The sequence below is a fragment of the Oryza sativa genome, chromosome 1, assembly GCF_034140825.1.
Source record: "Oryza sativa Japonica Group chromosome 1, ASM3414082v1".
NCBI lineage: Eukaryota > Viridiplantae > Streptophyta > Magnoliopsida > Poales > Poaceae > Oryza > Oryza sativa.
Window position 1 is genome coordinate 16,121,616 of NC_089035.1, and position 72,089 is coordinate 16,193,704.

The window sequence follows — 72,089 nt, forward strand, 5'->3', positions numbered from 1 at the left end:
CTGCTATAGCTCCTTTCAGCATGCTATAGCTGCTGCTATAGCTGTTTGAAAAGGCCAACCACTAAATACTTTATCCCGCTATTTAAGGCGCTGTCTTGTACCTACATGAGTTCATCCTCGATGAAGAGCAAAATTCGCTACTCGCTACTCATGTAGTAGGCAAGGCATTTTGCAAGAATGAAAGGCGGAAGCATATAGCGGTCAAACACGTGTCATCTAGATCTACATCACGAGTTTACTTTGGCACCCTCAATACCAAATGCACCCCTTTGTTTCTTATGTAACTAGAGGGAGTATCATAGTTGGGGACACTTCAATTTATGCACCTTTTGTTTCTGTGTAAACTTATTTGTAATTAATCCTGCTTAAAACTCAATGAGATGAAATCACTTCACTATTGGAGAAATATTTTTACCCATGGTTCGCAACCCCCTGTAGTCCCGATTATACAACCGGAACTAAGAATCCGGGACTAAAGATCTTTAGTCCCGGGTGAAATAACCAGGACTAAAAATCCATCTTTAGTCTTGGTTGGTGTTACCAACTGGAACTAAAGATGGTAGCGTCAGTGTCGGTTGATCACTATTTTTTTTCTTTTTTTTTTCATTGTACCTTTGCTCACTACAAATCTAGAACAAGCTTGTTGTAAAGAAGAAAACGATGTAATTCCTGCACGTGCCAAATCTACAAACTACGGGTATTAATACAATATATATAATGCCATTCCCAATAGATAATGGCAAGCGACAGAGCCGCATGCTGGCAAAGCCCGGATGACTAGTGACCGACCACATTTTTCTTTTAAGATATGAATGACAATTGACGATGAAGAAGCAATGGTGGAGTTTCGGCGACCGTATGACAAGTCCAGGAGTTGACTATGGTGTTTGAAATTCATGTAGATAAATATGAATATGAAGATTAAGTGTTTTATACAAAATCAGGTGGTATTAACGTATAATTAATTGAGTTTCAATTATTACAAATTTGAAAAATATACTTATATGATATTTTAGAGCAACTTCCATATAGAAAGTTTTCATATGAAACGCACAGTTTGAAAAGCGTAACACGAATATCTAAATTTTCATCTAACTTTTTTTTAGAGAAAAGAACGGGAACCAGTTCAAATTGTCTCAATTCATTGACCAAATATATTTATGGTGTACACTGCACACGAACTAATATTGCATATATACATATATGTAAGGTGTTAACTTCAAATTTATTTTATTTTAACAATTGGAAAAAATTGTGACAACTTTAAGAGCATATATTTGTTAGAATTTTATCTTGTTTGTAACGGCTAAAATATAATGATTTTCAAGATAAAACTTTGTAGTATATAGGTGTAATATTATTAAAAGTACTATACAATTTTTTTATAGATTCTTTTTAAAATCTATTAGTTGATGCGTATGAAATTTATACTGTAAGTTTGTTGGCATGGAATAAGTTGCCAAAAATATACATACTCTACTTAAAATCGAGTGATGCAATATAAATTTAGGTGGGCATATAAGTAGGTATAATAGATCTATGTAAACGCTACCGAGCACATGCAGCTTTGAAATTACAAACATATAACGGCATGTTTGGTTCGGGGGAGTTTTTTATAAGGGATTGGGAGTTTAGAAAGATGATATTATAACTGTTTTATTTAGTTGAGAGATATAGGACTTTTGGTGGAATATGGATGGGGAATTGTGGAAGAAACTCCCTCCTTTTCAATACCCAGGTAGGGGTGGTAATTGGGAGGAAATGCCTCCTTTACTTTGCCTAAACAAATCTCAACCATCCGTTTTTATTAATGACCTAATCTCCAACTAAACTCCCTACCAATTTACACCACCTCTACCAAACAAGAAATTGGGATTAAAAATCAAATTCCCATATTAATATCACCATCAATTCCCTCATATAAACTCGCAATCCCCTTCCCTCGACTTAAACATACAAAACCCTCATTTAACTATATGGCAAGATGCTTTGCCTCCTAAATTTAAATATATAGACATGATGCTTGCCTGCATGTCTAACAAACTAGGGTTAATTAGATCCATGCCATTGCAAATTTGCTGGTTTAAAAAAATACCACTACTTTTCGTGATTTTGGGTGTATGCCACTGAAACTTTATAAAATTTGAACCGTGCCACTCCGTCACCATTTCTGTTAGTACCTTTCGTCATCTCTAACAGGAAACGAGCACTGGCCGATGCCGCCGCCGAGCATGAGACGGCGATGACGAGGAGGTCGTCGGCGAGGGCCAGGTGGTCTAAGGGTTTGGCAACGATGAGGTGCAGCTCGGTGGTGGCGGTGACGAGCTCAGCACAAGATTGGGGTGCCACGAGCAGGCATCGGTGATGTCGAGGATGGTAACCCGGCGAGCTCGGGCATCGAGATCCAGCACCGGTCGTCGGTGCCGGTGGAGAAGCTAATGCCGTTGCTGAGCACGACTCCCTCTCGCAGCTCCACCCTCTGCGTCACCTCCTCCCTCCCTTCCCTTTCTTTTCTTTTGCCGGCTGCCGCGGGCGTCAAGATCCAGCGCCGGTAGTCGGTGCCGACGGAGAAGCTGATGCCGCCGCCGAGCACGACTCCCTCCCGCAGCTGCCCGCGACGGCAGCGGCGGCAGTGGCGGCAACGCCTGCGCTCCCCTCCAACTCCACCGGTGACGTGATGTCAGACTCGTCGGATTTGGTGGCTGCGGTCGCCGCTCCCTTCCAGTTCCACCTCCCTCCACCAGGTGCTAAGCTTGCTACCATCGCCGGATTTACATCGCCGCCGCGTGCCTCCTCTGCCTCGCTCGCCGAAGTTGGGCGCGGGGACCAGCGTTGGTGTGGGCAGGAGGAGAAGCCCACGAGTTGCCGCCCCTGTACCTCAAGCCCACAAGCTGCCATCGACAAGACCGCCCACGAGCCACCATCGACAAGCCCCCTCCACACCGCTGTCCATGAGCCCGAGAACCGCCGGAGATTTGTCGCTTACTACTGTACGTGCCGGAGCTGGAGAAGAAATGGAGGCACCGATGGAAATGTACCATCGCATGCTCAGACGGAAATCTTGACGGGAGTGGTACGGTTCAAATTTTGCAAAATTTCAGTGACATGCACCCAATATCATGAATAGTGATGGCATTTTTTCAAACCAGCAAATTTGCAATGGAAATTGGAATGGATGCATTTAACCTAACAAACTAACAACAGGCCATTCAGTTGAGTACTTGCATTTCTGGAATTACATGGCGACGAATAAAATACCGCAACTTGCTGTCTTGCCATCAAACCTCATTTTCTTCTTCTCCATCGGGCTGTCCTCTGCCCTAGCTAATCCTAACGTCAATTCAGATGTTGGCTTTTATTTTGGGAATTGGAATTGCATATAGACGGTTTGATTTCTTTACAGTTCAAATCTAATTCATCCGGTAGGATAACCAAAATCATAATTTGTGCTAAGTGCTAACAGTCTTCATTTGTTTTCCATAGCAGCAGTGGTGGATCAGCTTCACCTTCACAGGGAGAGAAAAAACAACACTACTCAATTTTTAATGGGAGTAGCAATATAAAAATATTTATAGCGCCATATTTTTTACAAAAAATAGTCAGCATGTATTTACAATATAAGTCCATAAATTACATATGTAAATTTAGTGTATTTATAATGTAAGTTTCAAAATTATATATGTAAGTCTTAAAATTACATATTAATTACATATGTAAGTGGCGTGTAAGTAGAATGTAAGTAGATGTAACTACAGTATAAATTTGTATAAAGAATAGCATGCATGCGTGGAAAACCATCGAAAGCTTGAACTAATGAAGATGTTAAGTTTTAATTAATCACAGTCGCAACGTCAGTTGCCACGGCAATAACACAGATCTTATAGCAACATCAACCGTTAAAAAATCTGACTGTAAAACAAACAAATTTGTGGCGACACAAATACAACCTTTCCGTTTTTGATACTAGTGTATATTAATCTCTTGGACACTAGTTAAGCAAACAGTACATTTGTTTCGTTAGGTACTTCGGGCATCAGATCAATCGGATTGATTGTTCACTTGAATATGTTGGTTACAACTTACAAATAGAATTTGATACGCAAAATCTAATTGATGCTATGTTATCAATTTGACAACATGGCATGCTTAGATTTGGAATTCCAGAGCTGCATATGGTCGGTGAGCTTTCGTTTCCTGTGTTCCCCAGTCCGGTCCTGTATATAAAGGCCACCTGGCCACCCCCGAAAAGAAAAGAAAAAAAAAGAGAAGAAAACCAAGAAAGGCGAGAGATACGCGGAGAGCAGCCAACTCCTCGCCTTCGCCTTCGGCTTCGGCTCGGCGCCGCCCCTCCCCTCTCGGTTAGCTGCTGCTCCTGCACCTGCTGCTGCTGCTACTGCCAATCTGCCATTCTCCCCCATTCGACCTCTCCCCCGTTTCCTCCGATCGACTCGCTTGCGCGCGGGGGAGGTGTGATCGATCGGTTCTCTCTCACCGCATTGTGATCGATCGTCTAGGTCGTACGGGCGCTCGATCTGCTTCGAATCCTCCATTTGGTTCGTAGTTTTTATTCCCCTTGATGGCCCGGACGACGCATGGTTTGGAATTTTTCTGCTCTAGGCTGGGTTTAGTGTGGGGGTTTGGGGTTTTTGTTTTTTGGTTGGGGGGATAGCGTGTTCGTTAGGTATTTGCGCTGCTCTGCTCGTTCGGTCGGTAAACGATTTCAACGGGGTGATGCTTCGGTGTGTTAGTTCACGAAGTTGAAGCGTTCGGGTTGTCGGTTCTACTAAATTAATTTATTTTCGCAATGAGGCTGAACAAACGCTTCAGTTTCTTTAAATAATGTTATGTTTTGTTCGGATGGGGATTTTCTTGTTGGAATACTTTAGTTTATAATCCTTATGTTGGAAATAAAGAACCTGCATAATCAATATCTGAAGTTACCACGTTGCTGAAATGTAGCACCTATCAAGTGGATTTACTACTGTCTACTGTACTAGATATGTACCCTTTTTTTTCTAAAAAAAAAATCTCGTTGCTACCAATGTCTTGTGAAATTGATAAATTGATTACAGTTTAGTGGTTCTTAAGAAATAGGGATTGATTTATCAATTGTCATTCCTCTAATTTGATTTAATGTTGATTTCTGCAGCTATGATGAGCTCTTCTTCGTCCTGGTCTACCCCAAGCTTTGGGTTAGCCAGGGAATCCTCTTCATTGTTGTTTACACCTGGCCTTGTGCAACACATGGGTCCTAATCCATCGTCATCTTGGTCCACCCCTGCTCATCCAGTCTCTGATAGTCCCACGTTTTCTTTCCCCACGCCATTTTTCTGTAAGCAACCTTTTCTTTCATCTTTCTGTTCTCCCTTTCTTTTTGTGCTCTTTCATACCTGCCAACTTTATAAAAAATTAACAACATGATAGGTGCAAGTTCTTACCTACAAACAGCTCATTTTCCTGTTTATGCGTGTTTGTGCTTGTGAATTCCTGTTCTTCTCTATAGTACAAATTTCTATTATGTGTTCTAATGCTTCAAGATATCATCAAGTAGTTTTTTTGGTTTGGTTATAGTATCTGTGTTGCACATCAATCTATAAGTCCAATTAATGTAGGAAAGCCTCGTAATCACTACAGTTTTGAGCTTCTTGGTACATATTTTTTTTAGTTTGTCTGGTCACATACTATATTTTTATTAATCAGAACGAATTGATGCTTCATATTTCTAATGTAGTCGTCCAATAGTTTTTGTTGATGAATGTCCTGTGGTAATACATCTTGAATGCTCAAAAACTGGCTGGTTTTTTCTAATTGGGCCAGGCTCAAAAACATCTTGATGCAAACAATTTGCTGAACCCCAGAATAAACCACCGCAGTATTATATTGTATTAGGCACCTATTGTCTTCCCAAACATCCATAGTGAATGTTCAAAATTGTAGTTAACTGTTATCTTACTCACCTTGGAGAACCTCTGAGCTAGTAGTACTGATGCCAATGGTGGATGATGCCACCCTGATTACCAATATTTGATATGCAGTGGTTGCTCCTGTTTAGAGTACCTTATGTATGTCTATCTTTGATGTTTATCCTTGGTCGCACAGACCCTTGTTTAGCTTGGGTTGAAAGTGCTAATACACTGGAAGGATTTCACCTACTTTATGTCTCTGAGCATTTGTTTTTAAGATTGTGAGGAAGATGCACATGCACATACCTGTCTGAGTGTCCCCCTTAGCACATACTTGAACTTATGGAGGTTAGGGATGAATCTGTCTACCTCACAAAAAATGTATTGAAGCGCGCAAGTGTGCACATGAATGCATTCACTAGGATTTGAACCATGGTAGGTGAGTCATACACCTTCTCCACCTCTGTGATTGGTTAATTGATTGTAAGGCAATTTTGATACTAATCTATTTTTTCATGGTGGCATGGCTTAAAATTTGACATGTTCCATTTTTTTCACTTTGTAATTTTCTTCTCCCATTTCACTTCATCTAGTTCACTTCATTTTTTTGTATTTTTCCATCGTAATTATATAGGTGAGCCTGCGAAAGGCAGCAGGGTCTATGCTTATACCAAGACTGCTGATGATCTTCCTCATAAGCATACACTATCAATTTCTGCAATGCCAGCATACATAAGCAAATCCCATGAGGAGCTTCGACATGAAGATTATCAGAGAGGAGACAAAGGTATAAGTGTTTGAAGCATTTTTCTGAACTTTAGACTTGTCTATGAAATTTGATGAGTTAGAATTTGGATAATGCGATCTTTAAAGAAAGCAGTGACATGTCACTACATTTTGGAGTAAACTCTTTCTTTGTTCCTAGAATTTGATTGCATCCCTTGTTTGCGCTTGCATCCTTTATTATTAGCCTAATGTTACACCAAAAGACAAATTACATAGCTATTTCAATTGTTATCTAGAGCATCTTTACAACTTACTATCTGAGTTCACGCGTCCAATTCTCTCTAGTTATTTAATCTGAAGCATCTTTACAACTTATTAGCAAGAATAGTTAACTATTTGATATTTTTTTCTCTAGTATTTGCATGTAGCAAATTAAACAGCTAATGTGAGCAATAAGCCTATAGTTCTAATAATTTATGCTTAGAGTTAGTATTAATGGATCATTTCCTGTGATGATTTATGTTTAATATTTTGTTGGCACATTTGCTATATGTTTGTTCCTTTTCTATGTATTAATCTAATTTTATTTGTTAACTCTCTAGGCGGTGATGGCCTGCAGAAAATTATGGTTAATTCAGCTCCTGTACCTCCCATGCCCATGTTATCATCTGTTGGAGCTCCAGTTAATATGATCAATTCAAGTCAACCTGCTTTCAGTTTGAAGTCCAAAACAAATTTCAGTACTCCATTTTCACCAGCAGCAACTGCTGATCAACAATCTGCACAGCTACAGTTCTCAACACAAAATCACTATTATACTTCCAACCCATTTTGGCCTGCCCCAATAGGATTGGTGCGACCATGTTCATCAACAGGACTGCAATCTTCCACGCCAGGTCTAAACTGTACCGGCATCACATCATTTCCATTCCTGCCCACAAAGCAACCGTCTGTGGGAACCCAATCATCAACTTTATTTCCTACCACTTTTGTGCATCCATCCGTGGAGTTGCAAAAGAATGCCTCCACCCACTGTGCTAGCTCACAGACTGCTCCTTGTACGACACACGGAGGAATTCTATTCGGCACGGCTGCAAATACAGTCTCATTAACTACATCATCTACTGTAAGTTCCTTAAATCATGGCTTGTTTGTGAACAAAACAAATTGGCTCTAATCATTGATATTTGTGTTGGTTGACAGGAGCCAACCACATCATCCCTTGGTCCAACCTCATGCCCTGCTACTCGACATGGAGATGCACCTTCTACTGGATTTGCATGTCAGGAAAATGTATTCAGCAACTCAGCGGCATATACATCTACTGTAAGTGTTGCTGTTGACTGTAGTATTTATTTGCGGTGCAGTACAAGAGGAACTACTATGCATGATTATTTTCCGTTATCTTTGTTTCTCAGAGGAGGCATAAATCAAAACTTCTTCCCACCTTTCAAATCCATCGCTCGTTTTTCCAGACTCTGCTTTATATGAGAAAGATAATCTTCTTTGCAGATAAATGCGGATGTTCCCACGAATACCATAGATTTGCTACTTCCAAATAACATCCGGCTGGTAAGGCTTAGATTTTCTTCAACAAATGATGGTAATGGAAGTGTTGCTTCAGAGGTACGGAACTGAATCTCCATAGTAAAGAGTTGCTCTGCACATTATTATGCATGAGTCTTTCATAAAATGATCTCTTGGCCCCTGTGGCTTCTAAAATCATGTTGGAAGCTTTGATGCTTTACATCCTTGGTCTCATTACTATTTAGAATGAAATGACTTTGACCTTTATGTCTATTCATTCTGATGGTCATATAATAACATAACCATGTCCCTTTTTGTAGGTTCATTGTCATCATGATGCTAAAACTTCAGAAACACCCATTTCTTTGTGCATATATCCTGGAGAGAACCAAGAGCTGATTATCAAATCAATGGTGCAGCCTGCTAAGAGTCACACTGGGAAACAATCTAGTCCAACTGGTGGTCATCCAGATGATCAAAGTGGTAATTAGTGTTTGCATTTCATTCCTTCTGATATATGTTTCAGACAAACAGTTTCTCTACTCTGACTCATATGTACAGTATGAATACATCATTTATTTATTTTATTACTCCCTCCATCCCATAATATAAGGCATAGTCAAACTTGGCACGGTCTTCAAACCTAATCTTTGACTTATATTTTCTCATATACTATAAGATTTATTGCAACAAAATTATAACCATCTTAAAGTAAATTTAAATGTCAATCCAAAGATATTAATTTTAGGAAATAAAATTTAATTTATAGTATTATAATAATTGTTGGTCAAGTATTTTTAAAGTTGAATCTTGGACTGCGTGCATGTCTTATATTATGGGATAGAGGAAGTAGCAATTAAGGAGCAAAAATATGATCACTGAAGTGTGGTGTAATTTAATGTTAGGGATATCTGTTGTGAGTAGTGAAAAATACATTATCATTTCTAAAGATTTATCTAAAGATATTCCTATAAATGTAAAGGTATCTCAGAACTGAACACTTATCATACAAGTTCGATTTTTGGTTACTTCAGGTCGCAGCAAAGTATGCAACAGTGCTGCTGGTCTGCCATCGTCAGGACCTGGTGAGAATCAGAAGGGGAATAGCAGTGCTGGTCACAAGACACCAAAGTCTCCACTGGCTGCTCCTCGTTGCGAAGCGATAGCGGAGTCTGTACTGCCTCGCCTGTACAGCGCCGATTACTACACCGTGCCATCTATTGTGGAGCTCGCCGTGGGAGAGAGGGACGAGCCAGGCTATTGCTCACATGTGAAGGGCTTCACGGTCGGCAGGCATGGCTATGGCAGCGTAAAGTTTGATGGAGAAACTGATTGGAGAAGGCTTGATATTGGATCCATCGTGGAGTTCAATGAGCGTGAGATTATTGTGTACAGAGATGTGAGCAATACGCCGCCTGTTGGGCAGGAACTCAACAAGCCTGCTGAAGTCACTCTTCTGAATGTCAAGTGCGTCGAACAGAAGAATGGGTTGCAGTTCACAGAGGGGCCGGCAGTTGATAGGTACAAGGAGATTTTGGTGCAGTGGACAAAGGACCATGGCGCAGAATTTGTGTCATTTGACGCGGCCAAGGGAGAATGGAAGTTCAGGGTTAAGAATTTCAATATGTAGAGTCCTCTGAGAATCTATAATTCTCCTATCAGTAGGCTCCTGTGTCTGGTAGAAGTAACAACATAGTAATCCTGTAAAAAATGTGTTCTTTTTGTAGTTCGGTCACTTGGTACGGATAGCTGGATACTTCTGGACGAAATAACTTTAGCTATAAAAACTGCCTTTGTTGCGTAATTTTCAATTTTGCGCGGTTGTAATGATTTTGTTAGCGTTTCTGTCAGCCTGGATTGAGTTTTAGCATCAACTCTAAAATGGTAAAGGCAGTATTATTTTCTTAAAAACAATTACGTGTAGGAGTAACAATATATTTATCCTATGATCTCTACTCCTGGAAATAGATATGTAGTCAGTGGTTACAATGATTTGAGTAACATCTCAAGATCTTGAGTAAATCTCCATAGTTTAAATTTTAAAACTTAATTTTAGAATTGTTTCATTTTAATTCTATTTTTATATTGATCTTTGAACCGTTCATAACACACATATAAAAGTATTATTCATTAAGTTCTTTTAGTTGTTTCATTCCTTTTTTTTCCTTTTTTTTATCCTATAATAAACAATTATGTTCTACCAATATTATTCTGAAACATTCTTTTATAACATTCCCACTTTGCTACTAACAGTATTAGACAATATCTTAGGAACAAAGTAGCCAAAGTAGAATGGAGGGGGGTAGTTTGCACGTCTGTCATTCAGATAGGGAGAGGCTGTGGGCATGTGGATGTGGCCTCAACTCGTGCAAGGATTTAATACTCTGATGAAATTTACATTGCTTATATTTTCCATGTCCTCAATATGTGGGTACAGAATATATGCAAGATTTTAGCAGTGAAGTTGATCTGAAATGCTAATGTTTAAACATATAATTGGGTTGCACCATTTTTTTTAACAATACAAGTGACAATGTCAAGGTTGTTAAGCACAGTAGGATAGGATTTGTTATGATTTGCAAGATGTCAAGTTACCTTGACAAGTGAGAGCGCATAGTTTCTTCCTACGTAACACACGAACATTTCGCTAGCAAATAAATAAACGCTACATCTCAATACATGTTCTAATAAAATCATACATACAGTGTATTATGCTCAGCATGGTATGAAGTGTTCGCTAATTGTTAAAAATCAAGTTTCTGGCTAGAGTATATCCTATATTCAGCACCAATATTATATCCTCACAAGGGAAAACAAAAGGGTTATTTGACAGCGATGAACAAAGATAGCGTTCATAGGAAACACGGTGATGCTCCATATGACAAGTCACAGGAATTTTCTTTTTCAGTTTGTTTTTTTTCGTCAAAGGGTTCCCTTATGGGCAATATCTTGATGTTAAGTGCAACTCTGCAGTGAAAAGAAGTCCTCGGCATAGCACCACTTGGAAGGATAAAAAACGTACACACACAATTAACTTACCCGTTCTAATCATCTAGAAAGAGAGGATAAACTTTTGGTTTTTTATGGCACGCTTTTCAAAATGCTAAATGGTGTGTTTCGTGCGAAAATTTTCTATATGAAAGCTGTTCTAAAATATTAGATTAATCCATTTTTTAAGTTTGTAATAATTAAAACTCAATTAATTACATGTTATTATAACCTCGTTTTGCGTAAAACACTTAATCTCATCTTCAGGAGATTCAAACAAAACGTAGAGTGTCAATTGACTTGGGGCGTATTTACTTTCTTAATATTTTCAACTGTACCAAAAATTTATTTTGAAATATTTTGACGTTGTGTTGAATGTGTTTGCTTTGAGGCTTGCCAAATTTTGATGTTGTTTTTACGAGAGAAAACATCCCGAATTACTAATTCTTTTAGGGTGGTAATGGGAGGCTATGTTTAGTTTGTTAGCCCTGAAAGAGAAACACTAAGAGTAGGTACAATAGCAGGTTATAAGCTAGCTATAAACATATTTTAAAGAGATAAAGAAAGAGATGGAAGAGCAGCGGGCTACAGATCTGTAGCCAGCTATAGCACGGACTACAAGACGTAATGTGTGTATGACAGGTGGGACCAGGTATTAATAGTATAGTAAGCAACTAGAGTATGAATTAGTTATTACATTGGCTATAGATGATTTGGAGCTAGTAGTGGGCTATACTATTAAACTTGCTCTAATGTCGTGGTGGTGGAGTCGTGGGTGTATAACTTTACCCACTAGGGTTCAAATCCTGGTGTGCACGAATATTATGCATAGGTAGGTGGACTTTCAACATGATTTTAGTGAGGTTAGAGATATGTCGCTGGTTTTCGTCTATTAGAGCATAGGTTAAGAGATACATTCACGGGGTGTGAGAGTGGTGTTACGTCTGTAGTGAAAATGGCAATAAATCAAACATGCCAATTATTGGTTATAAATATGACTTCTTAATTATGAAGGCATATTATTTTACTAAACAAAAGGATCGAAGCTTAAAATCAGTTTAAGAGACATCAGTCAAACATGGCACAAAGAGCTATAAGATGGAAACCAAACTCCAATAGTTCTTAAGTTTCTTTTTTTTTTTAAAAAAAATCTCATACATTGATTAGTACTCTACAAATGTCATCACACCTGTTGGTTTCCTGGTTCCATAGTGTTGTATTTTGGCTTCCACCACAAGCGCAATTTACTCATTGTTTTCCATTTCTATATCTTCCACTGGCGGCTTATTCTCCTCCGCTGCATCAACAACCAAAGGTGAGTCCGGCTCATCATCCTCTGAACGAACAATTACTATTAGGCACAATGACCTCTACCGGTGCAATAACCTCTTCCGGTGCTTTGCATTGACCACTATTGCAAACATTATCCTCTTGCACGTCCTCTATAGGAGTTTGTTCTACCTCCGTGTGACTTGTCTCGATGATTCCAAAAATATATGTTTTCTTCTGCACCAATATTTTCAGACTATACCCTTTCTCCCTTATTCTAGCCACAAACTTTCTCCAACTCTCAATAAATGCAAGCTCCATTACTCTCCATTGTCATCCATATTCACCCCTTACTGGCCACACAACCTTTATGATATTTTTTTCAAACACTGGATCTTCCCCAGACATATTATACAACCACCCTAACACGTCGTTCAAAACCAACTGCTCCGGCGCATTCAGGCTAGTATCAACAAAGATCGAAACCACCCCGCTATCACAAAGTTGTACATGAACATCGCTATAATATACACGAACGGCCACATCACCTGACATCCTAAGAAAACATGACAGATTATCTTACTACATTACTACCCAATAACATCACCTGTGGTACATTTTTACTCTAATGCAAAATAACTAAATTCGTCACTACTAAAAATAACTTCATGTTGATTTCTACTAATCTACATTTATTTTTACTTAGTGGACACTACTTTCAAATAACTTCATGTTAATGTGTACTAGTACTCCATGTTTATTTCTACTTAGTGCTCACTACTTGCAAATTAATACATTGCTACTCACCTAAAAATATATGTACTAACCTAGTACTAACTTCAACATACTACTAATTTAATATATGTACTAACATTCAACAATGATTAACAAATCATTAGTGTCGTACTTAGGGATTATAAATTTATACCTCCAGCGTTGCTGCTCTCTTCTGCATAGTCATGGGCATCGCATCCCCTTCCAGCCGCGCAGATCTCTCCCGCGACGATGGCAGCCCGATGAGACACTTGGTGGTCCTCGCCCCCTCAACTCCAAAAATGACCCTTGTCGAAGGGTGGAGAGGGGGATTTAAAGCCGCCAGTCGAACACCCATTGTTTGATAGGGGCAGTCGCAGGGACCTGTTGACAGCCACAGTTCAATATTGTGCGCTGGGACCTGTTGACATTGCACACTGTCAGATGTGGGCCCAGTCGAACACTCGTAGTTCGACAGGTCCAGTCCAACTCCTTTTGTTCGATTGCTTCCACCTGTTGAAGACTCGCCGTTTGATAGGCACCTGTCGAATTTCGGCAGTTCGACATGGCCCTATTTTGACAATTATTTTTGGGTGGCCATCATTTTTACTATTTTCCATTAAATGAATATTATTTCTGAAAACAATTCCACATAAATAATAAGCTATAGAGTTTGTGATTTTGCTATAGCTTATAACAGGAAGCCGGAGTAACGAGATAAGATCCAGGGGGACTGGGAAAGTGCGCAACCAAAACATCCAAGAAACCAATCAAATCTCGCTGGAAGAAAGCATAAATACTAGACAAAAAAATTCCATTTGGACGAACATATATATTCCAAGAAGTTGGTGGAGACTGACTTTTTCTTGGGTAGAATATTTATACATGTTGTTGCTTTTACTGAAATATGCTGTAAAGGGGATACTGAATAGCACTACAGCTAGCTAGGTAGCTCAACACTAGTCCAGAGAACATAATCATTATATCAAACAACTCTTGCGCCATATGTTCATGTTTGATTGAGGAGAACCATATGATTGTGTTAATAAACAATTTTTTTGGCAAGTACGTACGGATGCAACTCCTTGAGTACTCACAATCAAAATATTATCAGTATATTTTAAAGTAAAACGAAGGATTAGTGGATTAATTGACAAGAGATGAGAAGTGCCGATTAATGAAGGAAAGCTCCCCAATGTTTCTCTCTTTCGGGTTGTTTGAATATAATCCTGTTTCGTTTCTTCCATAGATTTTTTTTTTCGGCGAAGACATATTTATTTCTTCCATATGCTTGACATGACATATATATGGACCGGAACCACGGTCAGATTCATTTCTCGACTCTTGAATGATCTGTCGTGCCCTACGTTGAGCCAGGATTTGTGGTGCACTACATGCACACGTGGGTACATTTGGTGGTAAAAGCACATAGGGATTAGCTATGTATTTATCGTTAATTTTTTAAGATTTTTAAAAGTTACAAATAAATTATAAATTATAAGTTAACGATATAATTTATATGTAACTTTTAAAAATCTTGTGATAACATATTATTTCCGTGAAACAGATGTGTCATAACGGAATCCTATATGCACGCTATGATTTTTAAAGTAAACTAGGAATGCGTCATACGCCAAGTTTGAGGTATTTATAAAAGCGAGATATTAACCGGAGAACATCTGCCACGATTTCTCCATAAATTCTTTTTGTCAGTATTAATTAATTGTTTAATAATATTTTAACCTATTAGCTTCATATTATATCATACATAAGTAATATCTATAAGCAATCATTTATAATCTTCTTCATCATTTGAAAAGAAGGCAGATGTATTTTCTTAAGAAAACATGTCAACGAAAGTAAAGTAAGTATAAAATAGAAGCAATGTGTTTTTTTAATTGTATAATATATTATCATAATATGTTAAAAGATAAATTGAGTGGGACATGAAGCTCCACGAAATACATGGGTTTATATAGCCTAATATTATTGATATATTTTGAGAGGCGATATATCTATGAACATTTCATGTAGAGTGGATGAGGGACTCCACGCAACCTAGTAGGAATACGATAACGACGAAGTATCATTGCACAGTAATATTTTTTAAAATGTCATGTACCATAAATAAACACTTTTTTATATATAAGATAGATCTAACAGATAGAAATACTGGTTCTACCGGTTTAAGAGGCATAGGAGTATTTTAAAAATGTAGCTTAAAAATTATGGTTGTTTTTATATCCAACATAATAAAGTGAGCGTAGTTCAACTGGTTAGATTTCTTGTTGTGAAACTTGCCCACCCATGTTATTAATCAAAAGGTTTAAACTCTATTATGATTTTTTCTTAAAAATGCATGGATAAGTGAACAATAGCTATAGTTCGTAAAATATATATGACTAAAAGTAATGAATTTCTTTAATAATATAGTTAATTTGGATCTTCAATTTTAAATTTTATAGTAAATAATCTAATAGTGTGCACAAATAAAAATTATCTATATGATTTAGATAATATAATTGTTTAAAATTTGTTATCATAAAATATTTTTTCCATATAACTAAAAGAGGAAAACAGGAGAGAAGAAATATGTGGGGAGGTAAGTACACACATGCATACTGGACTGGACAGGCGGAGAGGATATAGGGGCCCTTTTTTTATCATTTTGTATTTGGATAAATCATAAAATATTTTTTCCATCTAACTAAAAAGGAAAATAGAAGAGAAAGGAAATATATGGGAGAGGCACATAGGCATGTACGCAAGCATACGTACTGGATGGGAGGGGTGGGATATGTGGGCCCTTCTTTTTATCCCTTTCTATTTGGATAAATAAATCTAATGGTAGAAAATAATGGGTCCATAGTATATTAGTAAAAATCGACGGCTAGGTGATTAAATGTCACGTGGCAGTATAAGAGCGATTGTAGGAGTGCTATGTGGCGGCGATGGTCGGATTTCTCTTATTTATTAGAGTGCCACTTGGTGACTTGAGAGCATTTACAAGGTGCCACTTGGTGGATTGGGAGCGTTTGTAGGAAGTTTAATGGGCTCTTAGTATATAATAGATAATAAATAAATTAGAAAGGTAGCCCGCGCACATGCGCGGACACCTTCTTATATAATGTGAGTGAAATTTTATTATGAATATTTATGTGTGGGTGGATTTTTATTAAAATATTTTTTATTATATTCTAAACTAAAATGAAACTCATTTTGTGTGCTTTGAACGCTGGTTATTTTTTTTATAACTAACCATGCAACATATAAATTCTAAAATAAAATTATTTGAGATAATGCGGTTTTGAATTGGTGAGAAAATATTGCGTTGAAACAATGCATGTGGTTTCTATGAGAAAATTTTGGGTATTTTAACTCGCTAGAAGGATATCTTACAACCCAAAAGAAATCAAATAATAACATTTTTTTATTGGATTGTATTTTAAAATTTTTCTATTAAGTATGGGTTTTAAATCCAGCAACGTTTGTCCAATTTTCAATTTATTTCATGTCCATTTTTATTTTTTTTCTTTTGGAGATTTTCATTCTATTAATCATCCTTGAAATGATTTGATCTTTACAATTTGGGACGAAAATACAAGTGCATATAACCTGGTATGGGGTAAAGGCATACTTTCTAAATTTTCTCTCATAAAATATTAAAGTAATGGTCATAGTGTTTTTAGTGAATATCACTAAAGTGGATTGTCTTGTAACAAATACACATTTTTAGATTGTTCTAAGTCAAGACTTTACAATGGACTGTAGCAAGTTTTACAAAAAATAAAAAAATGGACATGGTCTTTAATTTCTATATGGAATTGAATTGATTTATTGCTAAGGCCACTGCACCCATATGCTTATCGGTATGATGTTCAACCAACCACACCTTTATTTTCAACATATTGTCTATATTGCTATATGAATATTTGTTATGATTAGTGACTTCATAGATGATATGTGTAATTCGGACGCTATGATCATCTTTCTTAATAATATTTATTGTTCTCCTAAAAGATCATCTTAAAAGTATCAAGGTCAATTTCTATAGGTACGTAGCCCTCATATGCATGTTAAGAGAAATCAATTAAGTTGATAAAGAGTCGTTAGATGCCTAATGGGATATAAGTAATAGATAGAGGTCCATTTGTGTTTTTTGTTTGCCCATATAAATAACTTTAATTTTAATTGTCAAGGAGATAAAAAAAATAGAGAGAAAAGAATGGTGCATGCTGTACACGGGCGGGAGGGCGGGAGGTTTGGGATATTTTTATAAATGATTAATCTAACAACCTAAAATAATGTGTTAGATTTGCTAAAAAAATAATGTGTCAGATGTTTATGTCGAAACCGATGGTCGAATGTTTTGTTTTCTGGTCAGAAATTTTACAATTTTATCTGATTTAAGAGAATGATGTAACATCTTAAGAGTGTTTATAACATGTGTGACCGTCTATTAACACCACATGCCGCAAAGAAGGATGGAGGGATGGATGTTTGGGGTGTTCTTCTTTTAAACAATAGATCTAATAACCTAAAATAACGTGTCCATCTTTTTTTATGTCAAATCCGATGGTTGGATTATTTTTTTTTTGCAAAAATTCTAAGATTTTTCTCTAATTTAAGAATGTCATATAGCAGCTTAGAAGCATTTATAAGATGCTTAATGGATTTTAATGCTGCAAGGAGATGGGGATGGAGGGAGAGAGGTTTTTTCGTATTAGAAAACTAACAAATCAATAGCCGAATGCTTTGTTCTTTTTTAAGATTTTCTAGTATTTTCTTTAATTTAATTGCACCACCTAGCAGCCTAGAAGCATTCGTAGGATGTTTAGAGTGACAGAGTGAGAGTTGCTAGATCTAGCAGGTGGAGGTCTATTTGTGGTTTTTTAATGTAAAAATAATTTTGATTTTAATTTCTCATGAAGATAGCTCGTTGGTGCGTACGTGACGGGGAAGTTCCGGATGCATGTATTTAAGAAAAAGATCTAACCTTCTAAAATAAAATAATGGATCCACCGATTTAAATGAAAATCGATGGTCGGAGCCACTCGACGACCTAGGAGCGTTTGTAAGGTGTCGCTTGGTGGATTAGGAGTATTTATAGGATGTTTAATGGAGTTTTAGTATATAATATTATTTTTCTGAAATTTCTAAGATTTTTTTTGATTTAATAATGTCATATAGTAGCTAGATTAGAGGTGTTTATAAAATGTTTAACGGATTTTAACACTACACGGGGGTGGAGAGGGATGGAGAGAGGTCTAGGATTTTTTATTAAAAAATCTAACGACCTAAATCCATCAATTTAAGTAGAAATCGATGATCGGGTGCTTAGAATTTTTTAATATTTTCTAGTACTTTTTCTAATTTAATAGCACCATGTAATGATTTAAAAGCTTTTGTAAGATCTTTAATGTGACGGAGGGAGAGCTGCTAGACTTAGTAGTTGGTCTATTTTGTGATTTTTGACTGTAAAAGTAATTTTGATTTTAGTTTCTCATTAAATAGAAAATAAAAGGAAGGAACTGAAAGGGAAACTCACGTACGTACGTTCGGCAATATGATGCCAAAAATATTAGGTATGTTGGTTCCAGAGGTTTTTTTTTTTTGGCAAAATAGTTCTAACCATCCAAAATAATGGGTCCACCAATTTAAATGAAAATAGATTGTCGGATTTCTCTTATTTATTAGAGTGTCACTTGGCGACTTGAGAGCGTTTATAGGGTGCCACTTGGCGGTTTGGGAGCGTTTGTAGAAAGTTTAATGGACTTTTAGTATATAATAGATAGATAGATAGATATAACGATTCAAAAACTATGTAAAAGTTACGTGCAAATTTACCTGTAATTACATTACAATTATACTATATTTACATCCGAGAAACTTTTTTTAAAAAAATAACGATAAATATATAGCAAAATCGAAGCGGTATCCATGAGACACGAGGGCTATATATGCCCCTAATATCTTAGAGTGCGCTAGAACGTATCAACCAAAATTTTTTATGATTTAACCATTTGAAAAACTTGTTTTAAATAGAAACTGCACAAAAACTCGATTGAAAATACATAGCAAGCTCTCAGACCGATTAGCGGACATGTGTGTGGGTGAGATGTGACGCATGACTCTCTCTTCATGTTTTTTTAATAAAGATAATGGAAAGTTACATGTCTCCTTCCTCCCTTGCGTCGCATGAGTAACCATTGCATGATTAGCAGTAGTAGCGTGGAGAGAGAGAGAGATTTACCAGGTCATTCATCTCTATTTGGATCGGCACAGCTACTACTTCGGTTGATTCAAGGGGGAAACAATAACTTGGATTAGTTTCTGAACCTTTTTGGCTTTTACTGCATGTGGCTCTGTCATGCAGGTATTCATGCCATAAGTTAATCCTAATTTAAAAAGGCACTAGTGTCAATCATTGTCCGTATACCGATATTAAAACTCTAATCTGATTTTAATAATAATACATGCTCCTTCTCTTTCAAGCTTTTCTGGTGTGAGCGGATGCTTTTCCATAATTTATCCGCAGTGTACTTGTCTGATCTTGCATATCTGTGCCTCCCAGGGTACTAATTGAATTAGAGTATAAATCAGTGCTTTTCGGTGATTAATATTTGTAATGCCATAGCTCCCCACCATATCGTTCATTTGTTCCAACATCAAATTTCTTCCTTTTCTCCACTCAGCAACACTGGAGTGAAAGAAAAAACATGCACGTCATGTCAAGCAAGTACTACACACGGCTCTCGCTCTAGTATTTCTGCAGGCATTCTTTCTCTCTTTTCTTTTTAATCTTTAATGACTTAATATTTCAATTCGCCAAACGATAATTGCATTTCTAGTAGTATTTAAATATTATCTTATGAAGAGTGTACTTTTGAATACTATATTTTTTAAGTACTATAGTACTTGCTCTCATTTATTTTTTTTCTCCTTTTATCCCAAACACCCTCCTATTCCCAACAGTTCCACCTTTAACGAGGACCATGTAAATATTTTTTTTTCTTCCATGATAATTGTTTTTAAATTCTAGAATTGCACTTATTATAGGATAGAGTGTATCATGGTATGTTGCGAGCTCTCCTTTTTAGTATCTACACTGGCTAATTTAGCTTCCTACTTTGTGGCTGTTTTTTTAAGGTAGCATATTCTAAATAAATTATTCATGGATAAAATCTGATAGATTATCTACTTGATTGTAGGGAAAAAACTATATGATATGTTATAATCCTAATATATAGCTTAAATTAAGTGATCTAAGTAGAATCGTCGAATAAATAATCCGTGGTATAGTCCGATGTATAAACATAAAAGAACAGGACTCTTGAATGAATGAGCGAAGTGTAGATATTGTACATTGGTCTTGATATTCTTACCCAAGTTATATCTTGGATCACCGACTCGACGAACAATTTTTTCACTTAAGACCAGTTTTTACAACAAATATTTTTAGTTTAGACTGATGGTTCACATGTCATTCAGTTTAGACCGATGGTTCACATGTTAGTGAGATTAGGGGATAAATCGGAGAGCAGTTAGGAGAATGCTGGCAAGCTGCTGCTTCTTCTTCTAGGCTTCTATGCTGGTCTATATACTCGAGCGGTTTCTTTCTCCCACTGTTTGTCATATCCCCCAATTTTATATATGCCAATCGACTATCAGATCAGGATATTTGTATCCCTAACGTTGTTAGATAGAACTTGATGTCACCGGCAGTGGTGGACCCAGGTCCTAGGCCATAGCAAAGGGCCTAGGACCTAGGCATGAGAAATGCTCCGGTGCAATCTACTTGAAGTATTCTACTCCGAGTAGAATTAATCTGGACCGTTTATTTTATAGGGTAGATTAGTAATCTCCTAATATAGTTTAGGGGTAATTTGCATAGGATGTTTTCTTCGCTTCTTCGCATCAGGTCCGACGCATCGCATCTCGCCCCAACGTAGGCACCGATCTCTCCCCGATGTAGTCGCTTCCTCCCGGCAGGCAGCGGCGCGACAAAAATCGCTGGCGGCTCGGCCGGCGGCGCTGCCAGCAGCTCGGCGTGGCGAAATCCTCAGTTTGCAGACGTGTTTGATTTGGTAATTGAGGAATATAGTCTTAGGAAAGCATACTAGTAGGCTGCCTGATTTCTCTGTTCAGACAGATGCTTATATTTCTAATCTGATTTCACTTTACAGGCTGCGATTGATCTCAACAAGAACGATCTTTCCGATGAATGCCATCTGAACGATATTTGAGAGATGATATAGCTTTAGTTAGTCACCTTAGCGACGGACGGGTGAAATAGAGTAATGTCAGGAACAAGTTTGATTGTCAGGAACAACCTAGCTTTATACTCTCTCTTTGGATCAGACCGTAATACTATGCAAAGTGAGACTGGTTACGTCGCAGACAACTGTTTAATCACGGTGCGATTAGGGCTAATCTTTTGCATCTTTTTGGTGATCCGTAGCTTCGTGGTTTTGCGATTCAATAGTGTCTACCAGATCTTTCCCGTTTCCAGATCGTCTTGATGGCTTGTTGGTGTGTGCAATGATCAAATATTTGCTGTCAAAATATCACGTGACTGAAAATGCAGCCAACTCTGATTGCTAACATTACATCATCTCTGATTAGCAACAAAGTGTGCAGTTTGTGACATCAGTGTCCATGAAAGCTTCCAGGCTTTCCCCTGGTTATTGCCAAAAATATAGTCCTATTTCTCCTTATCTCTAGAATAATTTTGGTAAGTTTACAACGTTTGGCAGGAGGAACGCACAAAGACTGCATGAGTGTGCAAAAAATCTGTCCATATTTTCTCTGAATTTGTACTTTGTGTTAGGTACTACATTTGTGGGCATCCCAAATGGCCAAATGAGATTAATATAAGGTGTGGTATTTCTTGTAGCAGGAAACACACACCAAGTCAAACCAAACAGCAAACCAACATGCTTGTGCTATATTCAGAGGTGCAGTATTTGTGCACTGAACAAAAGGCATCTCACATCGCTGTCCCTTGATAATTCATGGATGTCAACAGTATTTCACATCTGAACATCCGCGCGTGCTCCTCCACGGCCATCACCTCCGCGCCACGCTGCCGTACCCACAGCGGCTCGCCGGCGCTGCACATCCTGGCGAGCTGGTCCGCCTCCGTGGGGGCAAGGTGGACCACCAACTGCTTGTCCTGCTCCTGCAAGGGCGCCATGATGGCGCCCATGTACGCCACCGAGCCGTTCGCGGCTATCTGCAGTGGCACGACGGGTGGCGGGATGAGGTCGCCGCAGCCCATGCGCGGTGCATGCTCGGCGAGGGAGATAGGACGGCGACGGAGGCGGGGATGGAGGGGAATAGCGTCGGTATGGAGAGAAATGACGACGATACGATAGGATAGGAAGAGGGTGAGTAAGATACTAATAAATTACGATAATACCCCTATGCGAATTATTATTTCTGGACAAAAATGCCTCTCCACATTTATACTTCCACTAATCCTAGTGGGAGTAGAACTAAATCTCAACCCTACAATTAAAGATGATCAACGGCTCAGATTACTTTCTACTCCGAGTACAAAGCACCGGAGTAGGACTAGCGTTTTTTTGACAAATTGGTCCTTGCAGAAAACTTATTTCGAAACTAGTCCCTACCAAAAACTATATCCAGAAATAGGCCGTCGGATCAGCGCCAAAGCGGTTGGCGCTGAGGTTGTTCTTATCTGCGCCAACGGGACTGGCGCTGACATCGCGCCAGCGTGGCGGGCGAGGCGCGATGTGGCAGGGCCTCAGCGCCAATGCACTTGGCGCTGACACCTTGCACACCCTAAATAGACCGATGTGCGGCAATGAATTAACGGTGTCGCTCGTGGTGCAACGGTAAGTTTCTTTCTTGCTATATCTGAGGACTAGGGTTCGAATCCCAGGTCAGCCATTTTTGTTTTTTTTAAAATCATCAATCTACGTGCGTACATATTAATGATGATCTCCATTTTCGTTTTTGTCTTCAAATCTTCAATGTACTTTTTTTTGTTTAAATTAATTTTTATTAAAAAGAAATATCACATTTAGTACAAATTTAAAAAGTAGAAGAATGGATTAAAAAAAGTTTAGAGACAACTTTTAAAAGAAATATCACTTTTTTATAAAAAAGAAATTAGAAGAATGGATTTAAAAAAACTTGAGTTTTTTTTTAAAAAATAAACAACAAGTTGAGAACTAAGGGTAAGTTTTATTCTAAAATGTCACGTGTTTTTTTAAAATTAAAACAACACTTGAGCTTGTAAAAGAAATATCACTTTTTTAAAAAATATTTAAAAGGAATAACACATTTAGTACATATTTAAAAATAAAAGAATGGACTTAAAAATACCTGAGCTTTGAAAAAGTTAAAACCGCAAGTTGAGAACTAAGTAAAAAACAAGTTTAGTAAAAACATAAAGGAGAGGGTTCGAACCCTGGTCACTGTAACGCCACCTTTCAAATACCTACCACTGAGCTAAGCCAAACCTAATTGTTGCTTTTGCTTTTGCTTTTATTTAGCCAGTATAAAGGCCAGCGCCGCTGTAGAACATATATTCTGATATTTATATTTATATATATATATTTAAAAAACAGAGAGCATCATTAATCATTTATATGTACTAATGTACGCACGTAGATTGAAGATTTGAAGAAAAAAAAAGAACGAACAAGGCTGCCGTGATAGGGAGTCGAACCATGGTGCTAGGGTACACAAGCAAATGGTCATACCATTGCACCACAAGTGCATTGCTTATTAATGGCCGCGCATCCTTTTAATTAGCCTGTACAAGGGGTCAGCGCCAAATACATTGGCGCTGAGGCCCTGCCACGTCGCGTCTCGCCCGCCACGCTGGCGCGATGTCAGCGCCAGTCCCATTGGCGCTGATATGAACAACCTCAGCGCTAAAGAGGTTGGCGCTGAGCCGACGGCCTATTTCTAGATATAGTTTTTGGTATGGACTAGTTTCGAAATAAGTTTTCTATAAGGACCAATTTGTCAAAAAAACGGGTAGGACTAAGGCATCAAACCCCATTCAGAAGTCAGAACAATTCATTTTCACCATGTAAAGACATGCGTCAAACCGCATTTAGATCAATTCATTTTTAGTGTTGGGTACGTTTGGTTGTTTGCTAACCTAAGCTATAGCCCAGTTGGGCAAGCCACTTCATTGCTGCTTTGCTAGGCTTGCCTTGCCTAGCTGTTTAGTTCTTTTGCTTCTAACGGTAATACCGATTGTCAGATGTTCGTTTTTTCCACCAAGAGATTAGCTTAAAACAACAAAATATATTCATTTTACAGTATATTGTTACAACGTGATCACGGGTAGGCTTGCCTTACCAACTTTGGCAAAGGTGCGGAATAAATCTGTGACTGTGATTGCGGTGAAGCGAACGAGAAGTGTTATGTGCGGAGGAATAGGGAAGGCATGCAGGCGACGATAACATAACGAAACATCGTTGGAGAGTGAAAATTGTTGGAGTCGCTGATTTACAGCGGCGCGCGCGTGAAGCTTGTCGTCGATGGCGAGCCGAATTCGCTCTCCCTGGCTAGCGAGCTTTTTCTCGCTGCTTCGGGTTAGCTTGCCTGCAAGAGCTAGGAAATTTTGATAGTTCCAAATGGCTGGCCTCACCAAGTTAGGCTAGCTGTTCCAAGCCTTAGATATAAACATACCGTAACTAGCCTAGCTCAGTTCACAAGCTTAGGTTTCTAATCCTAAAGCATCGCTAAATATCTATCTATCTATTATATACTAAAAGCCTATGAAACATCCTTAAAACGCCCTAAGTCGACACATGGCACCCCTAAAAACGCTCCTAAGCTGCCAAGTGGCGCTCTAATAAATTAGATAAACATCTAACCATTGATTTTCCCTTAACTCGGTGGACCCATCAGTTTTGACCATTAGATTAAATTTCCATCTCTCCACCCTAATATACGATGCTTGCATGCTTTGGTCCCACCAAAATAATTAGTTAAGAGTAAACAAACGTAAAGAATCAGTTATTTCTCTCCCCAAAAAATCACCGTGGTATTAATTCTTGGAAAGAAAACCGACGTTGTAGATTTAATGCAGGAGCCTGGGTGTGTGCTTCCATCATCCAAAAAATTATACCAACGAAAACTTTTTAAGTGAATATCACCTTTGCGTCAAAAAAGTGAATATCACTAACTGCTCTAAACTATTTACAGAGTAAGGTTCAGATTCATGAATATTGCCCTCAATAGTTAGTTTCTGAATTTTCATGTTTTTGTTTGATTACCAGGGCCTGATGAAATTTTCACGGATGCTAAATCTCACTACATTAAATTCTCATCTCTCCTCCGTAATATATGACGGTTTCATGCTTTGGTCCCACCAAAATAATTAATTAGGAGTAAACAAATGCAGAGAATCAGTTGTTTCTCACCCAAAAAAAAAATCAACAAATAAATTTTCAGATGCAAAGCCATAGGAAAAGAAAGCAATGCGCCTCTAGCTTACTTTTTCGACCAATATCAACGACATCCATCTACATTTTTTCAGGAACGAGCAGCAACAACCAAGGTTGAAACAATCCTAATCGTATCAATCAGGTGAGTGGTGCAAGCAGCAACTTCCATCTTTTTATTGTTTGATCTCTTAACATAGCCTTCCACTTCTCTATTTTTTTAAGCATATAATTTCGCTTTTTTACCTACAATTTTATACTACTCCTTGGTGATGTTGTTCGTATTCTGATCTGTTGCTACTAGCTTCTACAACAAAGCGATATATCAAAGTTCTTGCCTCTTGGACAATATATTCACTAATTAACATCGGGTATTTGGGTGATGTCAGTTTATTTTTGAGCACTTAGTCAAGACGTCTTGATGCTGTGTGCTTTGCCACCAGAAATTTGTTAATTGATTTTTTAGATAATCATTTTGGAAGGGTAATGCATGCCGCTTTTTTAGGAGAAACATATTACAAACACATGAGTTTATATACATACGCGTACACTTATCCATAGAAAACATATTCGAGAGACTGAGCCAATGATATATCTTCAAATTAGTGAAGTCATCATAAACGCCTCGCTATTGATAGGAACGTTGCCTACTACAAGAATAATTAGCCATAAATATAAGGCCCATGTCAAGTCTAGATCTTAAACCTAGGTGGGTAAGTTCACCATAGGTAACTAACCAGCCACACTCACTAATTGCAGATAATGTGGAGCCCCTCTTCCCTCTCCTTAACTCCTTTTTTCCATATATTATTTGAGATAAATGTAGTATATAAATAATAAATAAACTATTGTATTTTTTAAATTATATATAGAATTTTTTTATTCGACCACAATTATATTCTTTAGAATTAAATCAGTTCATATCGATTTGACCAATTGCGTTATATCTCACAGACAAAAAAAACACGAAAACATATGTTATAGTGTCATATATCACATTATAATCATAAATAACTAAAATTAGCTCTAATATGTTTGAAAATAAAGTTTACTAAATTATATTATTTACCATTAACTTAATTTATGATCTATATTAACTATACTTTAATCTGTAAAATATAAATTTTAGGTCATATTTTTATTCTTGGTCTGTAATCCAAACGGACATGAAAATTATAAAAAAAGATGACAGTATGGAGTATATATCACTATATATTCTTTATCGGTTATAATAATATGTACCATTAAATTAGATTTACAATATAACAAGAAATATGTCATATCTTTGCGCTTTACATGGCATTTGAGAATTATAACAAAACGTGAAAAAACAATTTAATGATATGGGTAATATCATCACATAAATATGCTTACTAGGTAGGGTGCACTCTATTTGGCCCATATCAGTTCACAAATATACGCGACTGAATTAGATTTACAATATCAACAAGTAGCTAGTCACATCCGAGGCCTTGCATGGCAATCGAGAATTATGACAAATCATGATAAAAAATAACAATATGGATTATATGATCATATAAATATACTTATCATGTGGATTCCAATCTATTCGGACTATACGGGGATAATCTAAAATGTCAATTCAATTTACCAAATCATGTATAAGTTGTACGTTTTGTAGACTACACCCTAAATATTAAGTAAAATAACGGATGGAGTACACATCGTGTTTTCTCACCTTTGATTTCTATTAAATACGTATGGTGTGTGGGTATTTTGTATATACTAAGTTTTGTTAATTAGGGGACATAAACAATACTAAAGTTATATATGAGAATTCAAGCATTAAAAATACACTTCATAACATGAACGTACTTAACAAAAATGTACTTTAGTCTATGGTGCTTAAATATTTATAAATTCTCTAAACATACTAATTATTTCTGCTCTTATTTCAAACTAAATTCATTTTCTCCACATAATATAAGAGATCATATGAGAAAAAAAGAGGAGGGAGAAGAAGTAAATAGAAGTCTGCCATTAAACAGATAGAATAAAGACATCTATAACATACAAGAAAATTTGTTGATTAAGGTTTATAAACTCCAAATGTAAGATATGCTAATTTCTAAAAAAACACACACATGGTACACATAATAGTTCCATATGAAGCAACACTATTGTTGTGAAACAATAGTTTCTCGTAAATTAAAAACCACATGGTTTAAATAAATTTGATTTAGAATTTATATAATGAAAAGGTAATTAGAAGAAAATTAAAAGCGACGTTCACAACAATCTCAAATAAATTATTGATAAAAAACATGTTCAGAATAGAGTAAAAAAATATTTTAAGAAATACTCATCCACACATAAGTATTTATAATTAAAATTCAAGCAACATTAAATAAGGTGTCCCGCGCATGTGCGCGGGCTACCTTTCTCGTCTAGTGAATAACCGACAGCTCCTATAAGATTTATAATCCAATTCCCTTTTTCAAAACCAATTGGGACTACCTAAAAAAACTGTCGTAAGTTTTTTGAGAGGAAAACTTTCAAGAGTTATATTGTAACTTGCATATAACTATGTTGTACCTCCTCCGTTTCATATTACAAGACTTTCTAGCATTCCTTACATTCATATATATGTTAATGAATCTAAACATATATATGTGTCTAGATTCATTAACATATATATGAATATGGATAATGTTAAGGGTTATAATATGAAACGAAAGAAGCAACTCATATGTAACTTAGAGTATATCTATGAAAGACTTACAGCTAGCACAGTGGTACAACTCCGGTCTGCAAACTGAAGATCGTGGGATCGAATCCCAGCCACACGCTTGCTTTGTTTTTCCTCATCCTTGCTCTTGCACGAATCTCGGAGCAAGATCTAATGGTTAAAAAACGCAAGTTTTCTCTCCTAAAAACCGTCGACAACAATGTAGCAATTCCGAACCAATTAAGCACATATAAGAAGATGTACTTTGCATTGAAGGAGTAAAATCTGAAACATGTGCTTGATTATGTTGACATGTTGAAGAAGTAGATCTATATTAGCACCTTGCATTGGAGATACATAGGGCCAATCCCACGTGAAGAATTTTTTTTCCACAACTAGTCAATGTATTACAAATCTAGAAAATCAGAAATTGCGTCGACATCACACTTAGCTGTGTTGGGGTAGCCTGTATCCAAAGATTTTCCTTAAAATTGATTGTGCTCCAAAATGGTTTATCCCCCTCCAGCCCTGCAGCTTGATTAGTCCACAACTTGTCCAGCACAGCAATAGGCCCCAAAAGTGTATAGATGCTCATGCTCTCGAGTCTCGATCACACACGGACACAGAGTCTCCGCCGCATTTTCTTCTTCCCCAACCTCCACACTTTCGTCCTCCCCCCTTTCTCCTCCCCCTTCCCCAACCCACACCCACACACACTTCCAAGCTAGCCGTCTCCAACAACCCTCCCCCCACCATCCTCCCCATGTCCTCCTCCCTCCCCTCTCCCCTCCTCTTCCTCCTCCTCCTCCTCCCCTTCCCCGCCGCGGTTCGTTCCCAGCCGGCGGCGGCCCCCGCGCCGCAGCAGCAATGCCCGCTCAACTTCACCGCGCTCCGGCCCTTCCTGGCCCAGCCGCTCCCGCCCGACGACTCCGCGCGCTGCCTCCTCGCCGTGCAGTCCGTTCGCCTCCTCCTCGCGCTCCACCTCGCCGCCACAGGATCCTTCGTCCTCCCGGCTAACTCCTCCTGCCTCCCGCCGCTCCGCGCCGAGCTCCCCTTCGCGCTCCCGTCGCCCTCCGCCTGCGGCCTCCAGGGGCTCGACGCGCTCCTCGCGTCCCCGGGGTGCGCCAACGTTTCCACTCTCGGGGACTTCGACGCCGCCGTGCCGCCGTCCTCGCGGGCGGACATGAACGCCAGCTGCAACCGGGACCTCACCCCGGTCCCCGACTGTACCTCCTGCACCACCTCGCTCAGCAAGGCCGCGGCGGCCTACCTCCTCCCGGGCTCCCCCAACGACGGTGGGAACAACGTCACCGGCTGCGTCCAGTACCCCTTCATCTACGCCGGCGCCGCCGCCAGCCCGCGCGGCGCCGACGACCCAGCCACGGCCAACTGCCTCTACCTCCTCAAGGTGAACTCTGCTTCCAAGGCCAGCTCCAGCGTCCCTGGTTGGGTCTACGGCGTCGTGTTTGGCTGCGTCGCCATGGTTCTGCTCGTTGCCGCGGCGGCTGCCTCTTGGTTCCTGGTGCGGCGGCGGCGGAGGCGGGCCGCCGCCGCGGCGCTGGCCAAGGCCGCGGCCGACAGCAGGAGCAAGCGCTCGCAGGCGATGGAGTCAATCAGCGCGAGCACCACGCTAGTCCAGTTCACCTACGACGAGATCAAGGCGGCCACTGGGGGATTCGCAAGGGAGAGCATCATTGGCCGCGGTGGGTTCGGCAATGTGTACAAGGGCGTGCTCCCGGACGGCGCGGAGGTGGCCGTGAAGCGGTTCAAGAACTGCTCCGCGGCTGGGGATGCCGCGTTCGCGCACGAGGTGGAGGTCGTGGCCAGCGTCCGCCATGTCAACCTGGTCGCCATCCGTGGGTACTGCATCGCTACCACTGAGAGAGAAGGCCACCAGCGAATGATTGTGTGTGACCTGATGCACAATGGCAGCCTGCACGATCACCTGTTCGGTGCCGGGGAATGCCAGATGACGTGGCCGGTGAGGCAGAGGATTGCCATAGGGATGGCGCGCGGCCTGGCCTATCTGCACCGCGGGGCGCAGCCCGCCATCATTCACAGGGATATCAAAGCGAGCAATATCTTGCTTGATGACGACTTTGAGGCCATGGTGGCTGATTTCGGATTGGCCAAGTTTGCACCGGAAGGGATGACGCATGTGAGCACAAGGGTTGCTGGCACGCTGGGTTATGTCGCTCCAGAGTATGCACTGTATGGCCAATTGACTGAGAAGAGTGATGTCTATAGCTTCGGAGTTGTACTTCTTGAGCTTCTAAGTGGAAAGAGGGCATTTATCTCTCTTGGTGAAGGCCAGAACTTTGTGCTCAGTGAATGGGCTTGGTTATTGGTCCGGAGGGGGAAGACAGTGGATGTGATCCAAGAAGGAATGGTTGAGCCTGGTCCTACTGAGGTAATGGAGAAGTATGTACTTGTCGCAGCACTCTGCACGCATCCTCAGCTGCACGCTAGGCCAACAATGGATCAAGTGGTGAAGATACTAGAGGCAGATTCAGCGTCAGGTCCTTTAATTATTCCGGAGCGGCCTCTTCCGGTAGTCGCAAACCTGGCTGAGATTGAGAGATCAGCCAGTAGCAGTGGCTCAGGTCAGCTGTTTAGTCCCTCTGGTTTCCGGTCTTTTACTCATATAAATGAAGATGCTGCTTTGGAGTCTCCTAAAGAAGAATGACACTTTTCTTAGCTGAGTAGAGAAAAGTTTATTTCTAGATTCTCTGTGTACCATATTTTTTTTGTTAGCTTGATTTCTCTTAATGGAATTACTCAATTGTGTAGATAGAAATTGTACTTTTGCCCCCACCCAGGAAATGTAAGATTCTTTGGTGACAGTTGAATTCATTTAAAACATATCTGCTTTTTTATTTCTTTATCATATATTTGACATTTAAATATCATTGATTCATTAGTGTGGACTGTTTTTTTCTATTGGATCGTCAAGATGAGAAACAGGAAGATTAAAACAATTCCCTGTTATAAATTTAGTTTGCATATTGTAGAACAAATTGTGCTATGGAGTTCAAAGGTACCTTTCACTTCTAGAGTCAGATAATAAGAATAAATACATTATATATTCATATTCTTCTATTGAATTGTCTCGTATCTTGAAATCGGTAGGCATAGAAATTCTGAAATTTTTACATTTTGGTCCTTTTTGAAAACTTATTTTACAAATAGACCCCTGGGAAAACTTAAACCGGAAATGGTCCTTTTTGGGACGCCAGAGTGGCTGGCGCCGTACCCCAACATGGCGGCGCCAGCCACACTGGCGCCGTGCCCGTGCCACCGTGGCAATAGGGCTGTCGTGGAGGTGCTGACTAGGCCGAAGGGGGCGCCAGCCAAAGTGGCGCTGCCCCTCATAGCACGGCGCCAGCATGGCTGGCGCGCCCCTCCTCTGCGGGCCCCACCAACTTTCTCTCCCCCCCCCCCAAATTTTCGCCAAGTCTGTTCTGCCTCCAGGCAACGGCTGGCGCCCCCCCTCCCGACCGCGGCGCCAGAGTGGCTGGCGCCCCCCTCCTCCCCCCATCGAAGCCCTTCTGCCTCCGGGCCTCGGCTGGCGCCGCCCTCATGGACCACGGCGCCAGGGTAGCTGGCGCCGCCCTCCCCCAGCCCGAAACCCTTCTGCCTCGCGGCACTGGCTGGCGCCGCCCTTCCCAACCTCGGCGCCAGGGTGGTTGGCGCCGCCCTCTGCCTCCCTGCAAATTGAAGATCCATATTGCACAGATGTACCAATTCACAGTTCGCAATTCAAATCACAATTCACAGATTCGTACAGACTAAAACAGGTTCCAATTGCACAAATCACAATGCCAAAAGTCCATCACATAGTCCTCAGATAGTCCATCACATATTCCACACATCAAACAATGCCAAAAGTCCATCACATATCCCACACATCAAACAATGCAAAAAGTCCATCCTATATTCCACACATGAAACAATGTCAAAAGTCCATCACATAGTCCTCACATAGTCCATCACATTTTATATCACATAGTGCACCACATATGTCATACTACCAACCAATAGATTAACTTCATACAAATTACTTCTTCCGTTGGCGCCGAATTGCTTGCGAGCCCGGAGTGTACCTACATTTGAAAATCCAATGTTTAAAACATTTTAAAAACAAAATAAGGGAAATCAAATAACATTTGAGAATGGTAAGCTCATTTTACCTCTTTTTCGCTGCCCGAGTGGATCGCAAGTTGTATTGCGTGGGTTGCGTCCCCTGAGGCGCGTCGGGAAGCTGTGACATGTCTATCTTCTCGGCGTCTGGTGCGACGTAGTCCTCATCCTCCTCGTCCTCATCGTCATCGTCGTCGCTAGGTGGAGCCGGCGCCTTCCCCTTTCCCCTCCCTTGCTTAATGCGTGACGACGACGAGCCACCAACTCCTTCACGCTCTTCTATCCTGATAGAGTGTCGAGCAGTACTTGGACGCGCGGATTGAGGTAGTGGTGGTGGTAGTCTCCCCGGTTGGTACACGTCGTCCAATCCAACCGACCTGCAACCTAATCTTGCTGCAAGTTTCCGGCACCTTTGACGAACTTTCTGCATTTCAAAAAAAAAAGAAGTTTGTTAGGCATAACTCAAGTAATGCAAAGTGCTAAATAAATTTTACCTCTAAAACATTGCGGAGCGTGTTCTCCGTGTCCTCATCACCCCTCGGAGCTTGGAGGGCATGCCCCATTTCATTCACACTCCTGAGGAGCTCTCTCGACTGAAAGCGTGAAAAGATATATGTTAGGGTCTAGGGTGCAAATGGAAGTAACTTTGACAAATGCAAGAAAACTTACGACTCTGTCTCTAAGTGGGGCGTGCTCCATTTGATATCCAACTCTAGTCCGGACATCATAGGGATTCCGTCCCTCATCGGAGTCGCGGTCATCCTCTATGTCGGCTTCCGTCCAAGTAGGGCGGAGGAACAGTCTATATGTCCTATGCAGCCAACGAAGGTACTCTGAGAAAAGATGATTTTGGTGTATAGTCTCGATGTACCTATCGTTCCTTCCGGCTGTTCTCCATTCATCAATGTATCTATTATGCTCTAGCCCCCAGTCTTTCACCTTCTTTGTTCTCACCCTGTCATACCTAGACAAGTAGAAGGTGATGAAACAGTAGTGAGCATCGACAATGGTTAAATGGTACAAAATTGAACATTGACAATGAAAGCAAACAAAGATAAGAAATATTTACTTGTGTAATTCAACTCCAGTTGAGATGTCCTCAACCGGCCAATCTTGTTTCTTCCCGAACTGTCGCATGACACGGTGTGGAAGGTGGTACTCAACTGCCCAGAAACAAATCAATGGGCACTGGTACATGAAATAGTCAGAGTCTCGATTGCACATCGAGTTCAGGGTCAGGCTTGAAGCCTCATTTGTGTGGTATGGTAACCACTTAATCTGCAAAAGTTGAAGAGATGTCGTTGGTTAGTATCTCAATTAAAGAAGTAAATGTCTATCTAGAAGTAATATTGGAAGTACTTACATGTTGAGGCTGCAAGCAGTCCATCTCATTGACATAATGCTTGTATGCCACATCCCGGTGAGCATGTGCAGTGTCAGTACTCTCAAAAAGGTAGGCCACTGTCTTCTCCATGTCTGGCTCATTGTAGGGCCAAGGAGTGAAGCTTTGCCTCCACTTAGGCCTTCCAACCGGTAGTCTTAACCACATCCACATCTGAATCAACGAGCATCTATTTTGCACCGGCGCAGCATCAAGTTGAACGCATGAAGGTGGTTTCCTTCCAGAACCACCTAGACCCGAGTCCATTTCGTTCTTGAATCGTTTCGATCTCCTCTTCCCTCTTGTTTTAATCTTCAGATAAACGTGTATAAGATGTGAGCAAGGCATATGGTAGAGCAATGGCCTTTGGCAAGAACATGAGTTCCCCTCACCTTTAACTTTGAAGGCTCTTGCGCCGAATCTAACACCACCACACGTTATACCACCCCTCTCTGTGACCTCGTATGTCTTTTTCTGCTTATCGAAACACCTTGCAGTGTGTTTGTTCGCCTTACTTTCTTGCACCTTCATCTTACTGTCAACCTTGGTGGACCAACGCTGCCCTAACTGGACTCGCTTCAAAGCTTCATCATGTCTGTTCACAATGTAGTCATTGCACTTCATGAACGTAAATGATACGATGGCCGTCACTGGAAGCTTACGAACACCAACTAGCACGCTATTGAACTGTTCGGCCATGTTGGTTGTCATGTAACCCCACCAGCGGCCATTTCTATCGTATGCACGAGACCACTTATCTTTATCCAACAACTCATCTTCAAGCCATTTACGAGGACCTTCGGGAATACGCTGCCTTAGTGCCTCAACATCCCTCTCAAATATCCACTTCTCGTCAATCTGACATATTCTTAGGAGCTCTTTTGTCTGATGCTTGTCCGCACCGGCCTTGTGGAAATTAGCACTGAAGTGCCTCATGCACCACCGGTGGTGAACCGATGGCAATCCTGGAACAGGAGTCATCATGGCATTCATTATACCAGCATGTCGATCTGAGATAATACAAACCTCCCTATGCGGCCCAACCACAACCCGTCGGACAAGATCGATAAACCAGCACCAATCTCGTGAATTCTCTTTCTCCACCAAGGCAAAAGCTAAAGGTACAAGTTGGTCCTCCGCATCAGCTGATAATGCAGTCATCAAGGCACCACCGTATTTCCCAGTTAGGAAGGTTGCATCTATAGCTAGTACTGGCCTACAATGCTTAAAAGCCTCAATGGAAGGACCAAAGCACCAGAATGCACGCATAAAAATTTTCTTGGTCACTCCATCAACGTTGACAACCCTATCAGGATGAGTATCGATGTGGTAGACCATACTGGGATTCCTCTGCTTAATGGCTTGCAGCAAAGTGGGCAAACGGACATACGCTTCACCCCATTCACCGTAAATGAGCTTCATAGCCTCCTCTCGTGCCCTCCAAGCCTTGCCATACTTCACCCTATACTGGAAAACCTCAAATATATACAAAGCTAACACAGAAGCAGAGAGTGTAGGTTGCAGTTTTATGGCATTGCATAACCTATTTGCTATGAACTTTGATGTCAGTTGCCGGTGGCTCCCTGAACCTTCGGCAGTAGCACAACTATGTTCCTTACCTACCCGTGATATCCTCCACGTGCCACTAGACCTCTTAGTTGCATGGACCTTCCATTTGCACCGTGGGTTTTCACATTTAACAGTGTACCTCCTATTTGCGGCAGAATTGACAACACGGTATGGACGATGGTGCACGATGGCGTACTCCTGGAGCCATAGCTTCAATGCGACCATGGATGGGAACTCTAAACCCTTTCTGAGACCATCCACCTGGAATGGTTCTGGCAACTGATCTAGGTTGATGCCGCCATCTAGTAGTGCACCATGGGCATGTGTTAGGTCCCTAAACTCAGGAATGTCCGGCTTCCTCCCAAACACCTTCTCAAACGCACGACATTCCTCTAATGCTAACTTGTCATTATTAGTAAGTGGAGGGAATGGACGGTCATCATCAGAGTCTTCAGCAAATTCAACATCATATTGCTCAACACTTGCCTCCTCGTCAACATCATCTCTATTGACTTCTACTGAGACAGAATCGTGACCACCACTCAATTCGACATCAAAGTAATCATCTGGATTCACATATTGGCATGCTACTTCTGTCGGGTATTCAGGGTTGACTCCGTACGACGACCAATGAACACTCGCCGACAAATGTTCACTTAGATCAAGCCCCTCTTGTACTAACTCCCTTTTCATCACCCTCGCTGCATCCACATCATCAGTACCGCAATGTCTCTTTGATGGTCCTGCCTCCCATAAATCTTTTCCAAGCAAAGGTCTCTTCTTCTCTCCTTCCCCCTCCAAGTCTTCTCGTACCAACTCACTCTTACTTGCACCCCCTCCACGACGAGAATAATATGTCACAAAATTCTTCTCAACGTAATGATAAGAAGGAGATTTGTTTAGATCCAAATTTTCTACGGTACGAACTAACTTTGATGCAAACACCTCTATTGATCTAAACTGAGACTCTTTTACCAAATCAAAGTAAACTTCCCATTCCAACTGACCTATCACATTTAATATATACTTATGCCCTTGACCAACATCGTATCTTCCATAAAAACGAATCTCCACATTATCCTCGGTCCATCCAAGAACTTCTTTCACTCGTGACCTTAGTTCATCTAGAGTTGGGTGGGTGGGAAACAAAATGGTCTTCAATGACATATCCTCAAACTCAACATGTCCACCAACATAAGGTTCCACCACTCTACCACCGTAGTAAACACGAACAAGTCTATCCATCTACACCAAAAAATCAAATGTAACTTTGCAACAAAAATTAAATCTTCATTCCTAAACGTAGTCCAAACCGACATATTATAACCAATGCATAACTTAAATTGTCCCAAAGCTACTACTCCAAAAAAATATTTAATCCACCTACAACTATCAACAAGTTTACTACTACATTACACATCGAAATATTACAAATACTCTATCATACAACCCAAACCTCCATCATGCCTCAACCATAATTTTTCATCCATCCATCCAACCAAACCATCCAAAAATTAACATTACCACATATATGGTTAAAAAAATCATGACACCAATGAGTACATTGCAAACATGTAGCACTACAACAAGCCAATCCTAAGAACAAATGCTAAAAATCACAAATTTGGGTAAAAAAGGGGTTCTAGGGTTACCCACCGATCTACAAATTCAACCAATAAAAATGAAAAAAAAGAAGGGGGAATGAAGGAGTCTACCTTTCTCTTCGATTTCCACAACAAATCCCGCGAAAAACGGCTTCAAATTGAGTGGATTTGAGGTGGAGAGGTGAGGGGGAGAGAGAGGGAGAAGAACAGCAGCTCGCTGCTCGGGCTGGGAATGGCGAAAATGGGAGTGGGGAGGAGAAAGGTGGTGGGGCCCACGGGGTTTAAGGCACAGAGGAGGGACGCGCCAGCTATGCTGGCGCCATGGTATGAGGGGCGACGCCATTGTGGCTGGCGCCCCCTTTCTGCCCAGTCAGCACCTCCACGACAGCCCTAGTGCCACGGTGGCACGGGCACGGCGCCAGTGTGGCTGGCGCCGCCATCTTGGGGTACGGCGCCAGCCACTCTGGCGCCCCAAAAAGGACTATTTCCGGTTTAAGTTTTCCCAGGGGTCTATTTGTAAAATAAGTTTTCAAAAAGGACCAAATTGTAAAAATTTCAGCATAGAAATTACTTGCCAGTTACCACTGATTATCTGTTTTCAAGGTAATTCATGATATTGTTGGTAAATTTTTTTTTGAAAAGATTGCTCTTGAATACTTGGTTATTATTATCTGTAGCACCAATCAGAAGCTACAACGTCACCTTGGAGGTTATTAATCAATTTGAGCACCTGCTTGACAAATTGAACATTTGCTGCTATATATGTGCTAATGCAGTAATCTGAATTTATTTGGAATAATCAATGGCAAGTTATACTAGACTGAACACCAGGTAGTATTGGAGGAGGATCAAAACTATTGAAGTGATATTATTGTGAACAATTTCACAATTTAATATCACTTCAATACTTCCATAGTCCAAGTACGATTAACTGTTTCATGGAATTTAATGACATTATTATACTTTTCGTGGAATTTACTGAAGATTCTTTGACAATTTGGGGTTTGGATATACTTATTAATGTTAAATTTGTAATTTGTGGCCTTGGAAAAACTAGTTTGATTTGTACTAAGAATCACTTTTGCTATTTGTCATGTCACCTGAAAATTTCTTGATTGTTAACACCTAAGCTTGCACATTGCATAATCTTAACTTGCAGAATATATAAAACCACAACTTTAGTATAATTTACTTCAAATTAAAGTTTACTTTGTTTGCCTCTCTAGTTTTGATTTTTATCTTGTTTCTTAGTGGTTCGGATTCATTAAATAAAATACAGTGACTTTATCTTAAGTAAGAAATGAAAATATTAATTTCTTTTGCTATTGGGCGTTGGTCTAGTGGCCTCAAAAAGGGTTTGATAGATAAGAAAAAATAGCCACTTCATTACTTGATGGTATCATAAAAAAATAGTTTAGCTTTTCTCTCTCTCTCTCTCTCTCTCTTTTTTGGAGAAAGGGTTAGTAAAGCTTAGTTTTTTTTAAAGGATTAGTAAAGCTTTCTGGGATCACTAACTTAGATTAGATACCACGAATTGTGAACAACTTGTCCCTTTAGTCACCATTTATATCTGAGGAAGCTAGGGATGATTTCGTTGCACACTCAAGTCACTCTAAAGTCTAAACCGAGGTTTCCTTGTTTCACCTATATACTTGTTTGCTTTCAGGATTTTTCTCTGTTCTTAGTCTTGCAGATTCCAGGCTCGGTCTAATCGCCAATTTGGCAATCTTTGTATGCTCTACAATTCCGTGCTGGCATATGCCAACTCCAGGTACGAATTATGTAAATTTCAGAGACTTCATTCTGTTCTCTCTGTTCAACACTTGGTTTAGTTTCAAAACTTCAAAAGGAGCATAATCTAGTGATAGGAGAGAATCCCACAAATTCCATTGCTAAAACCAAAGTTACTTGTTCGCTCTGTCTCTGTAATGCTTTCAGTAATATATATTGGTCCTGCATACAACAAATCATAAGAATCTAAATTGCTGTTGCTTTTGAAGTTGGCATTCCCAATATCCTTTGTTGTGTTGGAACAGTTCACATCAGGCTGTAGACCAAGTTGGATCAGCTTGAACGAATCAAGCACTTGTTACATTCTGTCTGTTGTTGAAGCAAAAGGCCCCCACGAAGAAACATCGATCATATGCACCAAGGGTATAACAGAGGAGGTCGAATCCCATGTCTTGTGGTGGCTGCAGGCCTGTAGCCAAGCGGATCCGTCCGCCTGCCAGCAAAATGCATCTGACGGATGCTACGAAAAGAGAGACGATGTTGCAGAGGTAACAAGAGACGCTCGAAAACCCGGCGGGTGTGGTGAGATTCTGCCACTAATCATGGACAAATCACGGACAAATCGAGCATCTATCACAAACCAGCTTTAAACTTTTGAGAGTTAATTTTACTTTGGGCGACGCTAATGGGCGGCCAGCGATCACCCCCCATCCCCCTATACGTCCTCTCCCCCTTCCTTCTCCCCTTCTTTTCTTCCTACTACACCATAAATTTTAAAATAATAAAAAAAACAAAGTTAGAAAATTTTATGTATAAAAATACTATATATAAAAAATATTTGAATTCAAATTTAAATTTAAATTGGATATATAAACTTTTTACTTATAAACTTTGGGTCTAAAGTAACTTTAGGTATATAGAAATACTATATATAAAAAAATTTAAATTTAAATTTAAATTCAAATTTGAATCGGGTATATAAACTTTTGACTTATAAACTTTGGGACTATAAACTTTAGGTGTATACAAATACTATATATAAAAAAATTGAATTCAAATTCAAATTAATATTTGAATTTAAATTCAAATTTGAATCGGGTATATAAACTTTTGACTTATAAACTTTGGGTCTATAAACTTTAGGTGTATAAACTTTAGATGTATAAAAATACTATATAGAAAAAATATTTGAATTCAAATTTAAATTTGAATCGGATATATAAACTTTTGACTTATAAACTTTGGATCTGTAATATTTAAGTGTATAAACTTTAGATGTGTAAACTTTAGGTGTGTAAACTTTTGGTGCATAAATTTTCTAAAATATGAAAGTAATGCGGTGTCAAAAAAGGAAAGTGGAGGGAGGGGGGATTGATCGCCCGGAGCGCTTGATCGCTCGTTAGGATTCTCGTTTTACTTTGGGCCACTTTTTATTACCGATGTTTCGCTTTGGACCACCTTAGGACCAATGTTTTCACTTTGGACCGGATATTTTTACCTTTGTTTCACATTGGACCACCCTCACTCTTTTATCCATCTACATCCAACTTGTAATATGTCGAAGAAATAGTCTTACATATAGCTGTGGCAGTTCATTGACGAGTAGGAGACGGCGTAATCGAGATCGTTCATATGCTTGAGAAGAGAGTTGGGTGGTCCAAAGTGAAACAAATGTAAGTTTACCCAGTCCAAAGTAAAAATATTGCTTAAATGGTGGTCCAAAGTGAAACATAGGTAACAAAAGGTGGCCCGAAGTGAAATTTACTCAACTTTTGAATACCTTTTCTATTGTACATAAAAAAGAGTTGTGGTGATTAAGTGTTTCTTATTTGGTACTGGTATAGTATATCTCCTAACCAGAATCAGCACCAATCTTTAACCTCGCATTGCTAACATTTGGGCTTTGGCTGACTGGAAAAATGTTTTTGCGTCTCATTTGTACTATCAAAAGATATAGAGGATCACATCAGGAATAAAAGGAAAATCGAAAGTATGATTTGGCTGCAAGTCCATTAACATAAGGATTTCAAGAATTAGGTGGAGTCGCAATTGTTTAAATCTTTGCTGATAAATTGAAGTTCACAAAGAAGAAACTGTTTCTGTCTACCAATTTTTACTCTTATATTCAGTCCTCTCATTTTCCTGTACTAACCATGATTAACACGCCTGAAACAATTGAGACTATCAATTGGTTCTTTCAAGTTTTTGCAAACTGTTGTCTCAAATATTCAATGAGGCAAATTATGATGGTGCAATGAACATTGGTTTCTAAAGTATGTAAAGAATATGCTCATGATAATCTTTGCATTGTGTACTTGTGTTGTGAACTATTGCAAAAAGTACATCTTTATATCACTAAAAGAATTTTAAGGTTGCTGTTGCATAAAGAGATTGAGTACTCTGTGTTGACTTGCTGATAGAATTTATCTACCATTTAAATCCTTAAGATGAATTGATCTCTCACTTTTCTCCTTTTTTTTGTAGGGTACATGGCGGAGCTAAACACTATGCAAACGGTGGTTTATTTTGCTGTGTCTTAAACATAGTAGTGATATCTAGCAACTAGCAAGGGACTACTACAATCTTTCAGTATCCAAGCACATAGTTAAACAAAAACTTACAGATAGCAACACAAACTAAAAGAATTGAATTGGGAAGGGAATACCATAGACATCTATGGAGTATTAATATAGAACACACAAACAAGAGTTTAATTAGGTGCTTAACTATAAGCAAGAAAGGGACATGTGGTGGAATTCTATTATGAGATAACTGATGCATAGTACTTGTAACACCATGCGCCTTAATTTAGTATTTTTGAAAAATAATTAAAAGTCAGGAAAATTTAACTTTTCAAGCTGTTGCACGGATGAACAAGGACCATGGTATTCCAGACATACATATATAGACACACATTAGGTCCTGTTCTTTTCTCCAACAAGAGTTGGATGAAAATTAAGATTTTCGTGGTACGCGTTTCAAACTGCTAAACGGTGCGTTTCGTGCGAAAACTTTCTATATAAAAGTTGCTCTAAAATATCATATTAATCTATTTTTCAAGTTTGTAATAATTAAAACTCAATCAATCATACGTTAATACCACCTCGTTTTGTGTAAAAAACTTAATCTTCATCTTCATCTTCATTTTCAGAAGAAAAGAAGAGTTAGCGATAGCGACGCTCCTAATTCTTACGGTGCTAACGGTTGACGGTCGTTAAGTGTAAACTTTAACCATCAACTGCTATATAAAAGAATATAAAATATATCATCAAACTTACTTGTAGGGGTTTACTACTAACCATTATCACTCGTATTGGTAAATATGAGTATGCAGGTGATTTCTAAATGAAAACACACCCGTCTTGCGACGAAATGCATCTCCGACCAATCGTACACGAGCGCTAGGATTGGAGGGTCCACATGACAGTCAAAACCGATATAAAATGGGCTTATCCACGATGCACTAATATAGGGACCCGCCAGTCGGCCTCCTAGCCGAAGAAGCAGCTCGGAAGTGGGGCCCACAGTTTGGCCAAACTAGGGGCTCAGCCGAATCTTCACTGCCACCTCCCATCCTGACCTTCCTTATGTAGGCTCCAGATGCACTCCTAGTGGTGGTTATGTTGGTAACCTTCATAGCACACTATAAAAGGACAAGAAACTCTCATTTCCAATACAAGACTTAAGTGGAGTATAACTCACATCCATATTTTAAGGCATCACCTTAGTATGTGGAATTAGGTAGAAAGTGATGGGAAGCTCTGGAAGAAATGCCCCCAAATATCGGAGTTCTCTTTGGGAAGTTCAGAAGGAGTGTCAGGTTTGTTGACATTCTTCCACTCGAGTTCCGGAGAAGCATTGGAGTTGTCAGCCTTCTTCTGTTGCTTGACCTCAGCGAATGCTTGTTTTAATAAAGTAAGTATTTGAGATCTCCATATAGTATTTAATTATTTGCTTGAGTGAGATATAGTTACATCGTTACGGGTTCGTCGCTTAGTTCAATTATTATGTGCTCTAGTATTAGGACTCTGAGTAAAGAATGAAGTTTCTGCGCGAGGCTAGAGTAATTATCAATAACTTAGGCGCGGTGTCTAGGTTAGTGGTTTCCTTTATTTGTTGTGTGCTCCATGCAAAGTGAGGTATGCGGCAGGTGGTGACAACCTTGTCCATCTTTTATATCCCTCCATGTTTACGTACATTGACTCAGTTTGTCAAACCAGGAGAGTGCTAGTGCTCAAAGCAATTGATAGAGTTTTACCTTTAACTCAAGTATAGTACATTAACCCGTAAGAATCTTCTTTAGCCTTAGCCTACCATTAGGTGCTGTCCTTGGATAGAATCCTATTATTAGATATGCACACAATCCCTATGATTTGATACCTTTGGAATACTCTAAGTTGAAGTGCTACAGCGGTATCTGTGCGCTTCCGATTTTTATTTTACTATATCAAATACTAACAAGCATTTCTGACGCTGTTGCCATGGAACGGTTGCTATATCATCTTCAAACCTGATTCATCCTCATATCTTTTCTTTGTTGTCCTTCCTTTCTCTTCTTACCTAGCACGGAGCACCTTTCTATTCAAAACCTTTATGCTCCAAGGACCGAGTTCTGTGAGCCACCTTTTTCTTCAAACATATCTGTTCATCTGGTATGAACTCCGTCCTAGCTTAAGAGCCATGGTTCGGGAATAATCCTTCTCAGGATGTGAAAGCGAAAATCCCTACCATCATTTGCGTGAGTTTGAGCAATTGTGCTTATGCCTGACAATAACGGACATGACATAAGAAACCTTAAAGTGGAAATTGTTTCACTTCTCTCTTACAGAGGGGGCGAAGCAATGGTATACTCATACCATGAGAAAACTGCATATTGATGGGACAAATTAAAAAGCATATTATGCCTTGCTTTCTTCCTGTTAACCCGTGTAGTCTCTCTACGTGGAGGTTCACGCGAAAGAATCCATTGGTGCAGCCTATGCTCGTTTCTCCTTGTTAACTCAAGACGACACAGACTTTTCTTTACCGATCATGTGTTGTTACAACACTTCCACTCGGGTTTAGACAAGATGTCTGCCATGTATCTCGATACTTCTGCTGTAGGTTCGTGCGCACACAAAACGATGTCTGTGGACACCCCGAGTATTATACCATCCAGTGTCCAACGCGAACACCACATACTATTGGAGAAGTGGGATCCATACACGCATAAATAGCCACTCATCCTCAATGTGTCCATGATCGCGGTTGACAACCTTCTGTTATAATAACTGGAATGCCAAGTAGTGAACACAAGAGATAATCATAAGATAGCTTGCCAGTCTACTCCGTCATATGTCCGTCAACCACTCGAAGGTGGCGACCAAAAGCATACCCCAGTGACTCGATCCAAGGCACTATCCCCGATTATCTCAAGCGATCAAAACCCGTTACTCATGCTTAGCTAGTCCGTAGGAATGCGACTAGCCTCACACTTTCATCGCAAGCAATTAATAAACATAGCAAGTACCATAATAGGGTTAAAGTGCAGCAGGTACATGACACATAATAGGGTCCAAGATCCCAACATACAACACATAAATATAGCAGCAGAAGTCTCAATTAGAGTTCATAGGCAAAAGATAAAATCGGTGGTGCCACAACCCCACTAGGGCAAACCAACCGGGCAAGAGCCAAGCTGCAAGAGATCACTCATTGCCCTCGCCACCCTCAGCAGAGCAATGACCACACAAGAAGCATAACTCATAACCGGAATCCTCTCCTGAAATTGCAGACACCGGGTTAAGTACAAGATTGTACTCGCAAGTCTTACCCAAAATTATATATACATAAGGGAGAGAGAAGTATGCAAGCTTTCTAGCCTATAGTGGGTCTCTAGGTTCAACGTTTGCATAAAGCTAATTTTATTGAGAAATTAATGAGTAAAATAAGTAAGGACAAGTAACTCTAGCATCATTTTAATTTATGGACAGCAAGTATATAATTCTGAAATATATAAGCAAATGAGCCCAAACGGCGCTCTCATCATCAACCATGGACTACCAAAGTCCATACCAACATGGCACAACATGCCAACACCACCATCAAACATAATCCCATCCATAATAATCCACATTTGATTCTAACATAAGTGACTAACACATCAAGCATTGTTCATAACCGAGGACGCGGCTATTCGAATAGATTATACTCTGATCAAAGGTGTACAACTGGACCCACACGAAATGAACAAATATCAAATGCTACACACCCCGTCGAGTGCGGTACATAAGTGATTCAAGCTCATTACATGCCCTTTCTTAGCCCCACCCCAACCACCTATACTACGCTGGGGTTCCCGACGACTCAGTCACGTGCGTGCATGATGTGACCAAGGCGGGCGCGCCACGCGGGAGGCACCCCCGGCCAAACCTAGGCACCCGAGAACCTCCAAAGGCTACCTGCCTCACGACTCTCCAACGTAGTATAAATGATCACAGTAGAACTAGTAAGAACAAGCCGGTCCCAAATAAGGCATGTGGTAAGTACATAGGGTGCTTGATTAGATGTCAAAATGTTCGGTCCTTAACGACCTAGATGGGGCTACTTGCATCAGGGGAAACCAACCTCCCATCATCGCCCTATCACCCGTCCAAGTCCAACATATTTCATCAACCATTATTTAGTGTAAGTGCTCAAGTTTTATGCCCAATAATGCAAGTTGTCTATATACCACTATTAAGCACTGTCTATCCCTATAGTTCTATTAGCACTAAGCATGGCTAAGCATTAATGAATAAGACATCCCAAGTAATCCCAACCAGTGGTAATAGGGTATAAGACAACGATATCACAAGAACTAAATGCATTAATAGGTTCTACCCATACACCATAAACCGACAATATTAATATCTAGGCAATACATGCATATATATATATATATATATATATATATATATATATATATATATATATATATATATATATATATATATATATATATATATATATATATATATATATATATATATATATATATATATATATATATATATATATATATATATATATATATATATACATATAGATTGCAACCAAATCATTTTTAGAGAAAGCATAGGTTCTATATGCTTAGGTGCTTGCCTTGCTGCTGCGTGGAAACACACTCAACCTCAGAGTCTTGCTCCACATACTCCGAATTCTCCGAATCTATCGATAAGAGGCAAATATGCAAATAAGATTCGAATAAACATGCATATGCAACATGCTCTACAGAACACGGGGTAAACACAGTGGACATGTCACATTTTCAAGAAGAACATGGGTGAAAAGAATGACCCTATTTGCTGCCATGATTCTGGAGATATAAAAGTGACGAGCCACAAATGCTGAAAATGGTCCTATGCCAAAACTGAATATAAACTATGGGTCATTTGGTGATCCCCACATATTCTAGCAAATTTTCATGGGTGAAACTTGCTCCATACAAAAGAGTATAATTTACTGGTGATAGGAATAGTATTCGATTATTTAATTTGGAGTTTGAACAAGATAGTAGGTATATATGAAACCTAGAGAGTGAGAAAAAGAAAACTGCTGCCTGCAGCCCTTGTGCCCAAGATTTGATTCGAAAGTTTACTTTACAAATGCTCAGTGATTGAGGAAAATGAAGAAGGCATGATTTAGCTCAGCTATTGGTTTTGTAAATACAATTTTTACAAGGTGCTGGTTAGTCTATGAGGGATTAAGTCGTAACATGAAGTTTCTAGCTGGCCTAAGAACTTATGATGCTGAAAGGTAGCAACTTGCTTCCAATGGCAACTCATAAAGGTCCAAAGGTTGCTGTTACACTCCATGCATGCATATACTTTAAAATGCAGGTGGTCAGGTACTGTGGTTGCGAAGGTTGGAGCACAAACAGCCATAGCACAAGAACAAATCGATGAAGAAGAAAAAAAATGGTGATAGCAACCTGAGTAAACTGAGGGGGATGGGGGTTGTAATGGTCGGAGTGGAGAGAAACGAGTTGCAACTGTTCTATGCTCTAAAATCTTGCATCAATGACCTGTGGAGAGAGGTAGGGAGGCTCAACACAATGGCACTCACAAGAGGGACACAATGGATGGGAAGGAAACTCACCAAGTGGAGGAAAAACATGGTTGTTGTTTTGTTGCTGCAACCAGCAGCAAGCTCCACCTATTTTCTTCCCGATCTCCCTCACGAACCCATGCATGTGCAAGATATTTGGATGGATGGGAGGCTTGGATACTTGAGATTGCTGTGGTGTGACATGCAGGGATGGATCTCAAGTGTTTGGAGGAGATTTGATGGAAAGAAGTGAACTGGGAGCTCAGCTTGCAAGAAAGAAAAGAACAAGCAAGGGAGAAAGAAAAAAGGAAGAAGATGAAAGGGTTTCTTGCTAGTCTTATGGACCTGAGGTGGGTGGACGACCTGGAGGTGGGATGGGGCTTGGTGGAGAGCCTAGGTCAGTGAAAGGTGGGGCCAAGTTGAGCTGGGTCATGGGACAGATAAAGGAAGGTTAGAACCTTACATACACATTGAAAATAGTGAGTTTTCAAGAATTTTCCTTCTCTCCTTCTTGGGTAACTAGTTTGTCCTAGCTAAAAGAGAGTCAAAAATGTGTGTTCTGGCATGGAGATAGATTGAGTTACGTAGTTTCCATTTTTCAAAGTTTCACTCAAAAATTTGAAATATTTTAATTCTGGCAAAAAGGTGAAATGGGGTATGCTGAGAACTAAATTGAATTTTAATGAGGTCAAAACTGAGTGTAAAAATTCTAGAAAAATTATATTAACTCATAATAAATAATCTAGTATTTGAATAAATTATAAAACCTATATCCTTCAGTTCAACTTTAGGCACATTTAGAAGTTGCTTCATTTTGCCAATTAGGTTTCTATTAACTAAGTGTGACTATATTTGACTGATATATTTGAGGTAGTAAAAAGAATGATAAAATTATGAAACCTTCATAGTGGTCATCTTAGGTTGTCTAAGTGACATGAGGATCTTCATGGATTTTATGTTGCTTAGATTTGTTATATAAAGTCTCTATGTTTATTTAACATGTATCAACCAATTATGAACGACATAAAAATCATTACAAACAAGTACACAAGCACACAATCACTTGTTACTAATTCTACTAGCCAATTGCGAAGCATGGTCAGGTAGATTATCCAAAGAGCGAAAGATTAACAACTATACTACAACGTTTCTTAACTACCGCTTGACCATTTAATTTGGTTATATACATAGAGGCTTGGACAAAGCTTAGAAGCTAAAAGAAGACACCAAACACCAGACCAAACACTAGAGCTTCATGGATTATCTAGTATTCAGTCAGTTTGGTCTCTAGAAACATTGTTCCCCTTGTGGAAGGGAAAACAAAAATTAGTCTAGCTACTCCTCGAAACTGTTGGTAGATTTTATTAGCACCAAAACACTCTCTGAACGATGGATGAGTCATTAAAAAAAGTTTTTGTTTATCTAGCAAAAGGTTGTAGGGTCATTAGTCTACCTATAATGATCACTAAAGTTTCTTAATAACTCAAACCAACAGTTTGGGAAAATGGTTTCAATTTCTACCCATGTTTTTTATACACAAATTAACCGCATGAGGTTTTGAACCCAAATAGCTTTAAAACTTCCAACTTTTACTAAGGACATACCCCGATTTCCACTTAAGTTGATTAATTAAAACTTCAGGATGGTACAATGTCAGAAGGTAGGGACCTCTTGGATCATATCATAGAGAACACTTCCTTCGTTCATTGCGAAACCATCCTGGAAATCGAGGATACACATGAGGAACCATCGATGGCCGAATCAGAGAATACAACCTCCACATCCCATGTTTCGATCGTTGAATCCTTACCGGAACCTCAGGAACCGAAGGTAGAAAAAATTCAGCCTTTGGAATCCCTGTTCTTATTTGAGGGTGATCTTTTTGAAGATTATGGACACACCTCAAACAATTCCTGCCAAAAGAGACCACCAGTCCCACGTACTTATCCTGCACTACTCGAGGAGAATCTCTTCAAAGAGATGGTGCAGGAATTAACTACCATCATGAGTGATGAGTGATTAAGGTAGGTGGAGCTTTCTTCTGAAGTAACTCAGATTAGCTCCTCGTCCTTAAATATTCCATGTCTCATGAGAGAGGCCATGGTGCAAAATCTTTATAATCCCACTATTCATGCAAATATTATGTTTGCAACCTTTGCATTAAATTGCTTAGGAGACGAACTGTTGGCTCCAAGAGACAGAACTTCCCGGAGCCCATTTGGTCCTATTATCGAAGGTTATGAGATTCTGCGCAGGGTGCTGATCTGACACAATGATGTCGAGGCTATTCTAGACTTCCATGTTTTTGAAGTCCCTGACTTCCACTTCTCATAGGTCATCCCATAGAGAAACTTCTCCTTGATGCTCCGCATACCGGAGTCCTCAACATCAAACTTGGGAAAATGGCATTTTCTGTCCTGATCTTTCGATCAAAAAATTCTTTGGCAGAACTCATTCCCGATTCCAAGCCAATTGAGGAAGTGTTGGCTATCTCTTCATTTGAGTTCCCCGAATCCCTCCTAAAAGATGATGCCAGTGCATTCGTCAAGGAGGAGGACGATCCTAGAGAGGTGATCGAGTTACCCAAAACCGATCTGCCTTCACAACCTTTGGTTGAGCCCTTTAAGCCTTCTCTATGCCTACTTGCACGATGGTACGGAATCGCCCGTTATCATAAGCGACAAGCTTTCCGATGACAAGACCTCCAAGCTCACAGCCGTGTTAGAAAAGCATCGCTATGTTCTAAGCTACTCACTTCAAGACCATAAGCGGATTAGTACAATGCTCTGTACTCATCGTATTCTTCTAGATCCTTCTTGTGCGCCCTCTTGAGAGCTGCAACGAGGACTAAATAATTCCACGAGGGATGTCGTGAAACTCCAACATGTCGGGATAATTTATCCCATCCCATATAGTGAGTGAAAGTGTATCTAGGCTCCTATTGATTTTGATGATTGATTACAATGCGATTAGAGAGGACTAACATTTTTATTCAAGCAAATGTGAAGGTTGTTATGTCCTCAACATGTTGTAATGTGATGCATACCCCGTGAATGCGACATCACGATGTAATACGGCAATGATCAAATGGTATATTGTATCTTGTACCTTGCATTGTGTCGTTGGAAAGCTGTACTATTAAGGGGAATGATGCATAGACATATAAGGAGTGATGCGGGTGCTCAAAATCTAATTTTCTTGGAAGCATTTCTCTTATTGGAGTGTTCTGTAAATTTTTGGATGTTCCAAAAATAATTTTCGGAAGTTCCGAAAATACACAGAACAATTTTTGGCGTTCTGGAAATTTTCGGAAGCTCTGAAAATGCGTTGACTTCGATTATTTCTAAGATCTGGAATTTTTGGAAGTTCCAAAAATGTTTGTCGAAAGTTCCAAAAATCACTTTTATTGCACACCAACGGGCAGATTTGTGATGTGGGTATAAATACCCACCTCCCCTCACTTGTGAGGGCTGCTGGTTCCATTTGCAATCATTTGTGCCCTTGGCTTGCTCTCTCTTGTTAGAATAAATGGGCAGCCCATAATAAATGTTAAGGATAATAATACCACCCTGGGAATTAAATGAGGAGTATCTCAACTTAAATAGGGAGTTATTGGAGGCTCCCTGTTGACCGGTTGAGGTGGGGATTGGAAAGCCACACGCGCGCGCGCGCCGGGCCGGGGGCGTGGGCGAGGCGGGCGTGCGTGCATTGCATTGCGTTGCGCCTCTCTGTATCCTTTTGCAACGGACCAACCCCGAGATTGCCTCCGTAACGGGCAGGCGATTCAATACCCATTGATCTCGCGTCGTTACTACGGCAACGGGCGGATATCTCTCCTGCGCTATAAGGAAAGAGGCAACCCGATCAGATCTGCTCGGTTACTTTGCACGCTACTGTTCTGCTTCCCCGCTTCTGATTGCTTGCGCGCACGAGAGATCGGAGCGAGCAGGGCCTCCGGAACCACACCTTCGCCTGAGATTTGCACCGGGTAGGCGGGTCATCAGGTTTTTGGGGAGTGCTTCCGCACGACTGCTCCTCGTCTTCGACCGTACGTCCGTACCATGTCTGCCGCCGCTGCCGAACCTAGAGATGGCGCGCCGGGAGCTGGATCTGGCGCTGCGAACGACAACACCAATGGAGGCATTTCTGCCTCACAATCCAGCGGAGGGACATTCACAGGGTATAACCTTCTACCCTTACTGTTATTTCGGTTTTTGATATCTTTATTAGTCGCAATTCTATTGCGTTCGATGTATGATGATGATGCTTATTATATCCTAAGCATGCTTCTGGTTATGTTTGATTTTATCACTAGATCACCTCACATTGTTCATGCCATGATTATTGTCTTAATATTTTGGATTAAAATATGCTGATATATGACTATATTTCCAACAATCCAAAAACCTGATGGGTCATTTTCGTTAGTTGGCTTTACTACTGTACGAAACCACATGCTTTTGATGGTTCTAATTATAAGAGGTGGAAAGCACATGCACCTCTGTGGTTGACAGCGATGCAATGTTTCTATGTTTCATGGGGCAAATGAAGTGAACCACCTCTCTCTCCTGAGGAAGAGGTTAAGTTCGAGGCTTCGGATTGCCTGTTCTGTGGAGCATTGATTAGTGTACTCGCTGACAATATAGTGGACGTGTATATGCACATGCCTTCAGGGAAGGACATGTGGGATGTACTTGAGGCCAAGTTCGGAGTTTGCGACGCCGGCAGTGAGCTGTATGTTATGGAGCAGTTCTATGACTACAAGATGGTCGATGACCGTTCTGTAGTAGAACAAGCTCATGAGATTTAGATGCTGGCTAAAGAACTTGAGAACAACAACTGTGAGTTGCCGGACAAGTTTGTGGAGGGTAGCATTATTGCCAAATGGCCACCTTCTTGGTCGAACTTTGCTACTTCTCTAAAGCACAAGAGAAAAGAGTTCAGTGTTTCTGATCTCATTGGCTCTTTGGGTGTTGAAGAGAAGGCGAGGGCAAAGGACAACCGGGGCAAAATGGTTGAGGGAGGTTCTAGTGCCAATATGGTATAGAAGAAGAACCCTCATGCATTTCACAACAACAAGAAAGTCAAGCCTGATGTCAAACCCAAGGCTACAACCAATTTTAAGAAGAAAGGCAAGGGAAAGGCAAAGGGAGACTGCTTTGTGTGTGGCAAGTCTGGACATTGGGCCAAGGACTGTCCTGAGCGCAAAGACAGGAAGTCTGCCAACATGGTCATTGTCGACGTTTGATGTCGCGATTCTGGTATTTGCATAGTATGGGGATCGTTGGTACCAGGGTATACACGAGACGAGACTGAGGTAAAAGAGATGGAGACGAGGATTTTTATACAGGTTTGGGCCCCTGAATTGTCAGGTAATAACCCTACATCCTGTTGGCCGAAGCTGGTATTGCTCTTATTCACCATAATCACACCAGTACAATATTTGGGGTAACCTATCTAACTGTTGTCGCCATGGCGGTCTGAAGGACTGACTCGTAGTCGACAACAGGGTAGTCCTTCTCCTCGAGTTCGTGCCCAGTGAGATCAGAGACAGCGCAATGTCTCTCTTATCAGTATCCGGAGAAACCGTAGGGGACTAGCCGTGTCTATCTCTGAAGTCGATATCCGGCGTCTTGTTTAGGCGTATGTTGGCTTGTATGTGGATCTTGTGTCTTGATCTATTGTTCCGTGTATGTTGATTGTGGTGGGTGTTGATTGTGATCGTGTCCTCTCTCCTCCTAGGGGGCCTTGTATTTATACCCATGGGTGTCCCCTTGTCCAAGTAGAACTAGGGAAACCAATATGGATACAATCCGAGTAGTCCTTGTCGTTCCCATGTAGAACTCTGGTTGTCTTTCCTTATCCGGAACTCCTCCTATATCTGCAGGTTGTTTCCGTATAGGACATGGTATGTGGTGGGTCCTGCTGAGATTTAGTCAACTACTATTAGGTATGTGGTATCCATAGCCCTGACAGTCATTAGCGAGGGCGGAGGAACATCGGGGTACGGTAAATTATTACCTACAGTTCTCTCTGTTTTTCATTCACCTGATTGGTGGGTTGATACTGGTGCTAATATTCATGTATGTGCTGATATTTCCCTATTTTCTTCTTATCAGGTCGGGAGAAGTTCCTCCTTGTTGATGGTAAACGGGTCACTTGCGGCTGTTCATGGTGTTGGTACGGTCGATCTGAAGTTTACTTCGGGAAAGACCGTGCAGCTGAAGAACGTGCAACATGTCCCTTTAATAAAGAAGAATCTAGTTAGCGTCTCTACTATGTAGAGAAGGTTTTAGACTTGTGTTTGAATCCAATTAATATGTCCTATCTAAATTTGGAACTTTTATTGGAAAAGGTTATGACAGCAGAGGCTTGTTCCGCTTTTCTTTGGATGACATGTGTAATAATAATAATGTTGTGAACCATATTAGCGAGAATGATGAGTCCAATGTGTGGCATTCGCGACTCTGTCATGTGAATTTCGGTTGTGTGACGCGCTTGGCTAATATGAGTTTAATTCCAAAATTCACTTTGGTCAAAGGTTCCAAGTGCTATGCTTGTGTTCAATTGAAACAACCTCGCAAGCCTCTCAAGGCATCTGAGGCGAGAGATTTGGCACCTCTAGAACTTGTTCATTCCGATTTGTGCGAAATGAATGGCGTTTTGACTAAAGGGGGAAAGAAATATTTCATGACACTGATAGATGATTGCACTAGATTTTGTTATGTGTATCTATTGAAAACAAAGGATGAAGCATTGCATTACTTTAAGACCTATAAAGTTGAGGTAGAAAACCAAATTGAAAGGCAAATCAAACGGTTGAGGTCTGATAGAGGTGGGGAGTATTTTTCCAATGAGTTTACATCTTTTTGCGAAGAGTTTGGAATTATTCATGAGAGGACGCCTCCCTATTCACCCCAATCAAATGGGTTAGCCGAAAGAAAGAACCGTACTCTAACTGAGATGGTGAATGCCATGTTAGACACTGCGGGACTTTCCAAGGAATGGTGGGGTGAGGCAGTTTTGATTGCGTGTCATGTCCTGAATAAAATTCCAATGAAGCATAAGGAAGTAACCCCATTCGAGGAATGGGAAAGGAAGAAATTAAATCTCTCATACCTACGAACATGGGGCTGTTTGGCCAAGGTAAATGTATCTATAGCCAAAAAGCGTAAACTTGGACCGAATACTGTTGATTGAGTGTTCCTTGGTTGTGCTATTCACAGCGTGGGTTATAGATTCTTAATAGTAAACTCTGGAGTACCCGACATGCATGTTGGTACAATTATTGAGTCCAGAGATGCTACATTCTTTGAGAATGAATTTCACATGAAAAATACACATAGCACTTCTAGTCAAGAAACTGTCATACCCTATGAGCACTTTGCACCGATAGAACACAATGATCAAACGCCTGAGGGAAATCCTGAGCAGGAAAACATTGTAGATACTCGTAAGAGTAAGAGACAAAGGGTTGCAAAATCCTTTGGAGATGACTACAACTGGATAAACCGGTGTTATAATGCCGGACTGTCTAGCAGCTTAATATGAACTGACCTTAGGCTGTGTTAGTTTGTGGTGGTTGGGAACCTTCCCTTCCAGCACGAAGAACTAAGAGGCACATTAGCACATGATTAATTAATTATTAGCTAAAATTAACTTGAAAAATTGATTAATATAATTTTTTAAAATAACTTTCCTATAAATTTTTTTTCGAAAAACATACCTTTTAGCAGTTTGAAAAGTGTGCGTGCGGAAAACGAGAGAGAAAAGTTAGAAGCTCTACAAACGAACTCAGTCTTAGTATACCTAAGACCGTCATGCAACCGCGAGTCTGATCAATTTTGGTATTTCTCGTGTTTCCATGCTTGGTACGAGGGTTCTTTCTCTAAGACTAATAGAACCGTGGAGAAGATCCTATAGACGTAAGACCACCCCTCTTAAATATAGTGGCCAATGTCGATTGAAAAATCAACCAATCACCTGCCCTTCCTTATTGCGTCCTGTATCTTACATATATTCACCCACCAATTTACATATATTCACCCACCAATTTCCAGATTACTCATTGTCTCTCGTATCTGCGACTTTTGATGGCGTCCTAACTGGCTTATCGAGCCTAGGACAAACCTGTGCATGTTCACTGTGATGAGGTCCCTCCCAGGTGATCGTTTGACAACATCTATCCCCTTTGGTGGCACGTCTGTGGATGCCACTACGGGTACTGGTGCCAACAAATTGATAGATTATGTAATTTTGTGACAGCTATTTCAGGGTATAAATGAATGAATTAACTTCTGCGACGAAGTTAAAAAGTTTCCTTCGAAATGTGTTCTAAGATTAAATTTTAGAGAATTTCTTTTAGGATATGGACAGTTTACAAGCATGGGAGTTGGGAAGCATAAAATTGAAATGTAAAATACAAAGTCAATAATAATAATAATAATAATAATAGTGGTGGTGGTGGTGGTGGTCCCACACCACCCCTATCACTAAATTTGGGCCCTACAATCTATATTATTACACCAACTTTTAACAAGGTCTTTCCTATTTCTCTATTGGTTCTCTAAATTTCAATATCACCTACTTGTTCAATAAAAAAATATAGTATTAGTTAGACTAAACAAGTGATTATTAATTGATTTAATAAGTTACAAACTTTATTTGTTTTCCATTGTAACGCACGCGCTCTAGGCGCACAACCTCCCACGGGATTTTGGACTATTTGCCATTCTCTTGAATGGTGTATTCTCAAATGCCATCTTCTCAAATGACTTTAACTATTTGCCATCTGACCCACTATATTGTTCCTATTTAGCCACTCTTGCTTGCCAACTCAGTAAACCTGTGTGACAAATAACTTCACTACCCCCGTCTCTTCGGTTCTTCCTCTGCATTGTTCCTGCAACGTGCAACGGTGCCGTCTTCAAGCCGACCTCGCCACTTCTTGATCCGACGGCGATGGCGAGTTGGCGACTGCCTATAAGGAAGGGCGTACCGCCCTTGACCAGTGACCGCTACCTCGGCTTTTATCCGCTTCGTGGGCAACCGCTCGGACGAGCAATTCTCATCAGTTATGAGGTAAATCGAACTGTCAAGCTAGCGTAGCGACAAAGTTCCCATGATGGCAGAAAGCGCTTTCGTCCTGCATCTTCGCGTAGAGCCAACATGAAGCATCGAAGATAAAAAGAAGAAAACACACTACAGAAAAAAAAGACCAAGCTTTCGATTGAGCGCTGCATTAAGTAAAGCAATCAACAGTGGCACTCATTCAGCCCTCCAAATTAATTACTTGCATATATACCAAATTACCAATCGACCAAGCAAACTAGGAAAGCAATAGCTTCTTCACTTGACGAGGCCGGTGATGGCACAGTCCGTGAACTGCAGATGGGAAAGGAGATGAGGGATATTAATGTCATTTGTCACACAAGTTTGCTGAGTTGGTAGGAAAGAATGGTAAAATAGAAAGAATATAAAGAGTCGGATGGCAAATAATCAACATTATTCAAGAAAAGAAAATGGCATTTGAGAGTGCGCCATTAAAGAAGATGGCAAATGGTTCAAAATCTCGTGGATGGTGATATTGAGTGGGTTTAACCGTTTGAGAAGGGGTCTGTTCTGCCCAAATTTTCACAATTTGACTTTTTATAAAATCTTATTATAATAATAGACCGTGTCAAAAACTTAAAAAAAAAACAAACCTCGACCTTAGCGCCAGCGCCATCGATGGCACTGAGGTCCAAACGTATCAGTGACATACCCTTTGGCATGGAGATTTTGCCACGTCAATACCAGAAATCGCCACACTGCCTGGCGCTGAATTTTTGTGAAGTATATTGTTGTTCCTATTTAGCAAAAAGGTCTACAGTGATACAGTGGTTGGTGCACCTCTCTCTCAATCTGCAGACCCAAGCTTGAATCCTTGAAGCGCTGTATTTCTTTTTCTTTTTTCCAGCCAGCGTTATTATCTGTTCCAAAAAATACTTTGAAAAAAATATCTTCACTTACTTTTTTTCCGCACCTTGCTAGTGGGGCCAACGTTATTTTCTGTTAAAAAAACTCCTATTTGTTCCAAACAAATACTTCGAAAAAAATATCTTCACTTACTTTTTTTCCGCACCTTGCTAGTGGGGCCAGCGTTATTTTCTGTTAAAAAAAACTCCAAAAAATTATTTGGCTATGCGCAGGATCAACCCAAGGCCTCAACTCCTCAAGCTATACCGTGAAAGCAACTACCACCAGACCAGTTCACAGATCATACTCGTTTTAATGCGTGTCCGAGTTCAGCACCACAGTACTGTTGGAATTAATTGATGGGTCTTAGCCCATACGAAGATTAATTCTTCGAAAAATCACAAAAGCCCACCTCATGTGACGGCATGGATGGGGAGTTTAGTACTACTTTGCCTACTCTAGGAGAGGGAGACCTTCTTATAACGGAGGATGCTCTCATAACCACTTGAAGCATGTGAAGTGGAGAGAAGAGGGGGAATACACGTGCTCGCTCGCCTCGCCTGGCATGATGGTGAATAATCCGGTGCGTGAAACGCCGTGGAGTCCGGATAAGTTACGCGCAACTTATCCGGTTCGGTTACACGGAGCAAAGATCGTGCAGACGTCCTGATATCTCTATATAAGTTGAGCCACCACCTCCACGTAACACACGCGAAATCAATAGGGTTTGCCTCCTCCTCTTTACTGGAAACACTCTGAATAATCTAGTGCGTGAAACGCCGTAGAGTCGGGATAAGTTACACATGACTTATCCGGTTCGGTTACGCGGAGCGGAGATCGTGCAGACGTCCTGATCAAGCGTCCTGATATCTTTATATAAGTTGAGCCACCGCCTCCACGCAACACACGCGAAATCAATAGGGTTTGCCTCCTCCTCTTTACTACGCCGTCTCTAGAACCTTCGCCTTCGACGTCCTGCACCGGGAGAAGACAGCAATAAGGTTTTTGGGAAGCGCTTCGCGCGACTGCTCCCTGTTCGACCACAACGGGTCGTCTTCCTTTTCGCGTGCGTGCTGCGCGCTGTCTATAGATGGCCAAAAGGCCCGCCCGGCACGGCCCGGCCCACCAGCCATCGGGCCGACACGGCCCGATCGACACTTCGTGCCGGGCCGTGCCTACCCATGGGCTGCGCCTCCCGCCCAGGCACGGCCCACCAGCCGTCGGGCCGTGCCGGGCCGGCCTGAAGGCGCGGGTGGCCCATCGTGCAATTTTTTAAATAAGTCTGGTTTTCATCCCTCCTTTTTGGGATGTGACATAATATAGCGAAAATAAGTCTATTTCCGTCCCTCCACTTTGGGGTGTGACATATATATAGTGAAAATAAGTCTATTGTTCGTCCCTCCTCTTTGGGCTGACATATATATAGTTAAAATAAGTCTATTTTACGTTCCTATTCTTTCGACCGTGGCATATAATATGTCTATTCTTCCTCCCTATTGTTTATGTGTCGGGCCTGGCATGCGGCCCATCGTGCCGTGCCGGCCCAACGTGCCGGCGGAGAGGCCCAGTCACGGGCCGGTGGTCGGGCCGGGCCGGCACGGGCCCGACCCTTGACGGGCCGTGCCGTGCTTGGGCTGGGCCAAAACGCCGTGCCGTGGGCCGGGCCATCGGGCCTTTTGGCCATCTATAGCGCCGTCATCAACGCCCGCAACCGCGAGTACTTCCTGTTGAGCAACTGGTCTTCCGGTACCCTTAGTTCGTGTTCAGCATGTTGCGCATATTCGATTTATTCATGCTTTACTACCTAGTTTATATGTTTAAATCTTATAATGGTTTTACGCTAGTTTACATCTGTAACGTCATGATTTATTTATGAAATACATTAAATTATTATGTGCTTATAAATTCAACAAATACTTGGCGTTGAGCCACTTCCAAATCAGATTTTCGGTTCCAACGTATTTTTGTTGATGTTTTTGGCATGGTCTATTCTGGTAATAAGTTTTTGTAAAAGTTCAAATTGTCACAATTTCGGCCTGTTCTGCATCAGCATTTGGAGTTTAGTAAATTACTAGAGCAACGACTTGAATCACCATCCCGTGCCTACTGCCGTCCAATTACTGTGTGTTCAGGTCATCTTCCATCATCAACCGGGTAACAGCATGCCGGATAATGTTTGCTTGGAGATGCGATGTGACGGATGTTATGCAATTAGTGTTTATCAGGCATAAGTCATCTTCATAATTAATGGTGGTTGCCGACCAAATCAAACCTGAGATATGCTGCGTTTGCAAGGGCAAAAGATGCATAGTAAAGGGGTGGCATTTAGTTGCACGTACGAACTGATCAGGACCGACGAGGACACGTGCATGATGCAAATGACGTAACCGTGGAAAGTTTTGTTCACGTTAGGAGAGCGACGTGCTAAACGCGAGCATTTTCGACCATTTCACAGATTTTTAAGATTGATTTGTAGAAAGCGTATGATAAAGTTAAGTAATAGTTTGTTCAATAAACATTAAAGATAAAAGGTTTTTCAAAAAATAGTGTGATTGGATAGTTTCTTTTATCCAAGATGGATATATTGGTATAAAAGTAAATAACCAAGTGGCATCTAATTTTCAAATATATAAGGTTCTTAGGCAAGGAGAGGCTTTATCCCTCATACTTTTTAATATATTTGTTAATATGCTATCTATATTATTTAAGAGGACAAAGGAAGATGGTTAAATTAGTGGGGTCATTCCTCATCTAGTCGATGATGGTTTTTCATTTTATAATATGCAGATGATACTCTCATTTTTCTTGACAATGATTTAGAGAAAGCGAAAAATATATATGCTGTGTTCGGTTTTAGGGGATGGGAACTAATCCCTCCCGCACGAAAAACAGAGCAATCCATTAGCATGTGATTAATTAAGTATTAGTAAAATATTTTTTAAAAAATGGATTAATTTGATTTTTTAAGCAACTTTCGTATAAAAACTTTTTGCAAAAAACACACCGTTTAGCAGTTTGAAAAACGTGCGTGTGGAAAGCGAGAGAGAGGGGTTGGAAAAAGGGGCACGAACACACCCATAGTTGTTATTATCAACTTTTGAAATGCTTTCTGCCTAAAGATAAATTTCACAAGAGTGAATTATTTTGCTTTGGTCAGACACAAAATGTTATGAACAATATTCAAACATTTCTGGTTGTATACCGGGAGACTTTCCTTTAAAATATCTTGGTATTTCTATGTATTTTAAAAAGCTAAGTAATAAAGATTGGAAAAAGATTAAACAAAGAATTAAAAAAAAACTTAGTTGTTGGAAAGGTAAACATACACCTGCAGGAGGAAGGTTGGTTTTGATTAATTATGTGCTCTTAAGTCTAGCTACGTTTATAATATTTTTTTTTAAGATTCTCAGAGGGGTTCTTTGAAAATTGATTATTATATATCACTTTTTTTGGCAAGATGATGATCACACAAAAAAATATAGACTGACGAGATGGGACATAATTTTGAAATTTAAAACTAGTGTTTATTGAGCAAATAGTTGTTTAAGTTAATAAATGAGCAAGGAGTTTGACAAGACTTATTGAAAATAAAATACCTTAATAACCAATCAATAACTCAAGTTGAGAGGAAACAAGGGATTCCCATTTATGGTCAGGTCTCCTGAAAGTTAAAAGTATTTTTCTCAAATATGAGTTCCTAGATAATAAATAGCGGTTAACAAGTCAGAATTTGGAAGGATAAGCGGATAGATAATACTTCCTTTAAGGAAAGATACCCATCTTTGTACCCTATAGTTCGTAGAAGAAATTGTTAGGTTGTAAATGTTACGAGCTCTGTTCCACTCAATATTTCTTTTATGAGAGCATTAGTAGATCAGGACTTGGCCAATTAGCACAATTTGTGTGCTTCAATTGTGCATATTCATTTATCAAATAACAATGGCATTTTTAAATGGAATTTTCAATAAAATGGTCAATTCTCGGTTAGATCTATGTATTTAGCCTTAATTAATAATGGGTATATTGAGAGGAATAAGTTTATTTGGGAGCTTAAAGGCACTTCTTAATATCAACATTTTTATGTGGTATCTGCTTGAAGGGGCGGTGGTAAAAATACATAATTTGGCTAGGAGGAATTGGAATGGTAGCATGAGGTGTTGCTTTTGTATAAAAAATGATACAATATATCACCTTTTCTTGGATTGCCGTTTTGCTATATCTCTCTAGAGAGTAATACATATTTCTTTTGGGTTATTTCCACCACATAATATATGTCACATTTTTAGGAGATGGCTTGTGGGGATTGATTCAAAAACAAAGAAATTGATGCTTGTAGGAGCATTTGCTATATGTTAGGCTATGGATTACTAGTAATGATATGGATTTTGACAAATCAGCATTAAAATATTATATGCATGTACTTTTTAGGGAAACATATTGGCTCTGGTATTGGGCTCAACTACAAAGGTACGATGACGACATCACGCTAATAAAGAATGCATGTCGCAAACTTGAGTCATCGGTCATGCATATTTTCACCAACTTCGGGTGGATATTCACAAATAGGAGCCAATAATTGTGATTTCTTTATCTTGTTTTGGTGTCTATTAGTTTGTGTTGGAGTTTTGTTAAATTCTGATTGTCTCCTATGAACTCTATGGTGTGTGAATATAGTTCAGCGATTTTGTGTAATAACTAATAAGTGGTTGTACCTTTTTTTTGAGCAAACGCCGGGTTTATTTCCATTATCTTAAAAAAAGAAATTATTCACATTTTGCGCTGCCAGCAGTAGCTCTATTTGGAATAATGTAAGGATGAATTATCATATTTATTTTTGATGTAACAAATTTATACCTATGGTTGATGTACTATGTGGTCGATATATTTTATTTAGTGGAACTGAACTATTTTTGTACTAACCGTATTAAATATTTTGTATGAAATTCTTATGTTCCAAACTAGGCCTCAGATGTTATAAACTGTAATGTGTAAGTATATCACATCATAATATGTTTTGGTAAACGTCAATTCTGTCAAACAAATTAAGGGCAACTAAGGGCTTGTTCAACGATAGAGACAAGTATGGTCTCTTAGAACAAAGACTTTAACCATTAACTCAGAAAAATAGTCTTATCTTACTATCATTTCCATTTTTTCACTCTTATATAACCATGTTTCCAATTTTGTTCATTCCTAGATGTGGTCAAGTGCAGATGTTGCCACGTGTTCACATCCGACGCCTGCGAGGTTGTACCCCCTCCCACCGTATCAAGGCTTAATGCAATGCGCATAAACTCGAAAGAAGGGCATCGATGTCATTTTAACATCATTGTGTCATTATGGTTTCCGCAAATCACTCCAACCATCACCCGTCATTGGTTTATGCAAATCCAGCCAAAGAATATGGTGACCATAAAGAAGACCTGTCGCCGCGGTAGAAGATAGAGAATATGGTTTACTTTTTTTTTAGGGAACAGAATATGGTTTACTTTGGTGACATGTGGTTTATGTTGACAGCAAAAGACCTGCCATCGCCTAAATTTTTTAGGTAAATTTGATCCATGCTTTTAGAAACAGATAATCCAAGAAATACCATTGACAAGCGTCCAAATCCCAGAAATACCATCGACAAGTGTGAGTTCTAAAAAATGCCATCATACAAATGACTTTGTCCTAAAAATACCATCGCCGTTAGGGTTCCGTCCATTCCGCGCCGTTAGGGTTCCGTCAATTCCGCGCCGTTATGTTCTATAGGATGAACAGTGTTTTAACGGCACAAAATGGTCGGAACCCTAACGGCGATGGCATTTTTGGGACAAAATCGTTTGTACAATGACATTTCTTGGAACTCACACTTGTCGATGGCATTTCTGCGACTTTACAATGGCATTTCTTGGAACTCACACTTGTCGATGGAATTTCTGGGACTTGGACGTTTGTCAATGGTATTTCTTGGATTATCTCTTTTACAAATGTATCATTTTAGATAAATGCTACTATCATTCGTATTCTATTTGTATCCATGCCATCCGGATACACACAAATTGGAAGCATGCCATCATCGCCACGATTTCCGTCATTATATAGACAAAAATACCACTAGATACGAGACCCACGTGTCAATTCCATTATCTTCCTGCATCCTCCCTTCTTCTCTCTTCCCCAATCCCTCTCCACCTGATGGGGCGGGCGGCGAGGAGGACATCGGAGAGAGAGGCGAATGGGGAGGCAGCGCCTAGCCAAACACTGTGCCTCTCCGCGAGCAGCACGAGCACCTTCTTATTCTCTCCTCTCCTCTTATCTTCTTTCCACCGCCGACAACTCGCCACCAGTGGCGGCCCCACCGTCGAGGCGGCTATCGTCACCGCTGCCTTAATAATATTTATCATTTTTACTATTTATACTAGTTATATTTTAAGATTAATTTTGTTTTAGCAATAGATGGCACTATTATCATAAGTTGAAAAATATTTCCATATATTTTGATGATTGTTTGTTTCAACTTTGAAATTTAATTTGATGTTTAGATCAGCCTTAACACTAATTTTCTATTTGATTCTATCTATATAACTCGTACTTCTTTGGTCCCAAATTAAGTTAATCTAGTACGGGATGTGACATGTGATAGAAATTGTTGAGATTCATAGTATTACAGCCTCATCTTTTAGCTTATACTTATGCCTATCAGCCAAAATTGGAATTTTCAACCTTAAATTTAGAGTTGATTTCGAGGTTTTTTCATTGAAGTTTATTTTCAGTCTTTGCTTTTAGATTGTTAAAAACACGTATATAAAAGTTTTATTCACAAATTATTTTTCGTTCGCAAATATGCCGTTTTGTTTATCCCCCGAATAAGCGAAACAATGGGGTAGTTAGGATACATTACATCCCGTATAATTTGAGACGGAGGTGGTATATAATTTGCAATAAAAATTTGAGCCCGATGAAATAGTCCGGAAGAATAAATTGACCTTTTCTGTGTTATTAAAATAATTTTTGGCGGTTTATTTTCAAAATAATAGTTCAAATAAAAAACTCTGCATCAGGTAGTCTCCGCTGTTGCAATGTTCCAATAATAACCCTGCATAAATTTTGTTTTTTTGCCAGGTGTTATGTATATAGACATGCCTTGCAATCAAATTAATTATTTCGGCGGGTATAATAATATTGTTGAAAAAGATAGCCTGTTGAGTGACCCATTTTTCAGAAGGAACGACTTGACCCACTGAAAGAAAGTGTCATGTGAAACTTACATATTGCAGAATTTCCACGCATTAGATGAGCATTCACGGGCAATGCAAAATTTGCTATAGGACATTCAAAATTTTAACTTTTTAATTGGCCGAAGGACACAGCAATGTCGTGTCACTGTTGAGGGACACCGCAAAAATAGTATAATTGGCTGTTGGACACCAGAGGTATTATTATATTATATTTGATGCAAATGGAGAGAGAAAAATTGTGGAAAGTACAAATGTACCCCTGCATACTCTTTAGGGGTCGAGGCTAATGATCACGTCGCCGGCTGGTTGGGGTCGTCAGGGTCAGGGAGAGGAAGAAGCCACTCTGACGGCGGATTTGGTGGAGGAGGAGGTGCTGATTCACTCGCGCCGCCGGCCGTTTCACTGAATTAACTAGTTGATACCCCGCGCTTTGCGCCGGGCATAGTGGAAAATTTTCTAAAAATATATAAAATGGATCCATAATGTTGATATAAGATGGTGAACAAACTTGCATGAAAAAAAGGGGGCAGATTCATGATGCTGACATAAAATTGTGCCTAAACGTCCATTTTTCATTTCAATGTGTATCGAACATATGCGATTCAATGAGCAAAGCAACCCAGGTATATTCCCAAACTGACTTGCGTTTTATTGTACTGAGATACTACTGGATGGCTGCGAAGATGTATGCGAAATGTTCTGATGACTAAAAACATCGAGAACCATGATTTAGTCTTGAGACAATATCACGTCACGCAGAATGGGTTCAGGTGCGACAATCAGCAGGTGTCTTGCACTGTCTCACATTCTGTGTAGGGGAGTTGATCAGGCCTGATTTATTTCTATTAGCATCGGAGGTTAGTTGATCTAATGGTTTAGCATCAAAGACACGTTGATTTAATGGCTGAGATGATTCTGATGACGTGGCTAGCTGAGAGATATTCTTTATAGCAATCATTGCACTTAAAGGGTTCCAATTATATAGGAAGAAAAGAAAGGATTGGCGGGTTTTGCTCCCATTCCGTCCTCTCTATTTCCCCATAATTTCCCCACGAACGGCGTTGTGCGAATTAATTGGTTGTCATTTGGCCGCCGGCAAATCGGGGCCATTGATGGTGCCGGCCGAGCTCCTCCACGGCTCCTCTCCCCCGATGGCTTATAAACAGCGCTCGGGACCCCCCTCTCCTCCTGACCGCCATCGCTAGGCGTTAGCCAGGACCTCTCAAAGTACCAGCGAAGCCACCACTGACTTTGCCGAACCTGTCCGCATCCCGTCCGCGCCTCCGTTGTGCCTGGTGAGCTTTGCTCCATCTCCGCCCCCATCCCGAGCCGCCCACCCTTTCCTCCTTATCTCTACTCGCTGCCACTGCCTCCCCATCTCGGTGCGTGCTCGCACCTGCACCGGCCTCCCTGTGCAGCGTGCCGCTGCGCCGTGGCCAGGTGGAGAAAGAGCATGCAGGGCAAACTTGTCCCTTTTAAATTTCTCTCTATAAGCTTTTCCCAAATATCATAAAATAATGCTTCCAGCGTCCTATAGCCAATTAGACCTTTGGTGGTGTTCCTCAGCAGTGGCTTACGGTGTCCTCCAACCAATTACACAAATTTTGGATGTCCTATGGCAAATTTTGCCTACAAGCAAATACGGAAGGCAGTCTAGGAATACCTTTCTTTAAGAAAAATGCTTTAGGGATTATTTCTTTAGCATGCGACAATATTTTTTTCCTGGAATATGTGACAATATATCAACATATATGTATATTATTAGAAAAAATGCCGGTGCGTTGCAACGGGTGAAGGCTATTTTAATCTTATTATTTTAAACGGTTTAGTTAAGGTGAAATTCACTATGGGAATTCGCTTCGATATATACATATAATCATGAGCTGTAGTTAGTAGTCCGATCGTCTCCAGTTAGCATGTGAGTTTTTTTAAATAGATTTCTTATACGATTCCTTTTAGTATTTCTAGAAGCGAACGAATTTAAAAATCGACTCAAATACGGATATATATTTTCAAAAGCGAACGAACTTAAAAATCGACTCATACACGGATAGAGAATAGATATAGATATAGATATAGTAGAGAATAGAATAGATAGAGATATAGACACTAGAACGGATACCATCATCTCAATCGGGCGGCAACCCCCATCTTAATCGGGCACGGCGTCCGTCACAGGTTAGAAGTCACTATGTGAAAAGTTATCTCAATCGGGCAAATGGCCGTCATGGATGAACCTATCTCAATCGGGGAGTGATAGTCTTGACCCAGACGACATGTCAAACTATAGCCCGTCACGAATGACCTATCTCAATCGGGCCTAAACTATAGCCCGTCACAGATGATCCTTATCTGTGATGGGCATTAACTATAGCCTGTCACAGATGAGTCATCTCAATCGGGCCTAAGTTAATGTCCGTCACAGATGAGTATAATCCCAAAAAAAAATATTTTATTTTTGGCTAGCCTTGCCATGCCGTCCCGCCCCTCTCAGGCCAATCTTTTTTTTGTCCTTACTCGTGTGCACCCGGGAAGTTCACTACAAAGTTCTTTGGAGATCGGCTTCCGGAAGAGTAGTTGTAACTTGTTGGTATGAGTATTCTATTAATCCTATTAAGTCCTAGGCCGGGATATGTCATACCCCAACATCCCCCATTCATATACATTCATTCACATACACAACCATCAAAAATCATAAACAACAAAATTGTATAACTCATCGAGATCTATCGGTCCTTTGTACAAATAAGTTTATTTGAACAATTCAAATTTTGAATTTTCAAAATTTGACAACTTCGAAGAAAAATTAGGGTTAATAAATGATTTCAAATGGAAAAGTCACCGAAACCAAAGTTAGTTGTAGAGCTCATCGAGGTGCAAAATTTTTATTTTGGTCATTTCTCCATCTGACTCTATTTAAAAAATTTGAAATTTGAAATTCAAAGTTTGAGAAATTCAAATAGAATTTTTTGTTAGTGAACGACTTCAACTCAAAAAGTCATCAACAACCAAGTTGAATAACTCATCAAGATCTATAACTTTTATTTTGGTCATTTTTCTATATAACATTTTTTGAACCGTTTGAATTTGAATTAGAAAATACGACAACTTCAAACAACATTTTCAAACACTAAATGATTTCAATTGAAAAAGTTATCAACAACAAAGTTGAATAACTCATCAAGATTTATAACTTTTATTTTGGTCATTTATTCATCTGATAAAGTGATAGTAATATTGTTCACAAAATTGACATATCTCCTATCTAATTTATAAAATATACGCATATATGTAAAATTTGTTAACAATGTTACTAACATTTTATCAGATGAAGAAATGACCAAAATAAAAGTTTTAGATCTTGATGAGTTATTCAACTTTGTTGTTGATAACTTCTTTAGTTGAAATCATTTAGTATTTAAAAATGTTGTTTGAAATTATCTTATTTTTAAATTCAAATTCAAACGGTTCAAAAAATGTTATATAGAAAAATGACCAAAATAAAAGTTATAGATCTTGATGAGTTATTCAATTTTGTTATTGATAACTTTTTCAGTTGAAATCATTTAGTATTTGAAAATGTTGTTTGAAGTTGTCATATTTTCAAATTCCAATTCAAGCTGTTCAAAAAATGTTATATAGAAAAATGACCAAAATAAAAGTTATAGTTCTTGATGAGTTATACAACTTTGTTGTTGATCACTTTTCCATTTGATATTATTTACTACCCGTAAAATTATTTTGACTCGTAAAATAAATTATTATACTGCAAGTTAATTATTTTGCTATAATTCAACTTACAAATATAAACATTTCATACGAAAAATGAAAAAAATACTCATCGGTGACGGGATTTAATTAATGCCCGATAGAGATTAAGTCATGTCAACCGAAAATTAGTATGTAGCCCGTTACTGATGAGTCATCTGTGACGGGCCTTAAGTTGGTGTACGTCACGGATGATGGTCATCTGTGACGGCCCCAACTTAAGTCCCGTTTGAGATATGGAATGTTATCTTAATCGGGCATAAAGTTGGTGCCCATCATGGATGATGGTCATTTGTGACGGGCCCCAACTTCAAACCCGTTTGAGATATGGAATGTTATCTCAATCGGATCTAAACTACGGCTCGTCACTGATAGGTGTCATCCGTGACGGGCTTAAGTTTTATGCCCATCTAATATGTATGTGCGACCATATCTCAATCAGGTACTTTTTCGGCCCAATTGAGATGACTTTCTTGTGACGGCCTGCTATTTTCAGGTATGTTAGAGACCGTCACAGATAGAAGGATCTGTACTAGTGAGATTTAGAGATCAATTTTAATTAGTTATACCATCCTCAAGATCCAAGATGTTGTACGTACACTTTTGCAAGGCACTGCACCGACATATTTATCGCTAAGAATAATATATACTATTCGGATAATTTCCTCAGCTAATCAAAGAGCAGCCATATGAAGGCCTGTGATCGATATGCTCTCCTCGCTCGTGCATATATATATATATATATATATATATATATATATATATATATATATATATAGGACACTCATATGGGGCACCATGGTGCCCGGGCACCATGGTTTCAAATGCACAAAATCACTCAAATTTTTCAAAATTTTCAAATTGTGAGTATATACCTAGTTATAAGAATTCGATTCATACCTATACCTATCAACAAAACAACTCAAATTTAACTTTATTTCACAATCCATGATTACATACCTAACTAATTATATGTATGGATGCTATATACCTAGAATCAAAATCTAACAAAAACAAGTTCAAATTCAGTTCAAACTTGCTTTCAACTAGTTAGTAAAGTAGTTAATATTAATACCTAAATAATTGAAAAAGTTTCATGCTCATTTGAATTGGGTATATACTCAATTTCAACAATGGTGCCCGGGCACCATGGAGCACCAAACAAATTTACTATATAATTCAAATGAGCATGAAACTTTTTCAATTATTTAGGTATTAATATTAACTACTTTACTAACTAGTTGAAAGCAAGTTTGAACTGAATTTGAACTTGTTTTTGTTAGATTTTGATTCTAGGTATATAGCATCCATACATATAATTAGTTAGGTATGTAATCATGGATTGTGAAATAAAGTTAAATTTGAGTTGTTTTGTTGATAGGTATAGGTATGAATCGAATTCTTATAACTAGGTATATACTCACAATTTGAAAATTTTGAAAAATTTGAGTGTTTTTGTGCATTTGAAACCATGGTGCCCGGGCACCATGGTGCCCCATATGAGTGTCCTATATATATATATATATATATATATATATATATATATATATATATATATATATATATATATATATATATATATATATATATATATATATATATATATATATATATATATGTCAATTAGTGATGATTTGTCTCGAAGATGACTCGGCCAGAACTTAAACGAACTGGATTAGCTTTTACTACTTTGTTCTGTTTCAGTTGGTCCCATGCTGAAACCACCACAATCTTGTCCAGGATGATGGAGTGATTGTGTATTCCTGTGCGGGGCGTCGCGTGGAAACGGAACCGATCCCGCGTGAGGCTGCGACCTAGCGCTATTGTCGGACAAAAAACATATGGAAGTAAAATAGGAGATACTCGAAACCTAATCAAACACGGATGATGTTCCAAAATTTTAACAAAAATAATAATGTTAGAGATACATGCTCTGACAAATAATAATGGTAGGCTCTAATAAAATGCACCTCCTGACATGTTTGATAGGCAAAATCTATTGCGTGCGCGCTCTCTTGATCTGGACCTATCGAGCGACATATGTGTGAGCCATCCGATCAAGTGACGCATATGTGCAGGGCCATCTGATCAACTTTACCGAGAGGCTTTAGCGCGAAAAAGGACAACTATTCATGTTTTGGGGGCAACACCAACATAAATTTTGACAATTTGACCCTTTGTAAAAACTATATTTACAAATGAACCACTGCCAAAACTTATTTAAAGTCTGACCCTTTTACTCAACGCCAAATCATGTGGCGTAGAACTTAGACACCTTAGCGCCACGTCAGCTGGCACTTAATGCCGTACCACGACGGATAGGAGACTAAGTCCGTATGCCAACGTACATTCAGCGCTATACTATTTGGCATTGAGGTGTGTAAATTCAGCGCCACACGATTTGGCGTTGAGCAAAAGGGTCAGATTTGAAATAAGTTTTGGCAGCGGTTTATTTGTAAAAATAGTTTTTACAAAGGGTCAAATTGTCAAAATTTGTGCAACACCAACTCCACTAGCCCTCCTTTGCATTAGCTCATATTTTGGTACAAAACCTTTGAACACTTATATGTTTTAAACCATGTATTATTTTTTTTAAATCCGTTCTAACCATCGCACTTCACTCAAAATATATCACAAAACGAGTCTAATATTGAATTTATATAAGCATTCAAAAGTAATTTACTTAAACCCAAGAAGTAAAGTAACTTTTCGTTGCATTGAAAGTAAACATAGTGGACGAGGTTGAAATAAGAAAGTATGTGAAGTAAAATGCAAAGAATATTCACGAGCAAATAAAATTATTTTCTTTATTTTTGAAGTAATCACTATATTATTTTTTAAAAAAATAGTAATTTCATCGTATAGAAAGTCAAAAATAGAAGTAACCCTTCATGATTAGAAGTAAAATAACTCTAGAAAAATAATTACATTATAACAAAATACTAGTAGTGGAAGTAACTATGTAGAGAAATAGAAGTAACTTTTCATATATTAAAAGTAACAATCTGATATTGCTAGATGATTTTAAAAAAAGAATGAAATTTAGAAGTAATTATATATGATTTGTGTGACTTACTTTTAGGCTTTATTAAATTTCCTTTCATAAATTTCTAAGAAAACCTAAAAGTAATTTACGTATAATAAAACTAATTTATAACATATATCTTTTTTCATCGAAATATAAGCATGTAAGATCTTTCTATAAAGATTTAATTAAAACGAATAGAATGTTATAATTGAATTGTAGATTGGATATTTAATTTGAAAGAAAAGTTTATTCAAAACTTAGCTATTAGTAGTATCTTTTCCTGTTGCATGCTTGCATATTCCCACGTGAAAAAGAGATGGATTACTAATTAGACACATCTGCTTTCGGAGAGCGTACTCGGTTGAACATGATACTAATTATGGAAATAATTGTGTCACGTGTTTAGACTATTACGAAAGCAAGAACTGTGTAGTTACATCCATGTTGAGAAATTGGAATGGAAGTTTGATATGTTGTTTCTGTATGAAAAAGGGGTCCATTCAACATCTGTTTTTGGAATGTCATTATGCAAAATTTATTTAGAAAGTAGTTCAATTTTCTTTTGGTCTATACCCTCTTAATAGCATATCTCATATTTTTTATGATTGGCTTCGGGGAGTGGACAAGAAAAGTAGAAAACTTATACTTATTAGGGCATCTGCAATATGTTAGGCTCTATGATTAAGTAGGAATGATAAGATTTTTAACAAAACACCATCTATTTTATATATTCAGGTAATTTTCAAGGCAACATATTGGCTCAGATCTTAGACACAACTACAAAGGTATGATGAAGATGGCGAGCTTTTAAAGGTTGCATGTCTAATCTTTGAGACAATGGTTATGCATTTGTTTGTCAATTTCGGATGGAGGTTCATATACATAATTCAATAATTGTGTACTCTTTATCTTGGGTTGGTAGTATTTGGTTTGTTTCTTTTTTATGATTGGTGCCATTTTATTTTTATAATTATATTTGAAGTGCATTCATTTGAGTGTTAGGCTGTAATAATTGGTTGTAACTCATTGAGTAAAGGCAGGAATGTTATTCTATTATCTTGAAAAAACGTCCATGTTGATGTTACTTGTTCTCAAATTTCTTTTAGGATATATATTTATGCACGTCTGATTTCTTCTCTACTTGATATCCTACGAGATTAAAACTTGTTGAAGTTTGACCGATCTAATATACATGTAGGAAAGTATCTATAGATTTATTATACGAAAATTATTAGTTGTCCAGTTAAAGTTTCCTCCAGAATCAGAGTCAGTATTGAGAGTAATTAACGGAGTTAGTGGCATGCATGGAAGTATAGGCACGGCAGCAGTGAA

At 39.4% G+C, this 72,089-nt stretch overlaps 3 protein-coding genes and 1 long non-coding RNA gene across 5 annotated transcripts; 2 read left to right on the plus strand and 2 right to left on the minus strand.

Moving 5' to 3' along the window:
- The first annotated feature begins 4,248 nt into the window (after positions 1-4,248).
- Positions 4,249-9,960, plus strand: LOC4325429 (nuclear pore complex protein NUP98A). Of its 2 annotated transcripts, none has more exons than XM_015775138.3 (8): positions 4,249-4,553; positions 5,150-5,332; positions 6,538-6,690; positions 7,232-7,755; positions 7,833-7,955; positions 8,142-8,255; positions 8,477-8,639; positions 9,191-9,960. In XM_015775138.3, exons 2-8 carry the CDS (start codon positions 5,152-5,154, stop codon positions 9,784-9,786), a joined length of 1,854 nt encoding a protein of 617 aa, XP_015630624.1. In that variant the 5' UTR covers positions 4,249-4,553; positions 5,150-5,151; the 3' UTR covers positions 9,787-9,960. The 2 variants fall into 2 exon arrangements, with proteins under 2 accessions (XP_015630624.1, XP_015630617.1); XM_015775131.3 differs by having other exon boundaries at positions 4,264-4,358.
- An 18,956-nt stretch (positions 9,961-28,916) lies between these two features.
- Positions 28,917-31,165, plus strand: LOC4325430 (probable LRR receptor-like serine/threonine-protein kinase RKF3). The gene has a single exon (XM_015774018.3). The coding sequence runs from the start codon at positions 29,053-29,055 to the stop codon at positions 30,973-30,975; it is 1,923 nt and encodes a 640-aa protein (XP_015629504.1). The 5' UTR covers positions 28,917-29,052; the 3' UTR covers positions 30,976-31,165.
- A 1,040-nt stretch (positions 31,166-32,205) lies between these two features.
- Positions 32,206-33,696, minus strand: LOC112939049 (uncharacterized). Its single transcript, XM_026025698.2, has 5 exons — positions 33,499-33,696; positions 33,099-33,393; positions 32,924-33,022; positions 32,480-32,853; positions 32,206-32,392 (listed from the first exon to the last, which is right to left on the minus strand). Exons 1-5 carry the CDS (start codon positions 33,651-33,653, stop codon positions 32,347-32,349), a joined length of 969 nt encoding a protein of 322 aa, XP_025881483.1. The 5' UTR covers positions 33,654-33,696; the 3' UTR covers positions 32,206-32,346.
- Positions 33,697-44,203: 10,507 nt separating this feature from the next.
- Positions 44,204-47,089, minus strand: LOC112939050 (uncharacterized). Its single transcript, XR_003242453.2, has 4 exons — positions 46,833-47,089; positions 46,666-46,758; positions 45,837-45,902; positions 44,204-44,475 (listed from the first exon to the last, which is right to left on the minus strand). It is a non-coding gene; the product is annotated as an uncharacterized lncRNA (long non-coding RNA).
- Between the last annotated feature and the right edge of the window lie 25,000 nt (positions 47,090-72,089).

Coding starts and splice junctions, on each gene's coding strand:
- LOC4325429 (XM_015775138.3), top strand. CDS start 5,152: ATGATGAGCTCTTCTTCGTCCTGGTCTACCCCAAGCTTTGGGTTAGCC. Junction 7,756..7,832: donor CATTAACTACATCATCTACT/GTAAGTTCCTTA, acceptor GTTGGTTGACAG/GAGCCAACCACATCATCCCT. Junction 8,256..8,476: donor ATGGAAGTGTTGCTTCAGAG/GTACGGAACTGA, acceptor CCCTTTTTGTAG/GTTCATTGTCATCATGATGC.
- LOC4325430 (XM_015774018.3), top strand. CDS start 29,053: ATGTCCTCCTCCCTCCCCTCTCCCCTCCTCTTCCTCCTCCTCCTCCTC.
- LOC112939049 (XM_026025698.2), bottom strand. CDS start 33,653: ATGTGCAATCGAGACTCTGACTATTTCATGTACCAGTGCCCATTGATT. Junction 32,854..32,923: donor CGCTCCGCAATGTTTTAGAG/GTAAAATTTATT, acceptor TTTGAAATGCAG/AAAGTTCGTCAAAGGTGCCG. Junction 32,393..32,479: donor ACTCGGGCAGCGAAAAAGAG/GTAAAATGAGCT, acceptor TTTCAAATGTAG/GTACACTCCGGGCTCGCAAG.